At 43.8% G+C, this 72,089-nt stretch overlaps 3 protein-coding genes across 6 annotated transcripts in view; all 3 read left to right on the top strand.

Moving 5' to 3' along the window:
• Nucleotides 1-1,436, top strand: part of LOC110497365 (ATP-binding cassette sub-family E member 1) — an 8,874-nt gene extending 7,438 nt beyond the window's left edge. The window contains exons 17-19 of the mRNA XM_021573433.2: nucleotides 43-165; nucleotides 513-624; nucleotides 766-1,436. Coding sequence (XP_021429108.1) covers nucleotides 43-165; nucleotides 513-624; nucleotides 766-813 — 283 coding nt within the window. The 3' untranslated portion in view covers nucleotides 814-1,436. The remainder of the gene's footprint in view (nucleotides 1-42; nucleotides 166-512; nucleotides 625-765) is intronic.
• A 23,379-nt stretch (nucleotides 1,437-24,815) lies between these two features.
• LOC110497366 (mothers against decapentaplegic homolog 1) lies at nucleotides 24,816-49,279 on the top strand. 4 transcript variants are annotated; one of them, XM_021573434.2, is made up of 7 exons: nucleotides 24,816-24,912; nucleotides 38,562-39,175; nucleotides 41,864-42,169; nucleotides 43,258-43,374; nucleotides 45,428-45,649; nucleotides 46,329-46,585; nucleotides 46,770-49,279. In XM_021573434.2, exons 1-7 carry the CDS (start codon nucleotides 24,902-24,904, stop codon nucleotides 46,911-46,913), a joined length of 1,671 nt encoding a protein of 556 aa, XP_021429109.1. In that variant the 5' UTR covers nucleotides 24,816-24,901; the 3' UTR covers nucleotides 46,914-49,279. The 4 variants fall into 4 exon arrangements, with proteins under 4 accessions (XP_021429109.1, XP_036810174.1, XP_021429110.1 ...); XM_036954279.1 differs by having other exon boundaries at nucleotides 41,864-42,157; XM_021573435.2 differs by having other exon boundaries at nucleotides 41,864-42,145.
• A 4,269-nt stretch (nucleotides 49,280-53,548) lies between these two features.
• On the top strand, nucleotides 53,549-65,579 carry LOC110497367 (methylmalonic aciduria type A homolog, mitochondrial). The gene is made up of 7 exons (XM_036954281.1): nucleotides 53,549-53,983; nucleotides 54,264-54,713; nucleotides 54,986-55,108; nucleotides 56,716-56,886; nucleotides 57,163-57,248; nucleotides 60,946-61,095; nucleotides 64,977-65,579. The coding sequence occupies exons 2-7, from the start codon at nucleotides 54,302-54,304 to the stop codon at nucleotides 65,268-65,270; spliced, it is 1,236 nt and encodes a 411-aa protein (XP_036810176.1). The 5' UTR covers nucleotides 53,549-53,983; nucleotides 54,264-54,301; the 3' UTR covers nucleotides 65,271-65,579.
• Nucleotides 65,580-72,089: the final 6,510 nt, after the last annotated feature.

Below are 72,089 nucleotides of genomic sequence, written 5' to 3' on the forward strand. Positions count from 1 at the left end.
CTTAATGGACGCCATTGATTTTGAAACATTCATTGTTTGTAGATTCATCCTCCACGCCAAGAAGACTGCGTTTGTGGTGGAGCACGACTTCATCATGGCCACCTACCTGGCTGACCGCGTCATTGTGTTTGACGGTATTCCCTCGCGAAGCACCGCTGCCAACACGTACGTTAACCCTCCACATTCATTTGGCATGAGTCTCATCCACTGATTTACCCAGCAGCATGACGTCGGCTGTTCTTATCTGTGGTGGCTATTAATATCTGATGTTCTTATCTGTGGTGGCTATTGTTTTCTTCCTCTAACTTGATGGAACTCTTAGCTCCTTCAAACTGCTTATTGGGTGATTTTTAAGCAAACTGTCAAATCCTGACTGAAATTGATGTTCCAGTCTGACGAAGTGGTATTTTCATGACAAGACAGACTGAAATCATGCTAAGATATGGGTTGTTAGGAACCCATGTTTAGCTCTTAAACAACTAACACGGGCCCGTCATCTTTTGACCTCTCAGGCCACAGACCTTACTCGCAGGGATGAACAAGTTCCTATCACAGCTGGAGATAACGTTCAGGAGAGACCCCAACAACTTCCGACCAAGGATCAACAAGATGAATTCCATAAAGGTACAGGGAAATACTGTGTTTAAAACCTAAATGTTTATTTACATCCCTTTTGTGCCTTTAGTAAACGTATTGACTTTCAGTAATTTCATTCAGCATCACTCCATTTTATTTCATTTGCTCTCTAATCTGTTGTTTATCTAGGATTGTGAACAGAAGAAGAGTGGGAACTACTTCTTCCTGGACGACTAAAGGACCAAACCCTCCCGCCATCAGAGAGACCTCCATGCCCATCCTCCTCAAGCCCTGACACCTGTATAGCTGCTCCAATACCCACACTAGCATTCCATGCTACATTGCTCCGTTCTAAGTGATGTTAGTGTAGGTATTTGGAACGTAGCCCTACCCTACTGGCCCCCCTTGGGCTGATGGCTTAGAGACCCAACCTGGGTGGACCACCAGAGTCATTCGTACGCGTGCACACACAGGGTGAGTTTGTTTTGCATTGCCTGGTTTACATATTAGACCATTGGTCCTATAGTGAAATCTTCAACCACCCGTGTGCACAGGGCTATGCAAAACAAACTCGCCCACACACACCTACCTTTGGGAGCCAAAGGAGTGTTTTATCAAAGAGTCATTCAATTCATGTAATTTTAAAATAGTATCTTATGAATAAACACCATTTCCTGAGTATGGTGGAGTTTTTTAAAAGTGAAATTGTGGGTTGTCCACAAGAGAGCAGCAGACTACTGCAGTTCGTTGGTTCTCCATCAAAAAATGGACATCTGAAGTAATACATAATCTATTTACTGGAATTAAAGGCAATGTACCTTCATATTCTGCGGTTCAACAATTAAAAGTGTCTCTATACAGTTCTTGTCAATGTGTTATAGTTAATGACAATTGTTATTCCACAATTCAATTTGTCCTCCAGACTAAGAATCAAGTTTATAGCATTTACAGAGCCATTCTTACGTTGCCATACAGCTTTAAAGGAAAAATCCACCCAAGACCACAATTCCTTTTATTTGCAGTGTTAAATAGCACTGTTGGAATGTTTTTTTTTGCGAACAAGTATTTATTTTGTCATTACAAGGTTGGTAGCAACATGTGGAAATCTGTTGCAGCTCAAGTCAACTACAAAACATGCAACGCTCTATGGGCTGACTGGCGAGTTAGGTAGCAAACTAGTAAACGTAGCTACATACAATAATACCAAAGTTAATATTAGCATGTGAAGTAGCTAGCTAGCTGTAAAATCGCCTAAACCAACTATCAATGTAGGAGTCTTAATCTCACCAGGGGCTCGCAGTGTGACATTCGCAACGACACCCTGGACTAAAGAGGCAGACAAATAGAGACCCTCTGTTAAATTACACATTTCTCGGTTTCTTGACACACCAAATGTGTTTGATGGATCGTGGGAAAAGAGTAGGAATAGCTTGGACTGTAGCCTAGAAAAGCCTGTCTTCCAATTGTGCGACTGCTGTCGGCAACCAATTTGAATAAACGCTTGGAGGCAAGGATGACAGCAGTGGTGTAGTATCCGTATCGCCGTAGATCACTTATTGATAGCTACATAGCACATTGATGTGAATCACACTGCTGCTCTCATTTAGTGATTTGCGCCTTACGGGTTGTGGATGACAGTTGAATAATCTAAATATTTTAACCCAATAATGGTTGATTTCAATAAATTTAAGCTACCTATCAATCATTGCTTTTAAAACCAGTGGACAGCCAATGAAACATGTGGTCTTGCAACAACTGCATAGTGCTGATCCAAGCCTATGGAATAAAAGGGGCTTTTATTGCTCAATGTAATTCATGCTGATAATTTAAAATATCCATTGTCCTAATGGACACATGCTTGAACTTGTACACCGTTGATAGACTTAAAGGGGCAATCTGTAGTGGCTACATCCATTTTGGGATTTATAAATTAGAATTATATATCCATTGATTTTTGAAGAATATAATTTATAAAGGCCTCATGAGCTTAGAACCCAACATATTAGCTTGTTTTATTCCAATGTTTATGAACGTTGTAAATGTAAACAAACATTATATAGCCTCATAACATGGTTAAAACCATTTTTATATCATGGATGGTCAGTCGTGAGGGCGATGCCATTTTCTACCACACGGTGGCGACAACTATTTATGAAGGCGTTTCTTGTTACTTTTCAATGTTGATTCTTGGTCTTATTAGACTACTACTGAACTTATTTTCAATGCATTATGTTGAAGCTGATTTTATAGAAGTGTTCATATTCATTGTGATATTTTTTTTGACTTAATATTTAAATAAATAACATGTATATATATATATTTTTTTTAATGGAACGTTTTGGCAGAGGTAGGGGAGTTCTCATGTTTAACCCTTCACTGCCAGTGGGTAGGGGGGGCAGCTATTTCTCCAGTTACATCCACACCTCTGGCCAGGCCAATTACACAGGCAAGTGTTGCGCTTTCCACATGATTTAGAGCTACCTCAACTCAGTGCATTCGAGCCAGTTTCACCTAGTCTTAGGAAGGAGGATGTGTCTGTGGATTTCCTGGCGGACATTGTTGATGCACTCGCCAGAGTTGTCTTCTATGTGGACAGGGGCCGTAGACCTTCTAGGAGGGAATGTGGCCATGAACCACTCGAGGCTCTGTGGATTCTGAAGACCTGGGAGAAGCTCACTCTGAAAATGGGTGTACTATATCGCGTTACCAAATGTTCGCTGTCAAAGAAGACGTACCAGTATGTAGTACCCACCTCAATGAGGGCGACAGTTTTGAAGGGTGTCCAAGATGAAGCCGGTCATCAGGGGCAACAGTGGACGTTGTACTTGACGAGACAGAGGTTCTTCTGGCATGGTCTGGAGTCGGATGTGAGAGAGTATGTCAAGACCTGCAAAAGGTGTGTGTTCAGTAAGGCCCCCGAGCCAAAGGCCAGAGCTCCATTGGAGAAAATCATCACGACTGAGCCTTCAGCTGTGGAACAACATCTTCTGTGTCTATGGTTTTCCTCGTCGTATCCACTCTGACCAAGGGGCCAACTTTGAAAGTAAATTGATTGCTGAGTTGAGTGCTTCAGGAGTCCAAAAGTCGCACACAACTCCCTACCATCCGATGGGGAACGGGGGAGTCGAAAGGTTCAATAGAACGCTGAGAAACATGATCAGGGCTTTACCTACAAGAGCGAAGCACAGGTGGCCCCAGAAGCGGAAGTCATTGATCTTTGCCTACAACTGTACAGTCCATGAAACCACGGGCCACGGCCCTTTCCAGTTGATGTTTGGGAGAACCCCACGTCTGCCTGTCGACATGATGTTTGGTACTGTGCTGCAAGACTCAGGGGTTGTAGACTATGACGAGTACATCAAGTCCCTGACGAGAGACCTGAGGGAGGCCATGGAGACGGTACAGGTGTCAGCAACCAAACAGCTGAAGAGACATGCGGGCCTCTACAACAGGAAGATCAGAGGAGCTCCAGTGGAGGTCAGTGATTGGGTGCTGCTGGCGAATAAGGGTGAACGTGGAAAGAGGAAGCTGGCGAATCGTTGGGAGAACAACCTCTAAATTGTTACGGAGAAGAATAGTGACATCCACATCTTCAAGATACAGAACATGTCGACTGGCCAGGAGAAAACGGTCCACCGTAATCTGATAATGCCTGTAAACTTCTTGCCTCTCCCTGACACAGCCTTGGAGACATCTAATACGGGAGGACTCATCCATGAACGATATACCAGAAATGGACATCGGTGAGAGGACTAGTGTGTGGGTACCAGAACAGACCTCGGAGCCCTCTGAAAAAGAGACCCCACGTGCTGGAAGTTGGGCCACTGGCGAGGGACCCTCAGAACTCACTGGTGGCACAAGCATGTCAGAGCTAACCTTTGGAGAAGAAATGTCCGAACCCTCTGAGGAAGAAAGGCATTCTGAAGATGCCGCTGGTGGCACAAGTTCCAGCAACAGTCGCAGAACCCTTGACCTTGACTACTCACCGACTGTGGACAGTGACCCACCAATGGTGGTTGTAGTTGAACAGGTTAAAAGTAGTGATAACTCTGCCAGGTCAGTTGCTGGTCGGGTTAGGAAACGCCCAGTGAGACTCAGAGACTATGCAGACACAGAGGGTTTTTCATACAGAATTCATTAGAATACCTGTGTGGGTGTAGGATTAGAATCCAAGTCTCTTGTCCATTTTTATTTTATTTTTTTAATTTCAAGGAGGTAATGAGTCAGAGGTCAAGTAGGCTAAGGTTTTTCTGTCTGAGGTTCTTATTGTCACTGAGTGTACTGAACGTGTAACAGGGATGTTTTCTCTCTCTCTTTTGATGACTTCTGTAACCGTAATAGCCTTGGTTTCATGCATGTTAACATTAGAAGCCGCCTCCCTAAGTTTGTTTTATTCAATGCTTTAGCACACTCTGCCAACCCGGATAGTCTGCCGTGTTTGAATCCTTGCTTAGGAAGACCACCAAAAACTCTGAAATCTCCATCCTAATCCCAATCTACTGCAGAGTTCTGTCCTACTATCCAGGTCTGTACCCAAACAATTTGAACTTCCTACTTTTAAAAACCCACCTCTCTAAAAACAAGTCTCTCACCGTTGCCGCCTGCTATAGACCACCCTCTGACCCCAGCTGTGCTCTGGACACCATATGTGAACTGATTGCCCCCGATCTATCTTCAGAGCTCTTGCTGCTAGGTGACCTAAACTGGAACATGTTTAACACCCCAGCCATCCTACAATCAACGCTTGATGCCCTCAATCTCACACAAATTATCAATGAACCTACCAGATACCACCCCAAAGCTGTAAACACGGGCACCCTCATAGATATCAGCCTAACCAACTTGCCCTCTAAATACACCTCTGCTGTTTTCAACTAAGATCTCAGCGATCACTGCCTCATTGCCTGCATCCACAATGGGTCTGCGGTCAAACGACCTCCACTCATCACTGTCAAACGCTCCCTGAAACACTTCAGCGAGCAGGCCTTTCTAATCGACCTGGCCCGGGTATCCTGGAAGGATATTGACCTCATCCCGTCAGTCTAGGATGCCTGGTTATTTATTTTTTAAATGCCTTCCTCACCATCTTAAATAAGCATGCCCCATTCAAGAAATTTAGAACCAGGAACAGATATAGCCCTTGGTTCTCTCCTGACCTGACTGCCCTTAACCAACACAAAAATATCCTGTGGTGTTCTGCATTAGCATCGAACAGCCCCCGTGATATGCAACTTTTCAGGGAAGTTAGAAACCAATATACACAGGCAGTTAGAAAAGCCAAGGCTAAAAAAGCCAAAGCAGAAATTTGCTTCCTGCAACACAAACTCAAAAAAGTTCTGGGACACTGTAAAGTCCATGGAAAATAAGGACCCCTCCTCCCAGCTGCCCACTGCACTAGGATAGGAAACTCTGTCACCACCGATAAAGCTACTATAACTGAGAATTTCAATAAGCATTTTTCTACGGCTGGCCATGCTCTCCACCTGGCTACCCCTACCCCGGTCAACAGCACTGCACCCCCCACAGTAACTCACTCAAGCCTTCCCCATTTCTCCTCCCAAATCCAGTCAGCTGATGTTCTGAAAGAGATGCAAAATCTGGACCCCTACAAATCATTCGGGCTAGACAATCTGGACCCTTTCTTTCTAAAATGATCTGCAGAAATTGTTGCAACCCCTATTACTAGCTTGTTCAACCTCTCTTTCGTGTCGTCTGAGATTCGCAAAGATTGGAAAGCAGCTGCGGTCATCCCCCTCTTCAAATGGGGGGATACTCTTGACCCAAACTGCTACAGACCTATCTATCCTACCCTGCCTTTCTAAGGTCTTCGAAAGACAAGTCAACAAACAGATTACCGACCATTTCCAATCCCACCGCACCTTCTCCACCATTGCAAACTGGTTTCAGAGCTGGTTATGGGTGCACCTCAGCCACGCTCAAGGTCCTAAATGATATCTTAACCAGCATCAATAAGAAACAATACTGTGCAGCCGTATTCATTGACCTGGCCAAGGCTTTCGATTCTGTCAATCATCACATCCTCATCGGCAGACTCAATAGCCTTGGTTTCTCAAATGATTGCCTCGCCTGGTTCACCAACTACTTCTCTGAAAGAGTTCAGTGTGTCAAATCGGAGGGCCTGTTGTCCGGGCCTCTGGCAGTCTCGATGGGGGTGCCACAGGGTTCAATTCTTGGGCAGACTCTCTTCTCTGTATACATCAATGATGTCGCTCTTGCTGCTGGTGAGTCTTTGATCCACCTCTACGCAGACGACACCCTTCTGTATACTTCTGGCCCTTCTTTGGACACTGTGTTAGCAACCCTCCAGATGAGCTTCAATTCCATACAACTCTCCTTCCGTGGCCTCCAACTGATCTTAAATACAAGTAAATCTAAATGCATGCTCTTCAACCGATCGCTACCTGCCCACCCATCCAGCATCACTACTCTAGATGGTTCTGACTTAGAATATGTGGTCAACTACAAATACCTAGGTGTCTGGTTAGACTGTAAACTCTCCTTCCAGACTCACAGTTAAATCCAGAATTGGCTTCCTATTTCGCAAACAAAGTATCCTTCACTCATGTGCCAAACATACCCTCGTAAAACTGACCATGCTACTGATCCTTGACATATGTGATGTCATTTACAAAATAGCCTCCAATACCCTACTCAATAAATTGGATGCAGTCTATCACAGTGCCATCCGTTTTGTCACCAAAGCCCCATATACTACCCACCACTGCGACCTGTACGCTCTCGTTGGCTGGCCCTCGCTTCATACTCGTCGCCAAACCTACTGGCTCCAGGTAATCTACAAAAACCTGCTAGGTAAATCCCCCAAAGCCAATTCCTCCTTTGGCCGCCTCTCCTTCCAGTTCTCTGCTGCCAATGACTGGAACGAACTACAAAAATCTCTGAAACTGGAAACACTTATCTCCCTCACTAGCTTTAAGCACCAGCTGTCAGAGCAGCTCACAGATTACTGCACCTGTACATAGCCCATCATTTATTTATGTATTTATTCATTTATTTATTTAGCTCCTTTGCACCCCGTTATTTCTATCTCTACTTTGCACATTCTTCCACTGCAAATCTACCATTCCAGTGTTTTACTTGCTATATTGTATTTGCTTCGCCACCATGGCCTTTTTTTTGCCTTTACCTTCCTTATCTCACCTCATTTGCTCACATTGTATATAGACTTATTTACTACTGTATTATTGACTGTATGTTTGTTTTACTCCATGTGCAACTATGTGTTGTTGTACGTGTCAAACTGCTTTGCTTTATCTTGGCCAGGTCGCAATTGTAAATGAGAACTTGTTCTCAACTTGCCTACCTGGTTAAATAAAGGTGAAATAAAATAAATACATGTTTTCCTACGTGGTCTTTGAATTCACCTAATTATCTTTAGAGAATAGTCTTTGCACTGGAATGTTTGGTGACATATGTATTGCAAGATATTGCACACCTCATTTTGTTTCTTTATAGTATGCAAGTGTAATTCAGCAGGGGAGAATGTAACAGGGTTGGTTATGTTTCCACTTGCCTCTAAAGAAATGTGTATTTAATGTTCAAGCCTTCTTATTGGTTGGTTCAACTCTGATGACAATAAGGTGTGTTGTGATTGGCCCCGGTTGCAGATAGGGGGATATCGCGAACATCAGGTCTTCCCAGTATGAAAATGTGATGCAAGGGGTAGGTCACGTTCTGAATACTGTTTTCTATTTTACAATGTGTACAAGTTTGCTGTACGTTACTGATTTATACATGTGTGGGTATATGGTACCTGTTAGGGATTGAGGGGCTTTCTGGGATGTGCTTTGGCATATGATTGCCATAAATACACCGATGTAATGGTCACATAAGCCCACTGCTAACACAGTTGTCTTCATGCTACAGATTTTACCATCGACAGCCATCAATATCGCTAAGCCCTGCACAACTCCCATTTAACAACAGCAACAGAAATAAATTATGTTCAAATGGGACCACTGGCTGATGTGATTTATTTGGAGAAAACACAACGCAAGGAGAGTACGATTGACATCTGTTACACTTGCATCCAAAGCTCTGTCTATTAATCTGAGAGTGGTTACATTTCTCCAGGCCCATCCCTCAGCCTTTTACCAAAACAGAGGCAGGGTGTCAATTTTGTTTCTTCTGTGTATTTGCCCTTTAAACAGCTGCATATTATCAAAGTGTCACCAACAAAAAAGGTCAACAATAGGCCTATAGCAAATGCAGCATATGGCATTCATTTTTCACATGTAAATGGAACTTTTCAGTAGTGCTCAAAGCATGCCATTCCATGAGCTCAACTCAAATCAATGAGCCAAATCAGTCCTCCTTGACAACAAAATCATAAACAGACTAGGGTTGGCTAATAAGTCCGTAGTTCAGTTAAAACAATTTACCTAATCTATACTTCCATATTTCCGACTGAAATTCTGATAGACTTTGGTTTTTAATGTAAAGATATAATTTAATCATATTATATGTAGTAGCAAGTGATGGGTTAGAAGAAGCCTACACAACCAACCCCTTAAAGTAACATTTTATACATCCATATATGGCCAGCTATGTAAACTTTAACGTTGAACGACATCTATTGAAGGATAAATCAATTAGTAGCATACAGTTTTGTCTTCTTCTAATGCCTCTTAAGGGGAAAGTAAACTAAAAGTAACAGAATGTAATCAGATTGTTACTAAATTTGGGTAATCCAACATTACGTTACTGATTACAATTTTCTTTTACAGATAACTAGTAACTAACAGATTACATTTAGAAAGTAACCTACCCAACCCTGGACATGTATGATATAGGTTTTCATGATCAAAACGTTGTATTCCTATTAACTTCCAGCATAGAATAGAATATCGCTCAGAGATGGTTTTTAATTCATCTTCTGAATAATGGCCAAGTAATAATACCCTCCTGCTCTCCGGGGAAGTGCAACTCAATCCTGGGCCTGACATCACCGAGCCAGCGATACTTACCGGAGTGGAAAGCAGTGGATGGGCTCGCCCACTGATCGTCGCGGCTGTGGAAGTGGGCGAGTGCTATGGTCCCATGGTTTCTCTCGACTCACCCGGCTCCAGGATAGATTTTGACTCTTCAAACATACCCAAGTCGCTATATGCGATTCCTGACTCTGCTTCCGGTACGCAAACTGTTTTATTCTGTTCCCTGCATCCAGTGCAGGCGGGAGGGATTGTTAATTGCGCTACAGAACTGCCCCTAATCTAATCTAAACGAAACAAAACGGCCTAAACCCAGCCGTCAGAAAACACCCCGAACATTTAACTTTTTTCAATGTGTCAATCACTCTCGAGTCATCTGGGACCCACGAGCTAAGCCCAAGGGACAACTAGGGGGGCACTTGAACATTCGAAGTGTCATTCCAAAAAGTGATCAAATTCAACATCTACTCACAGACTCCAACCTTGACTTCCTCTGCCTCTCAGAGACATGGCTCCATAAAAACTCTCCATATGCTGCTTTGATTGTGCCTGGCTACAATGTTTTCAGGAGAGACAGGATTGAAGGAAGAGGAGGGGGTCTGATGATTTACATTAAAGAACATATCCGATGTAAACAAATTGAGTGGTCATGTGATAATGAACTAGAATGTATTGGCCTGAACGTTACACTGTCTCCCCAAATGTCTTTTACCCTGATTGGAATGTATAGGCCACCTTCCACCAAAAGTGTGTTTTTTGATCAGCTTAATAACATGCTTAGGGAACGGGATTTTGGGAAAGAGGTCATCTTAATGGGAGATTTTAACATTAATTATGAAGACAAGTCATGTAGGAAAACCCTCAAACGGATCACTAATACCTTTGACCTCACACAGCTAGTTAAAAGGCCAACCAGGGTGACTTGTTGCTCTAAAACACAGATTGATTTGGTGTTCAGTAATAAACCAGAGAGAGTGACTAAATCATTCAATATGGTTACTTGGCTATCTGATCATAATCTGATACCTAAGAGTGAATTAAACTATTTTGAAAACGCAAATAAGGGAATTAACTGGAATGATCCCTTGTCCTATACAGACGTGGAAGCTGATAGTCAGGTTTTTCTATCCACAATCCAGACTACAATAAATGGCTTCCTAAAGAAAATCAAATCCAAACCTGGCCAAAAGAGCACTATTCCTTGGCTAAATGGAGAAATCTGAAAACTGATGAAAGAACGAGATTATGCTCTAAAAATAGCCCTAAGAGTCAAATTAGAGCATGACAGACGTAGGTTTACCATGTTGAGAAATAAGGTGATGAAAGAAATCAGACAGGCCAAGGCAAACTTTTTTATTAACATAACTGGTGAAGCAAAGGGAAATTCTAAACTGATCTGGGAGAATCTAAAAAAGTTAACAGGGAAAGACCATAGTAACACTGCAAAAAGACTAGAAATCATGGTGAATAACAATCTAACACAGGGTGCAGTCGAAATAGCAATAGCCTTCAATTCCTACTGTATTGACTCTGTCAGGGTACTGATACAGAACCCCTCCACTTGTTTCTTGGGCTCAGTACTAGTCTTCATCATAAGGGAGGTTTCTGAGTCAAAGGTGAACAAGGTGATTAGCTCAATAAAGAACTCTAAAGCCAAAGATGTGTTTGGGCTGGACTCTACCTTTCTTAAAAACTACAGAGTCACTCATTGGCCCCATTACTAAGGTCACCAACACATCTATTGGTCTCGGGGTGTTTCCAAGGGTATGGAAGTCGGCCATAATAACGGCCATCGTTAAATCAGGCGACCCTGCTGACGTGAGTAACTACAGGCCCATCAGTATACCTGTGGTGTCAAAGGTTGTTGAAAAGTGTGTAGCAGAACAACTGATTGCCCACCCCAACAACATCCCCTTCACATTACACTCCATGCAGTTTGGCTTCAGAGCGAAACACTCCACAGAAATGGCCAACTGCTTTCTTCTGGAAAATGTGAAGTCCAAGATGGACAGAGGGGGCGTTGATAGGGCTGTGTTTCTGGACCTAAGGAAAGCTTTTGATACTGTTAACCATGAGATTCTCATCACAAAATTGTCCAAGTTCAACTTTTCTAAAGATGCCTTGAGATGGATGAAATCATATCTTGGAGGCAGAACTCAGTGTGTCAGAGTGAGCAATGAGCTGTCACCCACTCTTAGCTATGATGTGGGCGTGCCCCAAGGCTTAATACTGGGGCCCCTCCTGTTCAGCCTGTACAATAATGATCTGCCTTCTGTTCTGGGTCTGAAGTTCAAATGTATGCAGATGTTACAGTGATATACATTGGGGCAAAAAAGTATTTAGTCAGCCACCAATTGTGCAAGTTCTCCCACTTAAAAAGATGAGAGAGGCCTGTAATTTTCATCATAGGTACACTTCAACTATGACAGATAAAATGAGAAAAAAAATCTAGAAAATCACGTTGTAGGATTTTTTATGAATTTATTTGCAAATTATGGTGGAAAATTAGTATTTGGTCAATAACAAAAGTTTATCTCAATACTTTGTTCTATACCCTTTGTTGGCAATGGCAGAGGTGAAACGTTTTCTGTAAGTCTTCACAAGGTTTTCATACACTGTTGCTGGTATTTTGGCCCATTCCTCCATGCAGATCACCTCTAGAGCAGTGATGTTTTGGGGCTGTTGCTGGGCAACACGGACTTTCAACTCCCTCCAAAGATTTTCTATGGGGTTGAAATCTGGAGACTGGCTAGGCAACTCCAGGACCTTGAAATGCTTCTTACGAAGCCACTCCTTCGTTGCCCGGGCAGTGTGTTTGGGATCATTGTCATGCTGAAAGACCCAGCCACGTTTCATCTTCAATGCCCTTGCTGATGGAAGGAGGTTTTCAGTAAAAATCTCACGATACATGGCCCCATTCATTCTTTCCTTTACACGGATCAGTCGTCCTGGTCCCTTTGCAGAAAAATAGCCCCAAAGCATGATATTTCCACCCCCATGCTTCACAGTAGGTATGGTGTTCTTTGGATGCAACTCAGCATTCTTTGTCCTCCAAACACGACGAGTTGAGTTTTTACCAAAAAATTATATTTTGGTTTCATCTGAACATATGACATTCTCCCAATCTTCTTCTGGATCATCCAAATGCTCTCCTAGCAAACTTCAGATGAGCCTGGACATGTACTGGCTTAAGCAGGGGGACACGTCTGGCACTGCAGGATTTGAGTCCCTGGCGGCGTAGTGTGTTACTGATGGTAGGCTTTGTTACTTTGGTCCCAGCTCTCTGCAGGTCATTCACTAGGTCCCCCCGTGTGGTTCTGGGATTTTTGCTCACCGTTCTTGTGATCATTTTGACCCCACGGGGTGAGATCTTGCGTGGAGCCCCAGATCGAGGAAGATTATCAGTGGTCTTGTATGTCTTCCATTTCCTAATAATTGCTCCCACAGTTGATTTCTTCAAACCACGCTGCTTACCTATTGCAGATACAGTCTTCCCAGCCTGGTGCAGGTCTACAATTTTGTTTCTGGTGTCCTTTGACAGCTCTTTGGTCTTGGCCATAGTGGAGTTTGGAGTGTGACTGTTTGAGGTTGTGGACAGGTGTATTTTATACTGATAACAAGTTCAAACAGTTGCCATTAATACAGGTAACGAGTGGAGGACAGAGGAGCCTCTTAAAGAAGAAGTTACAGGTTTGTGAGAGCCAGAAATCTTGCTTGTTTGTAGGTGACCAAATACTTATTTTCCACCATAATTTGCAAATAAATTCATTAAAAATCGTACAATGTGATTTTCTGGATTTTTTCCCCTCATTTTGTCTGTCATAGTTGAAGTGTACCTATGATGAAAATTACAGGCCTCTCTCACCTTTTTAAGTGGGGGGCCTTGCACAATTGGTGGCTGACTAAATACTTTTTTTGCCCCACTGTACGTGCATGCAAAGAGCAAACAACAAGCTGCATAAGAACTCACTATGGTAATGGTCCAAGTTACAAAGTGGCTCAGGGACTCGTGTTTGCATCTCAATGTGAAAAAAAATGTTTGCATGTTCTTCACAAAGAGGGCAACAGATGCTACTGAGCCAGATGTCTGTGTGTCAGGGGAGAAGCTCCAGGTGGTATCTGATTTTAAGTACCTTGGCATCATACTTGATTCCAACCTCTCTTTTAAAAAGCATGTGAAAAAGGTCATTCAAATAACCAAATTCAACCTAGCTAATTTCCGATTTATACGAAATTGACTACAGAGGTAGCAAAACTGTACTTCAAATCTATGATACTCCCCCACTTAACATACTGCTTGACTAGTTGGGCCCAAGCTTGCTGTACACCATTAAAACACATTCAGTCTGTCAACAAACAGGCTCTCAAAGTGCTTGATAGGAAGCCCAATAGCCATCATCACTGTTACATCTTCAGAAAGCATGAGCTCCTGAGTTGGGAAAATCTTGTGCAATCCACCTGGCTCCCCCTCCACTCAGTATTTTTGTTAAACAGAAAACCCAAACATATGGCAGCAGATCCACAAGGTCTGCCATGAGAGGTGACTGTATAGTTCCCTTAAGGAAAAGCACCTTTAGTAAATCTGTTTTCTCTGTGAGAGCTTCCCATGTCTGGAATACACTGCCATCAGACACACATAACTGCACCACATATCACACTTTCACAAAATGCATGAAGACATGGCTAAAGGCCAATCAGATTTATGAACATAATCCCTAGCTGTGCATTACCTCTTTCCATGTTGTCTGTTGTCTGTAGCTTGTGAGGTGTGGAAACACTTTGTTGTTTTCATGAATTTTGTCTTGCTGCTTTTTGTTTTATGTTGCTCTGTCTGTATGCTACGTCTTGCTTGTTCCATGTTGCTCTGTCTGTATGCTACGTCTTGCTTGTTCCATGTTGCTCTGTCTGTATGCTACGTCTTGCTTGTTCCATGTTGCTCTGTCTGTATGCTACGTCTTGCTTGTTCCATGTTGCTCTGTCTGTATGCTACGTCTTGCTTGTTCCATGTTGCTCTGTCTGTATGCTACGTCTTGCTTGTTCCATGTTGCTCTGTCTGTATGCTACGTCTTGCTTGTTCCATGTTGCTCTGTCTGTATGCTACGTCTTGCTTGTTCCATGTTGCTCTGTCTGTATGCTACGTCTTGCTTGTTCCATGTTGCTCTGTCTGTATGCTACGTCTTGCTTGTTTCATGTTGCTCTGTCTGTATGCTATGTCTTGCTTGTCCTATGTTGCTCTGCATGTGCTCACTGCTCAATGATTGTCTATATTGTAATTGTTTTTAATAACCTGCCCAGGGACTGCGGTTGAAAATTAGCCGGCTGGCTAAAACCGGCACATTTACTGAAACGTTGATTAATGTGCACTGTCCCTGTAAAAATAAAATAAACTCAAACTCAGATGCACAAAAACAATATAACGATCAAAATGGGTGAATCTTTCCTTTTAAAGGTGCAAATGACAGAATATCCAATCTAGAATTCTATATTGTACTGTTTAAAAGTCAACCATGCAATCAACCACTAGATGGGGCTAAATAGCCACTAACACTAAGAAATAGAGTTTTGCGTTGATGTTCATTATGTTCGACGTTAATGAAGATGATTGTCACAGCAGAGTGAGGGCTAGGGGATTCCTCCCTTTGAAAATGGAAACTCTGAGCTTGGTACATGACAAGGTGACACTGTCTGAATTGTTTGGTTTTTTTTCTATCCATTTATTTTCTATTTCTTTTGTTCTCAGCATGGTTGGGAAGGGCTCATCAGTCAGCAGATGCAGCCACTGTCATTTTCCAGAAGGTAACCCCCCCCATATCACTGTCCTATGGGGACTAACCAACCGATCTCTCAGCCATCCTCTCCATTTTCCTCAGAGGACTCACAAAGTGAAGTATACAGTAGACAAGAGGTTATTGGAGATCTGTAGACAGCAGACCTGGGTTCAAATATTATTTGAAATCTTTCAAATACTTAATTGTTGATTTGGCCTGCCTGTGGTTCTAGATGGACTAGGTTTACAGCTGTGCGACTATTCTACTGGTTCCATTACTCCAGGCAAACTCAATAACGCTCTGATAAAGAATTTGAAGTGATTTCAAATAGTATTTGAACCCAGGTCTGCCTGTCACTGTGCTGTCCTGAGAGGGTTGCTGTGGTAATTGGCCATGATCGATGGGACGGGTCTCCCCCTTAGGCCTAGGCTGCACACTGAAGGAGGTGGGAGAGAGGAGTGGATGCTAGGAGAGAGAGAGGGGGGGGGGGGTGGACATACTAGAGAAGAGAGATGAGGAGAAGATATGAGGGGGAAGATACTAGAGGAGAGAGAGGGTGGGAGAGAGGGGAAAGATACTAGAGGAGAGAGAGGGGAAAATATAGGGAGCGAGGGAGGGATAGAGGAGGGAGGGAAGATATTATAGGGAGCGAGAGAGGGGGAAGATAGAGGAGAGAAGATATTAGAGGGAGCGAGAGAGGGGGAAGATAGAGGAGGGAAGATATTAGAGGGAGAGAGGGGGGGGATTGAGGAGGGAAGATATTAGAGGGAGCGAGAGAGGGGGAAGATAGAGGAGTGAAGATATTAGAGGGAGCGAGAGAGGGGGAAGATAGAGGAGTGAAGATATTAGAGGGAGCGAGAGAGGGGGAAGATAGAGGAGGGAAGATATTAGAGGGAGAGAGGGGGGGATGGAGGAGGGAAGATATTAGAGGGAGAGAGGAGGAAGATAGAGGAGGGAAGATATTAGAGGGAGAGAGGGGGGGATAGAGGAGGGAAGATATTAGAGGGAGAGAGAAATGGGGGGATAGAGGAGGGAAGATAGATAGAGAGAGAAATGGGGAAAATATTCTAGAGGCGAGAGAAGGGGGTGATATTACAGAGAAAAGGGGGAAGATACTAGAGGAGAGAAAGGGGGAGGGGGAAGATAGAGGAAGAGTGAGAGAGGGGAAGATATTAGAGATAGAAAGGGGGGAAGATACTAGAGAGGGGGGAGATACTGCAGGATGAGAGAGGGTGTGAATACCTAGACTATTGGAGGGGGTAGCGAGGGAGGAAAGAGTGGTGGTCTGTCTGCCCTGGAGGGAGTAAAATGATGCAACAACCCCTAATCAATAACAATTGGATTGGAGCAGTTAACTGAGCTTGTAACCACATTAACCCTGACCCTAACCCCACGACCACCTCCCTCCTAGTCCCTCCACCTGCCTCCCTCGGGTGCAGGGCAGTGAGGACACAGCTACATGCAGCCCAGGGGGGCTAAGGTGTGGTGCTACAGAGATCAATCCACCACTGGTCTGGAGGTGGGTGGCATGACATCATTCAGTCTGGGTAGGTGGGTGCAGCTCGCCTCTCTCTCTCTCCCCTAAAGGTCAACAAAGCAAGGGAGGGATTGTCCCCAAGCTTCTGCTTCTTTAACAAGTGTTCAATTCAACAGCCCTGCTATACCCACACATAGTGACATTCAACAGCCCTGCTATACCCACACATAGTGACATTCAACAGCCCTGCTATACCCACACATAGTGACATTTAACAGCCCTGCTATACCCACACATAGTGACATTCAACAGCCCTGCTATACCCACACATAGTGACATTCAACAGCCCTGCTATACCCACACATAGTGACATTCAACAGCCCTGCTATACCCACACATAGTGACATTTAACAGCCCTGCTATACCCACACATAGTGACATTTAACAGCCCTGCTATACCCACACATAGTGACATTTAACAGCCCTGCTATACCCACACATAGTGACATTTTAACAGCCCTGCTATACCCACACATAGTGACATTTAACAGCCCTGCTATACCCACACATAGTGACATTTTAACAGCCCTGCTATACCCACACATAGTGACATTTAACAGCCCTGCTATACCCACACATAGTGACATTTTAACAGCCCTGCTATACCCACACATAGTGACATTTAACAGCCCTGCTATACCCACACATAGTGACATTTTAACAGGCATTTCATGATGGGTGAAACGTAATAATGTTAATTGAACCGTTCGGTTGTATGCCTCTTAATTGCGTGCTGCGCCTCAAAGTTCTGGAAATCAGCGGCCCTTTTAATTTGTTTGTCTTACCAGACCTGCTTTGAGATGGTGCAGTTATCACCTGATGTTCTTTTCGACTGGACAGGGTGTCCTTACTCCAAGACCATCATTGTGTTGTAACAATAATACATTTTTCATTCATTGAGCTAAATCTGTATCACGATCCATTTGAATGAGTAACTTATATCTAATGACTTCCCCAGCTGCCCCTCTCCTTGTGTTACTCTGTACTCATTGACGGTCGACCCCAAACTTACCCTAATGATCTAATTCCAACCACTGTGTGATTCTTACATTTTTTTAATTCAGTCATCACCGCTTTGTTTGGGAACTGTGATCTATTTTTGCCCGCTGCTGTTACAGTACGTTCTGGTGTTTGGAGGCCAATCCAGGAAAAGAGGTGACGTCATGATGCTATCGCTTACAATGCTCTCTCTCAACTCCCAGATGTACACACGTGTGTGTGTGTGTGTGTGTGTGTGTGTGTGTGTGTGTGTGTGTGTGCGTGCGTGCGTGCATGCGTGTCTCGTGAGAGATGACCTCATCACTGCACTCCATTAAAACAACATCTATGTAATCTAGCAGATTTAGCGTGAATATTTGCCCCATTGTGACCCCTACTATGAAAGCAGATCCATATTTAGTATGGCAAACAGTACTGTACTATATCAGTGTTGTGTTCTGTGTTTATATCAGAGATAGAATAGTGCTGGATGTACAGTATGAGATGATTAGTTTTAGGGTGTTCTGTCATCACAAGGCTATAGTTACATCATCCATTTCCTCCACTTCCTCTATTAAAGATCCATTAACTGGTTGAGGAGAACCTTGCACGGTACATCTTGTCACCCCTGACATCACCTCACAAGAATATTGTGTATAACCCTCCGTAAATTAAATCCATTACCCATTCCCCTTAATGGAGCTTCTGAATGAGCGTTGTGTGCTACCGCGTTGTGTCCTCTCCAAAGGCCTTGAAGAATGTTCTGTGGTCTTCTAATCACATCCGTAACACCAAACGTGGATGGGTCATGAGATGGATGCCTGAAAGTGAAGGTCTATCTGAGAATTCACCGGCATGTCTAATAAAATACACATCTCACAGTTAGGAGAGGCCCAGTGTGTCACCTTCCCTTCTCTGTTGTAGCCCACAAACCCATCGCTTCAGGGTGGATCCTTGACTGACAGCCATGAGCTGCTGTCTGATGCTGACTATTCCATTCATCCACCAAGTGACCGTGGCAGCTGACGCTTCTCCCCAAAAGTTACCCCCCCCCCAACCCGCCAAACCCTGGGGACAGGGGCAGCCCAGACCACCCTCCATGGTGCCCTGCCTTGGGGGCCTCTTCTGGGGGGTAGTTGGGTGGGGGTGGGGGGCAGGCGACCAGCCCCAACCGTGATTTTTAGACACAGCCGACAGTCTGCCATCTCAGTTTACATACGGCGGGTTCACAAATAGCACATTGTCCTCAGAGACAAACGGCAATCACTAGCGGACCTGTGATCAGATCAGAGGGGTGAGGAGTGGCGTGTGTGTGTGTGTGTGTGTGTGTGTGTGTGTGTGTGTCCTTACAGGCTGGGGTGTGAGTCATACTGGAGAAGTGACATAGTAGGGTACTACTGATGCATTCTGTTGTTGCATACCATGTGTGTGCACGTGTCAGTGCATAGCTGTGTGTGCATGAGTCTGCCTTGTTATTTTGCAATTTAGAGAGTCATGATGACAATAGCCAATGATATATACACAGCAATATGCTTGTTGTGGTCACTGACATGAGTGAGTGACACCTGAATGTTACAGTATGCTACTGAGGAAGGCTTTAGGGCATTGTGCTGTGCAGTGACTGGATGGAGATAGTAATCCCTCAGCCCGTAGAGAGACCGTTTTAATATTACCACTCCCAACATTATTTCTAGAAGGACTAGTGGAAAGCTGCGTCAAGAGAGGCGCCCGTTTGAAATGCGAGCTGGTTGATACACTGCCTGCCAGGATGCCTGTCGTTACTGAAAAACCTACCAGGCCTGCCAAAGTCCTCAGGTGGGGGGGGGGGGGGGGAGCAACGTCCCCACTCGCACCGCCCGCCCGGTCTCTCTCACTCTCATCTAAACACATGTCTGTCATCGTTCGTCGTAGAGCATTCCGATGCCCGTGCCAATTCATGGACGTCTATGGAACGCTGTGCTGCAATCCAACCTTCCAGTTATGCTCTTCCTCATGCCGTCTAGCCTAGAGACAGGCTGAGTTCCAATGCTTTTAAATGGGCCAATGGCACGCTGTCCTCATGACCTCTGATCTCAAACAACTAAGTGAAATCAAAGTGGCTGGCCACGCGCCCACAACATTATGTGTATGATATTAAATGCCCACAGTCACTAACCATTGGTTCCACCCCTTATTGGTTCCCACCTATCGCGTCTAATTTCAGTCATTTTATATCAGTGGTCACTAAGGAGTGGACGGACAGGTTTAAGATTAAAACAGGTGTACCAGGATCATAAGACTCACTATACCAGTGATGTCAATGACTCACGCTACTAACCATTGGTTCCCACCGTTGGTTACCCACCTATCGTCTTATTTTAGATCAGTGGTCACTGGTCACTAAGGAGTGGACCGATAGGTTTAAGACTGAGTCGGGTGTAGTAGGTTATCTTAGGTCTGGGTCAGATATGCATTGAACCTTTTTTTTGTTGGTTAGAGTTGATCTCGGGAAGAGCTGATCCTGGATCTGTGCTTAGAAAGCAACGCTTTCCATTATTTAGTACACAGGCAGTGTGTGTTTGTGTGTGTGTGCGTGCGTGCGTGCCTGTGTTTGTGTGGTAAAGAGAGATGGGAAGGTGACGACCTCTCCAATAGATCTTTTCTCTTCTCCGTCACTCCGAGGTATCCAGCTGTGTGATGACCTAACAATAGGACCTGTCATAGAACATCTCAGGAAAGAAAAAGACACACACACACACACACACATCACTAGAAAGAGTGGTGGTGAGACAGCGTATGGAAGATAAGGGGGTTGACTCTATTTCCCAGTTCTTTCCGTAGTCCTGCTTTCATGAAATCTCTAATGACTTTTACCATGATATTACAGTTCAGATGCATTTTCCTTTTCTTGTGTTAACAGTTTCTGAAGAGCAATATAAGGTACCCATTGACTATATGAGTAGACAAATGAGTTTAATCAAAATTAGGATGAGTCAAACATTCAATGCAAGGCCAGTGTCATACCGACCGCCATCTGCCATAATCTAGGAGTCTGTCATTCTATTCCACACCGATCTCAACAAACCATTTCTGTTTGGACCTTGCTTTGTGCACAGGGGCATTGTCATGCTGAAACAGTAAAGGCCTTCTTCAAACTTTTGCCACAAAGTTGGAAGCACAGAATGCTGTAGCGTTAAGATTTCCCTTCACTGGAACTAAGGGGCCCAGCCTGAACCATGAAAAATAGCCCCATACCATTATTCCTCCACCAAACTTTACAGTTGCCACTATACTTTGGGCAGAAAGCATTCTCCTGGCATCTGCCAAACCCAGATTTGTCCGTCAGACTGCCAGATGGTGAAGTGTGATTCATCACTCCAGAGAACACATTTCCACTGCTCCAGAGTCCAATGGCGGCGAGCTTACCACTCCAGCCGACTCATTGCGTGTGGTGATATTAGGCTTGTGTGTGGCTGCTCGGCCTGGAAAACCCATTTCATGAAGCTCCCGATGAAAAGTTATTGTGGTGATGTTGCTTCCAGAGGCTGTTTGGAGCTCAGTAGTGAGTGTTGCAACCGAGGATAGACAATTTTTACGTGCTATGTGCTTCAGCACTCGGTGGTCTCATTCTGTGAGCTTGTGTGGCCTACCACTTCGTGCTGAGTCTGTGTTGCTCCTAGATGTTTCCAATTCACAATAACAGCACTTAAATGTTGACCCGGGCAGCTCTAGCAGCGCAGAAATTTGACAAACTGATTTGCTGGAAAGGTGGCATCCTATGATGGTGCCACGTTGAAAGTCACTGAGCTCTTCAGTAAGGCCATTCTACTGCCAGTGTTTGTCTATGGAGAGTGCATGGCTGTGTGCATGATTTTATACACCTGTCAGCAACGGGTGTGGCTGAAATAGACAGATCCACTAATTTGAAGGGGTGTCCAAATACTTTTGTGTATATAAAGTGTATATCAGCAAATGCACACATTCTTTTGCAATCAAGTCATCAAAATAACTTGTAAAGGTTCTGATTCAAATAGGTTTGATAAATTGATTACAATTATGCTTACACTGATAGTCTGTCTGGCACAGAACATGTGCATTGTTTTATCTCTGTGTTTATCAGATATGATGGTGCCATAATGCAAATATTTGTCTAAGGGTGGCTGCCAGCTTTGCAAACAAATTCATTTACAGTTTTTGGACAGTGAGTTGTAGTCTGTAAAAGTATAGACAGAACAAGAAAGAGCAAACAGACACTGTTGCTGCTCTAAAACAGCAAAGTAATCAAAGTCTTTGTCTTTCCTCCTCAACTGCTCCCAACACGCTCGCGCATCGCACTGTTTTCCCAGATTTCACTTCACGTTCACGTGCAGCTTGCTCTCGCCTCACTCAGACATTCTGTCGCCAGCCCCGTGACGTAACCTGCGCTAGTAACTTCCAATTTCAGCGGTTTTCCTCCGCGGCTAGTAGTCCTGAGGAGAATCTAGTTCCACCGGCGTGTCTCTGGCTATTCCCTCCAATTTGCCAAATAGTCATGTCAGACTTGACCGGTAAAAATTCTACGAAATGTATCATCATTCATCTTAAAAGGAAGATATATTTTAGCCTGTTTCTAATCGATTATGTCAATGGTAATTTTATGATAATGGCAGGTTCACTGTCATCATGGCATAGGCCTATTATGTTCTATTCCAGTATGTTATATTCTATTGTAGTCTATCATGTCATATTCTAGTGTATTCTATTCTTTGCTTTTTTTTCTTACAGGCTTCCAGATGTTGGCTAGGCTATGGTGCACTATCCCACAATTGTAAACTATCAGTAATTATTATTAGCCTATGTATTGAGCCTATTTATCAATTCAGTCAATACATATAAAATGGGTTTATGTCTGCAGTCTAGTATCATCTCTCTCACACAAATCTGAGAGAGGAAATTAAACTTAATGTTCCTGTCGTCCAGCCTGCCTGCTGCCTGCCTGATACCCTAACGTCTATTTTCATGCATTAGCATGCAGTATTAATGAGATGGTTTGATGAATCGTTGCAGCTTCGTTCTCTCTGACAGTGCAACAATCAAAATGAGGGTTGATACAAACTAAGCCGTCTTTCCCCACATTTAACACAGGCCCATTGTTGTTAAGTTGTAACACAGCTGTCATTCTCCACTTTACTTTAAAACACTGTCTTTAGGCCTAGCCCCTAGAGCAAGGTGTTCATTTGAGATGGTAGCCTATATGAGGACATGACAGAACATGCCCTTTGTGTTGACACTTGCCTTAGACACTTTAGTTCTCCTGGCTACATAAATAGTGCTTATCGCGCCACAATCAAAGAAGGGGAACCTAGAACAAGCTTAGCACAGATCAGTTCCATCAGATAACCACACCAGTGTTATCGCTCTTCCTCTCATATTTGCAAGAGATTACTGATCCAGTTCTGAGACAGAAGGTGTATTTTTAACTTGTGGTGAAAATAAGCTTATATTAGGTCTACAGTAAATTGGCATATTCTGGTTATTGAATATATACTGAACAAAAATATAAACGCACCATGTAAAGTGCTGACCCCATGTTTCATGAGCTGAAATAAAAGATCCCAGAAATGTTCCATATGCAGAAAAAGCTTATTTATCTTAAATTTTGTGCACAAATTTGATTACATCTCTGTTCGTGAGCATTTCTCATTTGCCAAGATAATTCGTCCACCTGACAGGTGTGGCATATGAATAGGTTGATTAAACAGCCTGATCATTACACAGGTGTACCTTGTGCTGGGGAAAATAAAAGGCCACTCTAAAATGTGCAGTTTTGTCACACAACACAATTCCACAAATGTCTCAAGTTTTGAGGGAGCGTGACATTGGCATGCTGACTGCAGGAATGTCCACCAGAGCTGTTGGCAGAAAATTAAATGTTAATTTCTCTACCATAAGTCACCTCCAACGTCGTTTTAGAGAATTTGGCAGTACGTCCAACCGGCCTCACAACCGCAGACCACATTGTAACCACGCCAGCCCAGGACCTCCACATCCGGCTTCATCACCTGAGGGATCGTCTGAGACCGTATATATTTCTGTCTATAAAAAGCCCCCTTTTGGGGGAAAAACAAATTCTGATTGCCTGGGCCTGGCTCCCAAGTGGGTTGGCCTATGCCCTTCCAGGCCCACCCATGGCTGCGCCCTGCCCAGTCATGTAAAATCCATAGATTAGGGCCTAATTTATTTATTTAAATTGACTGATATCCTTATATGAACTGTAACTCAGTAAAATCTTTGAAATTGTTGCATGTTGTGTTTATATTTTTCTTCAGTATAATATAAGAATGTATATGTATATATGCTTGACTGTAAGTAACTTTGAATAAAAGCGTCTGCTAGATGGCCTATACTACTACATTATATAGTATTACACCAGAATAACCTATGTTTTTATGTCGGTTATATGCATTCATTTATAATTTATTCTATGCATTCCTTCGACATGAAATTATCACAATCTTTATTTACAGTGTGTGAATGTGTGTGGCCATTTTGTTGAATCAGCAATGCATCAATGGCAATAAATGTATCTTTTGAATAAATGCAACTGTTCATCAAAAACAGCTGTGCCAATCCATCTGCAAGAATGTTCTGCTATCTAATCACAGTGAATCAAACCCTCAAAAATGTTCACAGCTTCGTAAAATAAATATGCTAAATGTACTTCTTTTCTCATTCATGCAATTTGCACATAAAAGATGCAGCACATAACTATCTTTTAACGACAAACAGGAGTCCGATGAGTATATAGTCCTCTACAGGCAATCAACTTGGCGCTCCACTAGTCTCCACTGCCAAAATAGCAAAAGAGCTATTTTAAAAAACTCCACGAAAGAATTCATTGTTTTATAGTTACATAATCCATTCCACAGTGCATGAAAATGTTAGATGTGTAAAAGTAGGTCTTGTTATTCATGGACCGCCCCAAACTGTATCCCGCGGCATGATACTGGCGCTCCGCGGAGGGTGCGACGGCCCTGCGACTCCCTGACGCCAGCGCGAGGAGACCAGAGACAGGCAGCTGTATAGTATGGGAGCGTTGAGAGCGAGCTTGATAGATGTTTATAAGGTACTGTAAACTTTATTTTTCACCCGTCAAAACACAAACAACCACGGGGGAATGAGTATGTTCGGTTGACTAGATCTATTGCTTATAAGAAAATAATATTTGCAACTTTTTAAAAGGGATAGAGACAGTGAAAGTGTATTTTGAGGCTTCAAACTTTTCTGTCTATCATATTTGGCAACAGAGATTGATTGGCAATTAACGTTAGTAGAATGTGGGATTCATTTCATATTTGTAACATTGTATTGTCGTGTATCCTACAGTTGGAACACGTACTTGTAAAAAAAATATTAATAGTGTGCACAATGTGTGTATTTCAATGTGTCAGTCTGCTTTGATGGTTAACCTTTGTGATGCATTGTGTTGGTATGATGTTTGATATCAGTCTGTCCATCTGTATTTGTTGTGATTAAATCTAATATGCTACTGATGTAGGCCTCTTGTACTCAGAAATAGTATCAACATCAGATTTGTGATTTGTTTACTTTCCATCTGTAAATGTCATGCAGATTATTTGATTAATGTTCATGCATCATGGATGTAGCAGCAAAACCAAGATGCAAAACCAAGATTTGCGATATTTAATTGGATATTAACAGTGATCTTCATCTCAACGTCAGTGTCCATCTGGAGGGAAGCTGTGTCTCATTGCTAAATGACTTGCTTTAAATAATCAATATAGGCTATCTATCTTTTCCATCGTGTGTTTGCGCGCGCGTGCACATGCATGTGTTAGTGTGCGTGCGTGCGTGCTGCGTGCATTGTGTGTGTGTTCCATGTCTCATGGATGCAGAGCGAGCCTGTGTGACTGTGAGACCCTGAGCAGCAGGGCCAGATCTCCTGACATCATTGAAGATGACATATCAGATTACTCAAAGGACTGGAATTTGTCCTTGTCCATGATTTAGTACAATTGTTGAATCCTGCAGCATTCTTGTCAAATTCAGGTTTGTGTTTTATTATAAATGAACAATTTGTTTCTGTTTTTTGTTGTTGTTGTTGTGAGGCACATGGTGGACTGACAGTTTGGCTTTATTCACACTTTTAAATAGATATAACGATTGTGATGCAATGCCTGTGTTACATAGTTATAAAGATGTGATATTTCTGCAATGGTCTGATAACAGATAGCTGTTGGGTTCGCTAAAGACAGGATAATAGAAGGAGTGAAAGGGACATGTGTACTGTATCTCTAAATCCTAGTGTTGATAGTGATATTGATCATTCATATGCAACATTATCTCAGATAATGAGGTATTCTTCTGTGTAGTTAACACTGTAAAAATGAGTCCAGTCTTAGCTTAGACATTTAACCTAGATCTTATACGGAGGAAATGGCACATTTCTCAGTTCCTTTTCTGTTCATCTATAGGTGGACATCTCTTGTATTCAGTCTGGTACAGCACATGGTGGACTTGGAGAGACATTTCCCCCTTATAGGAATAAACAAGTTAACCACATTCCAGCCATAACATCATTCTCAGTTCAGACAGAGGCATCCTCAGAATAGCCCTTCTCTATATGTCCGACCCATCCCAGACCCCTCATGATGTGTTGGCCTGAGGTGTCCTCCCGACCATCCCAACCACCACAAATACAACACTTACCCCAAATGCCTGGGATGGTTGGGATTAGAGGTAGACTGATTATGATTTTTCAACGCCGATACCAATTAATCGGTCGATTTAAAAAATAATTACATTTGTAATAATGACAATTACAACAATACTGAATTAACATAATGAATATAATACATCAATTAAATCAATTTAGCCTCAAATAAAATGAAACATGTTAAATTTGGTTTAAATAATGCAAAAACAAAGTGTTGGAGAAGAAAGTAAAAGTGCAATATGTGCCATGTAAAAAAGCTAACGTTTAAATTCCATGCTCAGAACATGAGAACATATGAAAGCTGGTGGTTCCTTTTAACAGGAGTCATCAATATTCCCAGGTAAGAAGTTTTAGGTTGTAGTTATTATAGGAATTATAGGACAAGTTCTCTCTATACTATTTGTATTTCATATACCTTTGACTATTGGATGTTCTTATAGGCACTTTAGTATTGCCAGTGTAACAGTATAGCTTCCGTCCCTCTCCTCGCTCCTCCCTGGGCTCGAACCAGGAACACATCGACAACAGCCACCCTCGAAGCAGCGTTACCCATCGCTCCACAAAAGCCGCGGCCCTTGAAGAGCCATTGGAACAACCACTCCAAGTCTCAGAGCGAGTGACGTTTGAAACGCTATTAGCGCACACCCCGCTAAATAGCTAGCCATTTCACATTGGCTACACCAGCCTAATCTCAGGAGTTGATAGGCTTGAAGTCATAAACAGCTCAATGCTTGAAGCACAGCGATGAGCTGCTGGCAAAACGCACAAAAGTGCTGTTTGAATGAATGCTTACGAGCCTGCTGGTGCCTACCACCGCTCAGTCAGATACTTAGATACTTGTTCAGTCAGATTCAGTCAGATTATATGCAACGCAGGACACGCTAGATAATATCTAGTAATATTATCAACCATGTGTAGTTAACTAGTGATTATGATTGATTGTTTTTTATAAGATAAGTTTAATGCTAGCTAGCAACTTACCTTGGCTAACTGCATTTACGTAACAGGCAGTCTCCTTGTGGAGTGCAACGAGAGAGAGGCAGGTCGTTATTGCGTTGGACTAGTTAACTGTAAGGTTGCAAGATTGGATCCTTCGAGCTGACAAGGTGAAAATCTGTCATTCTGCCCCTGAACGAGGCAGTTAACCCACCGTTCCTAGGCCGTCATTGACAATAAGAATGTGTTCTTAACTGACTTGCCTAGTTAAATAAAGATTAAATAAAGGTGTAAAAAAGTAGAAGAAAAATCGGCCAAATCGGTGTCCAAAAATACAGATTTCCGATTGTTATGAAAACGTGAAATCGGCCCTAATTAATCGGTCAGTCCGATTAATCGGTCAACCTCTAGTTGGGATAGCTGATTGATAGCCCATGTGTTGGTTACAGTGGGTGAGTTATGTTTGTGGCTAACGTGAGGTGTGGTGGATGTGTGTGTGTGCTCACGTGTGCGTGTGTGATAACTGACCCTAGATTTGTGTAGACCTCCTGGGTCAATGCTGTGTCTAGTCACCAAGGGCAACACCTCTCTGTCTTCCTGTCTGTCTGTCTGGTTATTTCTGTCTACTGTAGAGGCTGGGGAGGAATGGTTGTTTGGGTGTTGTGGGTAGGCCTAGTTGGTGAGGGCTTGCTTGTCGAAACACATTCTCTCGGCTGCTTTTTGGAGATCATTCAATCGATACTCATTCATTGAATTTTGATATCCAGTTTTGGTACTTGATGATTGTTATCTGTGTATTAATGAACACATTACACCTCCTCAATGGCGATGGGTCAGGCCACACAGAGTGAGAGGGAGACAGCACAACGAGGCCATACAGTCACTATTTGTGTTGGGCTGCTGAGCTGACAGTTAGAGGGAACACTCTTGTGTGAAGTGGAAGGTTTACGCCGAGAGGCTAGACAGTGTGTGTATTAACGAGAATTTGCATCCCCCTTTGCTCTCCTCCCTCGTTCCTCTCTCTCTCTCCTCACTCTTTCCCCCTCTCTCTCTCTCTCTCTCTCTCTCTCTCTCTCTTTCCTCCCTCGGTCTCTCTGTTCACTCTTTTTCTCTCTCTCAGACACACTTGCACATGCACGTACACACGAACGTACTCACACACACACACACGCACACACACACCCTCCTCTCCCATCCCTCTCTCCTCTATTTGTTATCTCTCTCCATCTCTTTATCCCTCTCTCCTCTCCTCTTTACCTCTCTTCATCCCTCTCTCCTCTCCTCTTTATCTCTCTGCATCTCTTTATTCCTCTCTCCATCCACTCCTCCCTTCATAGCCAGCGACTCAATTGAGTGGGGGCTAATGGAGGCCCCGTCCAGGCCCTGCTGATAAATAATGTAACTTCTTTATAATGCCCGTCTCTGGGGAGAGAGCAGAGAGCATCATTACTGGCTCCTCATCCTACAGCCCCGGCCCCTAAATTGATTAACAGCACTGACTGAAGCAGCTAGCGCTAAATGATCAATGGGGTTGGTAGGGATTGGTGGCTAGCAGCTAGCGCAGGCTTGGAACGGCACAGGTCAGGCTAACAGGCCTTGTCAATGACATGTGATCATGGGCTGACCTATTAGATCCCTCTGACTCCCATTAATTCTGCCTGGCTATGCTAACTACTCACCAAAGGGTTAGCGTTAGCGGCAGTTAGCGCACTAACCCAATACAGGCTGGATGAATGGCAGGCAAGGAAGGAAGATAGATAGATAGCTCTGCCTGGGAACTTTTATGGAGCTCTTGTGTAAACGGTGGCGTGTTTCAGCTTAAATGGGCAGAGGGCGGATAAGATTGGGACCTGTCCGCTACAGATATTTGTGTGATGCTTCATTGGGCCCTACTTGTACACAAACAACAAGTGTGAGAGGCGTAACCCTGCATTCCAAATGGCATCCTATTCTCTATATATTACACAACCTATAGGGCCCATAGCACTATGTGCACTCTGTAGGGAATAGGGTGCCATTTGGGACACACGCTAAGTATGTGTTGGGTAAGAGAGGTTAGAGAAGGGGACTGCTGGGCTGGAAGATGTTTGGGAGGTTAATGTGATTTAGGGAAGAAAGAAAAGTGTAGGTCAGGCTTACCTTTAGGAGGGGGATCGGATATCAGATTATCACAGATCTACGGGGTCGCCTGTAGTAACCAACGGCCAGTGATCAAATAATGACTTGTGGTAACCATTTATCAGATAAAGTGTGATCTAGCTTGGTAGTTTTTGTGTCTGATGACTAATAAGGTGATACTGAAACCTTACCCATCACATTACTTTTGGTTTCTCATTTACATTTTTACCACTCCTGTTCTCAGAACATTCTGTATAAAGCTAATGTAGGTTTATCAGAGTAGCCTAAACCCTCCCCATTCTATACAGTCCAGAGTAGGGCACAACACCGGCCCCATTCTATACAGTCCAGAGTAGGGCACAACACCGGCCCCATTCTATACAGTCCAGAGTAGGGCACAACAACACCAGCCCCATTCTATACAGTCCAGAGTAGGGCACAACACCGGCCCCATTCTATACAGTCCAGAGTAGGGCGCAACATCGGCCCCATTCTATACAGTCCAGAGTAGGGCACAACACCGGCCCCATTCTATACAGTCCAGAGTAGGGCGCAACACCGGCCCCATTCTATACAGTCCAGAGTAGGGCACAACACCGGACCCATTCTATACAGTCCAGAGTAGGGCACAACACCGGCCCCATTCTATACAGTCCAGAGTAGGGCGCAACACCGGCCCCATTCTATACAGTCCCGAGTAGGGCACAATACCGGACCCATTCTATACAGTCCAGAGTAGGGCACAACAACACCGGCCCCATTCTATACAGTCCAGAGTAGGGCACAACAACACCGGCCCCCATTCTATACAGTCCAGAATAGGGCACAACAACACCGGCCCCCATTCTATACAGTCCAGAGTAGGGCACAACACCGGCCCCCATTCTATACAGTCCAGAGTAGGGCACAACAACACCGGCCCCCATTCTATACAGTCCAGAGTAGGACACAACACCGGCCCCATTCTATACAGTCCAGAGTAGGGCACAACAACACCGGCCCCCATTCTATACAGTCCAGAGTAGGGCACAACACCGGCCCCATTCTATACAGTCCAGAGTAGGACACAACACCGGCCCCATTCTATACAGTCCAGAGTAGGGCACAACACCGGCCCCATTCTATACAGTCCAGAGTAGGACACAACACCGGCCCCATTCTATACAGTCCAGAGTAGGGCACAACACCGGCCCCATTCTATTTTGACTGGTCCACAGACAACCCAATATGAGCATTGTCTGTTTCAAGCGTGAATACAATCCCATTTTGACCTTTTTCATACAGTAATGCTGATCAAACTCTGATCATATATCGGTCATACATTATAGATCCTCCTCAGGTTGGAGATTAGTAGATTCTAATGATGGTAATTGACAGAAGAAACGTCCTGTTTTTTTTTTGGACTGAAATAGCTAAATAAATCGTACAGTTTTTAACTGTGAGCGAAAGTCACACCTATTCCCTTAAGCTCCTCAGGTTTGGAAATACCCAAGTAAGGTCTGGACTGGAGAAATCCAGAAGATCTAATCCAAGTGTATGATGTTGTTGACAGTAGGTGACTGTGTAGAGAGCCCTGTCTGTCCAGATGTTCCTGTTACAGTCTATCACTCTCTACTTTCCTGGAATCCTCCATCTGAATTGGATTACGAGTTGTTTTTTTGCAACTGGTCTGGAGTAGCGGTCGACCGATTATGATTTTTCAACGCCGATACCGATTATCGGAGGACCAAAAAAGCCGATACCGATTAATTTGGCCCGATTAAAAAAAAAAACATCTATTTGTAATAATGACAATTACAACAATACTGAATGAACACTTATTTTAACTTAATATAATACATCAACACACTAAATTTAGCCTCAAATAAATAATGAAACATGTTCAATTTGGTTTAAATAATGCAAAAACAAAGTGTTGGAGAAGAAAGTGAAAGTGCAATATGTGCCATGTAAAAAAGCTAACGTTTAAGTTCCTTGCTCAGAACATGAGAACATATGAACGTTGGTGGTTCCTTTTAACATGAGACTTCAATATTCCAAGGTAAGAGGTTTTAGGTTGTAGTTAATATAGAATATATATGACTATTTCTCTCTATACCATTTGTATTTCATATACCTTTGACTATTGGATGTTCTTATAGGCACTTTAGTATTGCCAGTGTAACAGTATAGCTTCCGTCCCTCTCCTCGCTCCTCTCTGGGCTCGACCCAGCAACACAACGACAACAGCACCCTCGAAGCATCGTTACCCATGCAGAGCAAGGGAAACAACCACCCCAAGGCTCAGAGCGAGTGACGTTTGAAGATAGCGCGCGCTAACTAGCTAGCCATTTCACTTCGGTTACACCAGCCTAATCTCGGGAGTTGATAGGCTTGAAGTCATAAACAGCGCAATGCTTGATGCACAACGAAGAGCTGCTGGCAAAACGCAAAGAATGTGCAACGAGAGAGAGGCAGGTCGTTATTGCGTTGGACTAGTTAACTGTAAATTTGCAAGATTGGATCCTTCGAGCTGACAAGGTGAAAATCTGTCATTCTGCCCCTGAACAAGGCAGTTAACCCACCGTTCCTAGGCCGTCATTGAAAATAAGAATGTGTTCCTAACTGACTTGCCTAGTTAAATACAGATTAAATAAAGGTAAAAAAAAAAAAAGAAAAGACAAATCGGTGCCCAAAAATACAGATTTCCGATTGTTATGAAAACTTGAAATCGGCCCTAATTAATCGGCCATTCCGATTAATCGGTCGACCTCTAGTCTGGAGCATGTGGTGTGATGGTCTGTCGACTAACTGACTGTCTGTCTGAGTGACTGACTGACTGACTGACTGACTAACTGTCAGACTGACTAACTGTCAGACTGACTATCTGGCCGACTGTCATACAGACTATCTGACCGACTCTGTCGGGAGCGCGCGTCATGAGACCAAGGCACTCTGCCAGACCACTGACTCAAATAGGTCTCATGAGCCACTCCTTTATAGTAGAATCCTCATTCAAGTTTCTAAAGACGGTTGACATCTAGTGGAAGCCGTAGGAAGTGCAACTTTATCAATATCTCAATGTGTATTTGGTAGGCCAAGCTTTGAAAAACTACAAACCTCAGATGTCCCACTTCCTGGTTGGATTTTTCTCAGGTTTTCGCCTGCCATATGAGTTCTGTTATACTCACAGACATCATTCAAACAGTTTTAGAAACTTCAGAGTGTTTTCTATCCAATACTAATACTAATATGCATATATTAGCATCTGGGACAGAGTAGGAGGCAGTTCACTCTGGGCACGCTATTCATCCAAAAGTGAAAATGCTGCCCCCTATCCCAAAAAGGTTAAACAAATCAGATTATTCAAAGTAGCCACACTTGGCCTTGATGACAGCTGTGCACACTCTTGGTATTCTCTCAACCAGCTTCATGAGGTGGAACCTGGAATGCATTTCAATTAACAGGTGTGTTGTGACAAAGTAGGGGTGGTATACAGAAGATAGCCCTATTTGGTAAAAGACGAAGTCCATATAATGGCAAGAACAGCTCAAATAAGCAAAGAGAAATGACAATCCATCAATACTTTAAGACATGAAGGTCAGTCAATCTGGAACATTTCTAGAAAGTTTGAAAGTTTCTTCAAGTGCAGTCGCAAAAATCATCAAGCGCTGTGATGAAACTGGCTTTCATGAGGACCACCACAGGAATGGAAGACCCAGAGTTACCGCTGCTGCAGAGGATAAGTTCCGAGAGAAGAGACCTGCTTGGGCCAAGAAACACGAGCAATGGACATTAGACCGTTGGACATCTGTCCTTTGGTCTGATGAGTCCATGGTCTGTTGAGTTTTTTTATATTTTTTATATTTGTTGGACCGCAGAGTGAAGGAAAAGTAGCCAACAGCATATGTGGGAACTCCTTCAAGACTGTTGGAAAAGCATTCCAGGTGAAGCTGGTTGAGAGAATGCCAAGAGTGTGCAAAGCTGTCATCGAGGCAAAGCGTGGCTACTTTGAAGAATCTAAAATATAACACTTTTTTGGTTACTACATGATTCTATGTGTTATTTCATAGTTTTGATGTCTTCACTGTTATTCTACAATGTAGAAAAGAAAAACCCTTGAATGAGTAGGTGTCCAAACTTTTGACTGGTACTGTATATGTATACTGCACAGGAGGCTGGTGGCACATTAATTTGGGACAACGGGCTCGTGGTAATGGAGGGAGTGGAATTAGTGGAATGGTACTATGCGTTTGATTCCATTCCACTTGCGCCGTTCCAGCTATTATTATGAGCTGTCCTCCCCTCAGCAGCCTCCACTGGTATACAGAATACATGTAAAGGTCATGTAAAGATCACATAACAACACTGAGACAACGTTTTTACCATCCCTTTCCCATCATAACCCTTCCCATCCCCTGTCCACCCATGGAGAGGTCGAGAGAGAGAGAGAGACATCTGTCCTCTTTTCTTCAGTCCTCTGAATGTTCTCCCTCTCCACCTGTGGAGAGACCTGCAGGCCTAAACTGGAAGTGATGTCGCTGCTATGCAGGCGGTGGTGATGACAGAGAGAAAGATCCCATAGCTACAGTTGAAGTCGGAAGTTTACATACACTTAGGTTGGAGTCATTAAAGCTCGTTTTTCAACCACTCCACAAATTTCTTGTTAACAAACTATAGTTTTGGCAAGTCGGTTAGGACATCTACTTTGTGCATGACAATACTTTTTCCAACAATTGTTTACAGACAGATTATTTCACATATAATTCACTGTATCACATTTGCAGTGGGTCAGAAGTTTATACACACTAAGTTGACTGTGCCTTTAAACAGCTTGGAAAATGACAGAATAGGGTGTCATGGTTTTAGAAGCTTCTGATAGGCTAATATACATAATTTGAGTCAATTGGAAGTGTACCTGTGGATGTATTTCAAGGCCTACCTTCAAACTCAGTGCCTCTTTGCTTGACATCATGGGAAAATGAAAAGAAATCAGCCAAGACCTCTGAATTTTTTTTGTAGACCTCACAAGTCTGGTTCATCCTTGGGAGCAATTTCTAAATGCCTGAAGGTACCACGTTCATCTGTACAAACAATACTACGCAAGTATAAACACCATGGGACCACGCAGCCGTCATACCGCTCAGGAAGGAGACGCGTTGTGTCTCCTAGAGATGAGCGTACTTTGGTGCGAAAAGTACAAATCAATCCCAGAACAACAGTAAAGAACCATGTGAAGATGCTGGAGGAAACAGGTAGAAAAGTATCTCTATCCACAGTAAAACGAGTTCTATATCGACATAACCTGAAATTCCGCTCAGCAAGGAAGAAGCCACTGCTCCAAAACCGCCATTAAAAAATCCAGGCTACGGTTTGCAACAGAACATGGGGACAAAGATCGTACTTTTTGGAGAAATGTTCTCTGGTCTGATGAAACAAAAATATAACTGTTTGGCCATAATGACCATAGTTATGTTTGGAGGGAAAAGGGGGAGGCTTGCAAGCCGAAGAACACCATCCCAACCGTGAAGCACGGGGGTGGTAGCATCATGTTGTGGGGGTGCTTTGCTGCAGGTGGGACTGGTGCACTTCACAAAATAGATGGCATCATGAGTCAGGAAAATTATGTGGATATATTGAAGCAACATCTCAAGACATCAGTCAGGAAGTTAAAGCTTGGTCGCAAATGGGTCTTCCAAATGGACAATGTCCCCAAGCATAGTTCTATGCTTGGGGTCATTGGGGTCACTTCTAAGTTGTGACATAATGGAGTGGCCATCAGAAAGCCCTGACCTCAATCCTATAGACAATTTGTGGGATGAATTGAAAAAGCGTGTGCGAGCAAGGAGGCCTACAAACCTGACTCAGTTACACCAGCTCTGTCAGGAGGAATGGGCCAAAATTCATCCAACTTATTGTGGGAAGCTTGTGGAAGGCTACAGTACCTGAAACATTTGTCCCAAGTTAAACAATTTAAATGCAATGCTACATAATACTAATTGAGTATATGTAAACTTCTAACCCACTGCACCTGTTCTCACAGAAACCATCACTGCCTGTTAGTCTGTAGTAGTAGTCTGTAGTACTAGCAGTAGTACTAGTAGTAGTAGTAGTAGTAGTAGCAGTGATAATAGTAGTAGCAGTAGTAATATTAGTAGAAGTAGTAGTAATGGTAGCAGTAGTAGTAGTAGTAGCAGTAGTAATAGTAGCAGCAGCAGTAGTAATAGTAGTAATGGTAATAGTAGTAACTAGCAGCAGTAGCAGTAATAGTAGTAGCAGTAGTAATAGTAGTAGTAGTAATAGTAGCAGCAGCAGTAGTAATAGTAGTAGTAATTGTAGCAGCAGTAGTATTAGTAGTAGTAGCAGCAGTAGTAGTAGTAGTAGTAGTAATAGTAGTAGCGGTAATATTAGTAGTAATAGTAGCAGCAGCAGTAGTAATAGTAGTAGTAGTAAAGCAGTAGCAATGGTAATAGTATAAATAGTAGCAGTAGTAGTTGTAGTAGAAGTAGTAGCAGTAGTGGTAGTAGCAGCAGTATTAGTAGCAGTAGTAGTAGTAGCAGCAGTTATCGTAGTAGTAGCAGTAGTAGTAGTAATAGTAGCAGTAGTAATCGTAGTAGTAGTAGTAGTAATAGTAGCAGCAGTAATCGTAGTAGTAGTAGTAGTAATAGTAGCAGTAGTAGCAGCAATAGTAGTAATATTAGAGGTAGTAGTAGTAGTAATAGTAGCAGCAGTAGTATTAGTAGTATTTGCAGTAATAATAGTAGTAGTAGTAGTAGTAATAGCAGTAGCAGTGGTATTAATATTATTAGTAGCAGTAGTAGTTGTAGTAGTAGTAGCAGCAGCAGCAGTGGTAGTAGTAGTAGTAGTAGTAGTACTATTACTATTACTACTACTGCTACTATTACCACTACTGCTGCTACTACTACTACTACTACTACTGCTGCTACTACTATTCCTACTGCTACTAATACTACTGCTACTATTACTACTACTGCTACTACTACTAATAGTAGTAGTAGTAGCAGTAGTAGTAATAGTAGCAGTAGTAATATTAGTAGCAGTATTAATAGTAGTAGTAGTGGTAATAATATTAGTAGTAGTATTAGTAATAGTAGCAGTAGGAATAGTAGTAGTAGCAGTAGTAGTAGTAGTAGCAGCAGTAGTGGCAATAGTAGAAGTAGTAGTAATAGTAGTAGTAGTATTAGTAATAGTAGCAGAAGTAGTAGTACTATTAGTAGTAGTAATAGCAGTAGCAGTGGTAATAGTATTAGTATTAATAGTAGCAGTAATAGTAGTAGTAGTAGAAGTAGCAGCAATAGTGGTAGTAGCAGCAGTATTAATAGCAGTAGTAGCAGTAGTAGTAGTAATTGTAGCAGTAATAATAGTTGCAGTAGTAGTAGTAGCAGCTGTAATCATAGTATTAGCAGTAGTAGTAGTAATTGTAGCAGTAATAATAGTTGCAGTAGTAGTAGTAGAAGTAGCAGTAGTAGCAGTATTAGCAGCAGCAGCAGTAGCAGCAGCAGTAGTAGCAGCAGTAATAATAGTAGCAGTAGTAGTAGTAGCAGTAGTTATAGTAGTAGTAGTAGCAGCAGCAGTAGTACTAGTAGTAGTAGTAATAATAGTAGTGGCAGTAGTAATAGTAGCAGCAGCAGTAGTAATAGTAGTAGTAGTAGGAATAGTAGTAGTAATAGTAGCAGCAGCAGTAGTAATAGTATTAGTAGTATTAGTAGTAGCAGTAGCAGTGGTAATAGTAGTAGTAGTAGTAGTAGCAGCAGCAGTAGTAATAGTAGTAGTAGTAGGAATAGTAGTAGTAATAGTAGCAGCAGCAGTAGTAATAGTAGCAGTAGTATTAGTAGTAGCAGTAGCAGTGGTAATAGTAGTAGTAGTAGGAATAGTAGCAGTACCTGACTCAGTGGGTGTAAAAATATGATACGTGTGTGTGCGTACTTGTGTATGTGTGTATTTTTGTTGTGGTGGATAGATACAGTATATAATGTTTACAATGAAATGGATGCACAATAAATCTGAGATTTATGTGGGTACCTGTGGGTAGGCTATACTATCCTCAACCAAAATGCTACTTGCTTCCACCACTGCTGAATTCCACAAAAGGAATATGAACTATTGAGTCCCTGGTCTCTTATTTCCCCTCCAGAAGGAGAGAGTGGGCTTGTTTCTCCTGGTGAATTGGTGTCAGGGGACCTCAGTGAATGGGACACATTTGTCCTGATTTTCACCATGCATTTCATCTTTTATTGGCCTGGATGTCGCTAGCTGATTCCTGCACTTAAAGCTGTTTGTTGCTGAGTGTTTTATAGAACATTCTTTTGATAATATAAAAACCCAGTGTAGTCAATAAAGTTCTGTTCCTTTCAAGTGCGGCCAAATCCTACCTCAACAATTCTGCTTTGTTGGTCTAACTAAATTGATGTTTTATGTGTATTTTCTTATTCAACTAAATCATTTGGATAATGAATGTTATTGGATAATGCAGACAATTGTATGTAACTGCCCCAATTGATATGGCAGAGTTCTATGATCTAATGTCCTTTCTAGCATACTTCCCAGAATGCATGCCCGATACATGACTTCATTCTACTTAGTTTGCTAGTGTTGATATTGAAACAGAGGTCTCTCTGAGTGACATTTGAGAGTGGTTATGTGACGGTAACAGGGCCGTGTGTACAGGAAGTTATCTGGAGAATGGCTGCTGACTGTAGTGGGACGGTGTTCATTGTGACCCCACTGCTGTCAATTCCCAGAAGTCATAACACAGTGACATCATTGGCCCTCTCTCCTCGCAGGCCAATGTTGTTCTGCCAATAGAGAGAATCACTCCGTTTCCTTTGGAGGGTCGCTAGTTGCTTTCCAGGCAAGATTAGTGGAAACACTGATATCTCTTCCTTCAACTGTCCACTTGAAGGGAATCTGTTGAACTCTGTTTGTCTATGTTAGAAGTGTTATGGATTTCGTTAGCATTGGTTTAATCTCCATCTTCCTCCTAGGTGTCCTGTTCAGAAGTTCTGTCCTGAAGCTTTGAAGACTGAGGACTACCCAGCCATCTCAGTGGCACCTAAAAAAATACAACAGCAGCTTCTAACCTCCAACTTTTTCCCTCACCAAGTGGACTCTCTCCATTGTAAAACCCAACCCCGCACACTCACGTGTAGCGTCCCGACAACGCCACGGTCGCAAGAGGCGACAGACACAAACGTCACCATGAACGTCACCTCCCTGTTCTCCTTCACCAGCCCGGCCGTCAAGCGCCTCCTCGGCTGGAAACAAGGAGACGAAGAGGAAAAATGGGCGGAGAAAGCCGTGGACGCGCTGGTGAAGAAACTGAAGAAGAAGAAGGGAGCAATGGAGGAGTTGGAGAGGGCTCTGAGCTGCCCAGGTCAGCCCAGTAACTGTGTCACCATCCCTCGCTCCCTGGATGGAAGACTCCAGGTGTCCCACAGGAAGGGTTTACCCCATGTTATCTACTGTAGGGTGTGGAGGTGGCCTGACCTGCAGTCTCATCATGAGCTCAAGGCTCTGGAGTGCTGTGAGTACCCGTTTGGCTCCAAGCAGAAGGATGTCTGCATCAACCCGTACCACTACAAGAGAGTGGATAGTCCAGGTGAGGGGGGGGGGGTTATAGCATTAGAGTGTTAATGTTGTGGTGAAAAGTCAATTTAAAATTATCATCAAGGTTGATATGCTTTTTAATTCAGTTTTGTGTAAATATATCAAAAGTTTCTCCACTAGATCTTTCCAGCCCAATTCCCCATTTACTTCATGTTTGATTTATGACCCCTTTCGAAATGTGTTTTGATAGTTCCTACATTTCCTATGATCCTTCACATCACTCTTGAACATGAAACATTAATGGTGAACCATACACATAACCCCATAACATACCCACCCCAGCAGCCTGTTCCTCCCCTATCATCAGCCGTATGTTATCTCATCTCTGCTCGTGGCTTTCCCCTTCCCATGGTTTCTGCAGATGTTCTCTCCTTCCCCCCCCCCCTTTCATATCCTCCCCGTGTCAGCCAGGTGTTCTAATCTGTCTGAACTGAAACTCCGGAGAAACAAAACACCACCACACACTATAGATATGCCTCAGAAAACTCAGCTTGTCTGTCTGCTAAGCAAAAGATGAGGCCCAGCTGACTAGACAGAAACAGCTGTCCACAGGGTGCTACAGGAAGGGGGGTGAGTGTGTGTCAGTGTGTGTGTGTGTGTGTGTGTGTGTGTGTGTGTGTGTGTGTGTGTGTGTGTGTGTGTGTGTGTGTGTGTGTGTGTGTGTGTGTGTGTGTGTGTGTGTGTGTGTGTGTAGCAGGAAATTCCAGCCGGGGGAGAATGAGGGCTTTGTTTTTGGCATGCTCTGTGCGGCCGGTCGGGCCGGGGAACACACACACACACACACCACACGTGTTGTTTCTCTGAGGAAGAAGGGGACAGGAAGCCACACACAATGGGAGGGAGGAGCGGATGCCCGCCTCACACACTTGTTTTAACAACTGGGCTGTAGCACCTGTCCGTCCACACCTCCCCCATCACACACACACACACACACACACACACACACACACACACACACACACACACACACACACACACACACACACACACACACACACACACACACACACACACACAGACAGACAGACAGAGCTAGTCCCAAAGCAGTAACACCAGGATAGAACAGATAACATGAAACGCCCTGACACTAGTTGTATATAGAACAATAGCCAGGGTTCGGACTCGACCTTGGGATTTGGTTATGCAATAGTATTCAATAGGGAGAAAAAAATTACGTTCAAACTAAATTTGTCAACAGAATATGCTGTAATTAGAATTTAAAACACAACTTTTGACCAGTAATCTTTCTCATTGTAGCATTTTATTGGGATAGCGGATACCTAGTCAGTTGCACAACTGAATGATTTCAACCGATATGTGTCTTTTGCATTTAACCCAATCAGAGAGGTGTGGGGGGCTGCCTTAATGGACATAATTGGCACCTGGGGAGCAGTTGTTGTTGGGATTTAACTAACTCAAGGGCAGAACGGCAGATTTTTCACCTTGCCAGCTTGGAGCTTTGAACCAGCGACTTTTCAGATTACTAGCCCAAATCAAATCAAATCAAATCAAATGTTATTTGTCACATACACATGGTTAGCAGATGTTAATGTGAGTGTAGCGAAATGCCCAACGCTCTTAACCGCTAGCCTATCTGCCTCCATTGACAAAACTCTTAGTTTCAGTATTATTTAATGATATATTTAATACCTATTTGTGGATATTCGTGGAACAGATCTCTAGTGGTTTATATCTGATCTCATACCTCTGAATGGTCTTCACATCACCATCTAGCCACAATCATATTTTTCTCCATGTGATAGATTCTTCATAAATGGACTCACTCACCTCAGAGATGTTTTCTCTGAACAGGATGTCTGGTACAGAGGCCAAATACTGCTGGCTAAACCAACACGCTGCAAGCTGCAATTCCAAAAATGCAGGGGCATCTGCAAATGTGCACAGCGAATAGAGAGAGAGGGAGGAGGGAAAGAGAGAAAGAGAGAGGCATTTTATGATGCTATAATTAAAGTACTCTGTCCTTCCTGGCTCTGTGTGTGTGTGTGTGTGTGTGTGTGTGTGTGTGTGTGTGTGTGTGTGTGTGTGTGTGTGTGTGTGTGTGTGTGTGTGTGTGTGTGTGTGTGTGTGTGTGTGTGTGTGTGCGCGCGCTAACTGGACTCATGGGGCTTAGGGGCACAAAGAGAGGGCTAACCCCCTACCCTCGCTACCCACAATACCCTTGCTAGCAGGGTCAGCCTTTGCATCATAGCAGGTTTTCAACTAAAAAGGCTCTGAACATCTCAATGAAACTAAATGGGGAATAATAATAGGTCTGCTGAGAGTTGTAAAGACTAGAATATTTAATGATTGGAATATTGATTATAGAGCAGAGTGTATTTGGATGTGCCTTTCATTTGAAACGTGAACTGGCCTCACCTATTATGAATGTGTTATATAGTGTCTATCTATGCAATGGTGCAACAGACCCTGTAGCCATTTTGTGCAGAATCAGGCCATAACTTACCATTCAAAGCTGTATAGCGATACAGAAACTGCTCCTGTAACTAACCTTGGGTCGTGTTCATTAGAGTACACAACAGAAAACATTTAACAGCAGAAATCAAAATGTATTTCTTATTGGGCAAGTCCAGGTTGTCCCTCCATGTTTCTGTCTGTTTTCTTCGGTTTCATGCCAACTGAACATGATCCTGATGTCCTCTCTCCTTCCCTTCTGTCTCAGTGCTGCCCCCGGTTTTGGTCCCGCGGAATAGCGAGTTCAATGCCAAACACAGCATGCTACCACGCTTCCGCAACCCTCTGCACCAGAACGAGCCCCACATGCCCCAGAACGCCACCTTCCCAGAGTCCTTCTCCCAGGCGAACACCCAGATGAACTTCCCCCAGACACAGACACACTCCCCTGGGGGGAACAGCTACCCCGGCTCCCCTGGTAGTGGTAGCAGTGCAACCTTCCCCCACTCCCCCACCAGCTCTGACCCAGGCAGCCCATTTCAGATGCCAGGTGAGCCGCCAGGTCAGATGCCAGGTACAATTCACTAATAACTTTTATAACGGTTAGTGTGGTAACAATGAATTGAATTATGCCATCACCCTCTTGGGTATCTACACTGTGTACAAAACATTATGAACACCTTCCTAATATTGAGTTGCAGACCCTTTCCATCAGAACAGCCTCAACTGGTTGGGGCATGGACTCTACAAGGTGTCAAAAGCGTTCCACAGGGATGCTGGCCCATGTTGACTCCAATGCTTCCCACAGTTGTGTCAAGTTGGCTGAATGTCCTTTGGGTGGTGGGTCATTCTTGATACACACGGGAAACTGTTGAGCTTGAAAACCCAGCAGCGTTGCAGATCTTGACACACAAACCGGTGCGCCTGGCACCTACTACCATACCCCGTTCAAAGGCACTTCAATCTTTTGCCTTGCCCATTCACCCTCTGAATGGTACACATACACAATCCATGTCTCAATTGTCTCCATGCTTAAACATTCCTTATTGACCCGTCTCCTCTCCTTCATCTACACTGACTGAAGTGGCTTTAACAAGTGATATCAATAAGGGGTCATAGCTTTCACCTGGATTCACCTGGTCAGTCTGTGTCATGGAAAGAGCAGGTGTTCATAATGTTTTGGACACTCAGTGTATATGTGTGTGTTTGGCAAATGGCTGATTCAATATAAACAATGGAATAGGCTAAACAGCAATAGACTGTTGTTGATGACAGTAAGTAAAGGACGTATGACAGGAATATTCAGGTAGCTGTACTGTGTAGGTCAGCATTTCCCAAACTCGGTCCTCGGGACTCCAATGAGTGCACGTTTTAGTTTTTGCCCTAACCCTACACAGCTGATTCAAATGATCAAAGCCTGTTGGCTATTGGAATCAGCTGTGTAGTGTTAGGGCAAAACCCAAAACGTACACCCCTTGGGGTCCCGGGGACTTTGGGAAACTCTGGTGTAGGTAAAGGTGTTTTTGTCAGCATGTTGGACTAAACCAAAGGCTCCAAAACAGATAAAGCTGGTAAGTCAATGTTCAGTATACAGTGACAGTTGGAAGACTTCTTTCTCTCTGGTTTAAACCCCTTCTCACCCCTCTCTCTGCCCTCCTCCAGAGACCCCCCCTCCAGCCTACTTGCCCCCAGAGGAGCGGATGACTCAGGACTGCCCTCAGCCCATGGACACCAACCTGATGGTCCCCGCGTTGCCCCTGGAGATCAGCAACAGGCCAGGTAATCAGCTGTGACATCTCCCTCTTAGAGCTGTCAGCGCCCCACCAGCTCGTACTACAGGTGCAAGTGGTTTTCTGGGTACAAGTACACAACCATGACACACTCTGCTTTTTATTTGTCGTGGTGAATCAAACTCAGTTTTAATAGGCTATGTAGTTGAAAATAACACTTGAAAAGTAGTCGTGGTTGTTGGGGTTTGTGGCAGTGTTCATTAAAGTTCTCATGCATGCTGTGAAGCTAATAAGAAAAACGGATCTAGGTGCTTTATCCCTCTGTTAAAATAAGGGGTGATTCATGTGATGACCTTCGAAATTGCTTGGAAAAGATTAGCTAAAAAACAATTTCCTTCATATATTCAATTAAAAGAGAATTAAAAGGGAATTTTATATGATCATTAATGCAGGGTAAATGGGAAAATAACATGAATGCGTATCCATGTTCAGAAAAGCAGAGTATCTCGCACCATTTTGAGGCATTAGGTTTTAGATTTTAGTATGATGAACACAAACGCGTCAGTCTATACATGCAACCCAGAGGAAAGATCAGAGAGTCTGCCAATTAAGTATGGTCTCAGAGCAGTTTTTACGAGGCCTTTAAAAGCTTCTGGCTGACATCATCTCTGCCGGTGGTAATTAACTGAAAGCTCGTTAAGAATTGGCCTCACTAATTACATCCAACTTTTATATCTGTTTCCAAAAAAAAAAAAAAAACCTTGTTGAGAACCCTTGTTTGCTACCACCTACCTCAACTGTGGTTCAGTCAATCGTTAGTTGCTGTGGAGATCTGGCATTCCTACACATCACACATCTGAACAGCCAGTCCATACGCAAAAGTAATGTATGCCACCAGTCATGCAGGCTGTTTACATGGCAAAATATAATGTGTCAAAGGGGTTTGATTTTTGAAGTTGAATCAATTTTGAAGTGTCTACAGTACACAGTCTGTGGATACTTTCAGCAGCCAAGGTATTGGGCAGAATTGTACAAACTGTTTTACGCTCGCTAAAACCAGTATTGAAATCTCCTCACCAATCTCCCTATATAATTGTTACACATCCAGTCACAGTAGTATCCCCACCCACACAGATGGATATTGCAATGGGTGTGGAGAAATACTCCCTGGAAGTGGTGATTGGGGAATTTTCTGTCCTTCCCCAAGCTGCATCCTGTGTGGTGTTCTAGAGGTCCGGGCCGTTTCCATTGTGGGCCGGGCCGATGGATCTAGGAAAAGCATAGACCAAATACACCTGATGGCCGCTACTCTCAGCAGAGGAAGTTAGGGAGGAGTATGCCGCTTGGATAAACTCTCCCTCCGTCCCTTAGAGAGAGGGGGCCAGCTGGCATAAAGCTCACCCAAGATACCGGGCAGAGAGAGACGGCACCAGGCGGGCACCGGCTTGGTCTATTGACTGACTGCTTGACTCAATAAATACCGATCCCAGACCAGACTAGACTGCCCGCAGTCAGTGGACAGTATTTGATCAAGACTGGCCCTGTCCAGACTGACCACAGTCAGTCTACTGGGGTTGGATGGATTTGTCAGCATTGATTTTCTGTTTCTGTTGTATGCAAACATGACCTATAGCTCTCTGTGTGAACTCAGACTTAAACGTCACATACCACACATTTCATACACCTTTCCCACATTTTGTCATCAACATACAAATCACATTTTTTTTCTCTAATCCTAGTAAAAGAAGAAGGAGTTGAAAGATGAACATCTGCTATATCAGACTGCAGCTCAAAGTCAGACTAGACAGACAGACTTGAACTTTATCAGAACAGAAGGCTTGATTATCATGAGCCCCTCCAGTCAATCTGCATGTGCGTGCGTGTGTGCTTAAATGTCTCACTGTGTGTGTGTGTGTGTGTGTGTGTGTGTGTGTGTGTGTGTGTGTGTGTGTGTGTGTGTGTGTGTGTGTGTGTGTGTGTGTGTGTGTGTGTGTGTGTGTGTGTGTGTGTGTCTGTGTGTGTGTGTGTGTGTGTGCCTGAGTGTGTGTGTTTGATCATACACACATCTCACCCTTTCTGTGTGTGTTTGACATCCTGTACAGATGTTCAGCCGGTGGCCTACGAGGAACCTAAACACTGGTGCTCTATAGTGTACTACGAGTTGAACAACCGGGTGGGCGAGGCGTTCCAGGCCAACTCTACCAGCGTCCTGGTCGACGGCTTCACCGACCCGTCCAACAACCGCAACCGTTTCTGCCTGGGCCTCCTCTCCAACGTAAACCGCAACTCAACCATAGAGAACACCCGGCGACACATTGGCAAAGGTAAAAATGGCCATGGAAGGGAACACTTATATTATCCCAAATATAAGGCCATGGACACACTGTCCACAGGACTGGTTCAATTGTTAGTGTCAGTGTTTATTTTTTTAATTGAACCTTTATTTAACCAGGTAGGCTAGTTGAGAACAAGTTCTCATTTACAACGGCGACCTGGCCAAGATAAAGCAAAGCAGTGCGACCAAACAACAACACAGAGTTACACATGGAATAAACAAGCATACAGTCAATAACACAATAGAAAAATCTATATACAGTGTGTGCAAATGGAGTAAGGAGGTAAGGCAATAAATAGGCCATAGTAGCAAAGTGATTACAATTTAGTAAATTAACACTGGAATGATAGATGTGCAGATGATGATGTGCAAGTAGAAATGCTGGTGTGCAAAACAGCAAAAAAGTAAATAAAAACAATATGGGGATGAGGTAAGTAGATTGGATGGGCTATTTACAGATGGGCTATGTACAGCTGCAGCGATCGGTAAGCTGCTCAGATACAGTGTGTTATGGGCTGTGGCTAAATAGGAGTGGTGCTGTCCAATCAGCATTTTAATGGATCAATTAAGAATCCAAGCAAGTTGCCAAAGGCAAGAATATTCCATTCTAATCTACTGTACTCTACTCCATTCTAGTCCCATGTAACCCTCTCTTCCCCTCTCCCCAGGAGTCCACCTGTACTATGTGGGAGGTGAAGTGTATGCTGAATGTCTGAGTGACAGCAGCATCTTCGTCCAGAGTCGGAACTGTAACTACCACCATGGCTTCCACCCCACCACCGTCTGTAAGATCCCCAGCGGCTGCAGCCTCAAGATCTTTAACAACCAGGAGTTTGCTGAGCTGCTGGCCCAGTCCGTCAACCACGGGTTTGAGGCTGTCTACGAGCTGACCAAGATGTGCACCATCCGCATGAGCTTCGTCAAGGTAACCGTCATAGACATACATCCCATAATATAGAGAATATAATGTTAAATGGTTCAGAATGAATAATGGGGTCATGAGATGAAGACGAGGAAATTCAAAGAATAAAGGAAATGCGATTGAGAAAGAGCCATGATGATAATACCTGTCCCTAAAGAGAATATCTCTCTTCCTCTTGCTCTCCCAGGGCTGGGGTGCAGAGTACCACCGCCAGGACGTGACCAGCACCCCCTGCTGGATTGAGATCCACCTGCACGGTCCTCTGCAGTGGCTGGACAAGGTGCTAACCCAGATGGGCTCCCCCCACAACCCCATCTCCTCCGTGTCCTAGATAAAACTTTCCCCAGGCCCCAGGGCTGTCCAAACCCAGCATTTAGGTTCCAGTGGGATGGGTGGGTTTCAGGTTGGGGGTCAATTCTAATTTAAAACAGTCAATTCAGGAAGTAAACTGGAATTTTAAGAGAATCTAAATTAAAATTGGAAATTCAGTTTATTTACTGTATTGACTGAATTGAAATGGAATTGACCCCAACCCTGGTGGGTTTGTACTTGAGGGATTATGTCTGAAATTGGGCACATTGCAGACTGGGACGTGTGGGGGGGGGGGCGAGATAGAAGCATCTGGAAGATACTTGATCTTTGTGACCAACTGTAATAATTATCAATCAGACTCGAATCATTATAAATTAATCATCAATTTAGCATTACGCAAAGTATCCTCCTCATATGGGGCCCATATTCAGAAAGAGTCTGAATGAGGATCAGTTTGGCCTTTTAGATCAGAATGAATAAATGTATATGGACTGGGGGGACCTGAACATAGATCAGCACTCTAATATGTGAATATGGGTCCCTGATCTTGTTCTGGCAGTTTTTCCCTCTTTCTTTCCCCTTCCCCTGTTTTTTGGGTTAACATTGGAAACCCATAAAGCCAGTTTCATGTGTTGCTACAACGAAAAATGTGTACAGAATTGGAAGGATTGGAAGACAACCAATATGGATGAAAAAATGTAGAAATATTATGTTTCTTATGAACATATTTAGAACGTAGGAAGATACTGAGGTCAGTAAATACAAATGTCTCTCCAGAACCCTACATTTTTTTGTTTTTTTTAGGTTTTGGCAAATAAAAAGAGTTGAAGAAAAAGACCCCTACATAAAATCCCTTTAGATTATTTACAAACCCTGTCATGAGGAGAAATCAGGAGAGGGCATCCGTAGGAGCGGGGCGGGAGAGTGAGGTGGGCATTGTGGGATTGTGCTCACAGGACATAAGATTAAAAAAATTGTACATAAATAAATATTTCTCTTGTGTTACACCCGTGTTACAACTGAACTTAACGACTTGAATCGTGTTTTAGGCATACTCAACATTAGAGCAAAGTGCTGTGCAGTCAGTTTTGCAAACGCGTAGTTTGGTTTAGTGTAGCAAATCACCGTTTGGCTTGTTTAGGTAGTGACTGAAGAATGACACGAGACAGAGACAGAGACGGGCACAAGCGTATGATAGTTCAGTTTGACCCTAGCTGTGCATGGTACAGCAAAAAAAGAAAATAATCAATTGTAGAGTCACATAGAGCCCCACAGTGGAGGTGTCATAATACCCATAAAACCTAGTGGTCAAACAGGGAAATGGTTCCAATCATTTTTCCCATAGGGGATTTTAGAAACACTTCAAATAAGGACTGTGTTTTGAAGCTTACCCTGGCGTGACATTTTTGATAACCATGTAAATCGCTCATGGACAAGGTGACTTTTATCAGTATATTATGCTATTTACTCTCAGATTTGAAAATGCTAATTAACATCAAAGTAGACATCATGCAAAACTACAAATCCTTTCAAGCTCCTGCAGGTCATCACTAGCTGATGCCTTTGCTAACAGTTATTGTCAATTTAGAACTTGCACAAGACAGTTAACAGAATTGTTCATTTAAAGAAATGTAACCAATTTATTCATTACTACATTTAGCTAACATTAGATAGTTAATCCAGAGATTCTTACCTTTGCCTCGATTCGGCAGGCTCATCCAGATCATCATGGCATTTGTAGTTCTTTATGATAGCCACATTAGCAGCTAATTAGCATTTCAGTTTTGGGTGGTAAATACAGGTGAATATATTACTAAGTCACCTTGTCCTAGAGAGATTTACACGGTTGTCAAAACGTCACGCCAAGGTAAGCCTTCATGAAACACAGCCCTCATTTGAAGTGTTTCTAAAATCCCCAATGGGAAAAATGAATGGCAGAATAACGATTGGAACCATTTCTCTGTTTGACCGCTAGGGTTTATGGATATTATGACACGTAAAACAATGGCATCCTTCAGAACTTGTTGACCGAAAAAAAAAAATGTCATTTCACTGGTGAGTAAGTTACTGATGGCCCTAATACATGATTTGATCATTTAAAAAAAAATGCAGACTGTTTTTGTCTTTCAATTATTGTAGGCTTAGAAAACCCCATCCGCTATTACAAGTTGTATTGATTTTTGTATTGTTTTGAATATGTTTTCTTGATGTTTCTTGTTATCTGCACTTTCACAGATTGTTGCCTCTTGTCTTTTTTTTTATTTTTTTGTTTTGTTTTTTTCTTTGCGCTGTTTTTGCTGAGTAGTACTCCCAGAAAGCAGTTTTATTCCATGAATATCAAGTCTCTACTGGAAGATTCAATAAATAAAGTTGTTTCATTACCTGTGGCCTTAATATTGTTTTCATTTTTTAAGAATAAAAGAATGTTAATGTCAATGTCCACGGATGTCAACACGTGTAAAGTTGGTATCATAAGAGGAGTATGGAGTCGCGCAATCGCGGAGCCTCTAGAGGCACGCAGAGACCAAATTGAACTCTACCGCATCTCTACCCCTCTCAAATTGTATAACAAATGCGGAGGGCTCTGTATAGCTCCGCATTGACATGATTGGTTAATGGTAGGTGGGGGCGAGAGGTCCTGTATAAACACAAACTCACTTCCTTGAAAACTTCCTTCACAACTGCTCTGCGCTGCTTGGTGAAGCCCAAGAATGCCCTGACTTCTGCAGAGGCTGTATCACCATAAATGCTGCATGGCCAATGCAGACGTCCTAATGGCCATGTAACGCCTTTAAGCAAACAGAAGAATACACCATGATGATATTTAACCTCAAATAAAATAAATCACAAAATCATTCATATTTAGTCAAGAACGCATATTTTGCAAATATGATTCTTTGAAGGGTGAGTTCTCATATGAGGAGAATGAATGTGGATAGAAGAGTGGTGTGACCAGATATAGTGGAAGCTGATGGGAGGAGCGGGCTCAAATTGTACTGGCTGGAATGAAATGAATGGAACGGAATCAAACACATCAAACAGCTCCTCCCACCAGCCTCCTCGGATATAGACTGAGGCCATGGTATTGGAAGAACACCTGTTGCAAGGCCCTTAGGTATAAAAACCTTCGGATCACCCTTGCGGAGTTGGGACATGAAATTGACACACACAATTGACACAGCCATAAGACTCCTGAACAGGTAATCAAATGGCTACCCAGACTGTTTGCATTGTGTGCCCCCCCAAACCCTCTTTTTACGCTGTTGCTACTCTCTGTTTATCATATATGCATAGTCACTTTAACTATACATTCATGTACATGTACTACCTCAAAAAAACTCAATGACACCATTCTGTATACTTCTGGCCCTTCTTTGGACACTGTGTTAACTAAACCCCCAGATGAGCTTCAATGCCATACAACACTCCTTTCGTGGCCTCCAACTGCTCTTAAATGCAAGTAAAACTAAATGCATGCTCTTCAACCGATCGCTGTCCGCACCTGCCCGCCCGTCCAGCATCACTACTCTGGACGGTTCTGACTTAGAATATGTGGACAACTACAAATACCTAGGTGTCTGGTTAGACTGTAAACTCTCCTTCCAGACTCACATTAAGCATCTCCAATCCAAAATGAAATCCTATTTCGCAACAAAGCATCCTTCACTCATGCTGCCAAACATACCCTCGTAAAACTGACCATCCTACCGACCCTCGACTTCGGCAATGTCATTTATAAAATAGCCTCCAACACTCTACTGAACAAATTGGATGCAGTCTATCACAGTGCCATCCATTTTGTCACCAAAGCCCCATATACCACCCACCACTGCGACCTGTACTCTCTCGTTGGCTGGCCATCGCTTCATACTCATCGCCAAACCCACTGGCTCCAGGTCATCTACAAGTCTCTGTTAGGTAAAGCCCTGCCTTATCTCAGCTCACTGGTCACCATAGCAGCACCCACTCGTAGCACGTGCTCCAGCAGGTATATCTCACTGGTCACCCCCAAAGCAAATTCCTCCTTTGGCCGCCTTTCCTTCCAGTTCTCTGCTGCCAATGACTGGAACGAACTGCAAAAATCACTGAAGCTGGAGACTCATATCTCCCTCACTAGCTTTAAGCACCAGCTGTCAGAGCAGCTCACAGATCACTGCACCTGTACATAGCTCATCTGTAATATAGCCCATCCAACTACCTCATCCCCATACTGTATTTATTTATCTTGCTCCTTTGCACCCCAGTATCTCTACTTGCACATTCATCTTCTGCACATCTACCATTCCAGTGTTTAATTGCTGTATTGTAATTGTACTTCGCCACCATGGCTTATTTATTGCCTTAACTTAACAGGAAACAGCAGAGGGAACACCCCCCTATCCACATCGATGGAACAGTAGTGGAGAGGGTAGCAAGTTTTAAGTTCCTCGGCATACACATCACAGACAAACTGAATTGGTCCACTCACACAGACAGCATTGTGAAGAAGGCGCAGCAGCGCCTCTTCAACCTTAGGAGGCTGAAGAAATTTGGCTTGTCACCAAAAGCACTCACAAACTTCTACAGATGCACAATCGAGAGCATCCTGGCGGGCTGTATCACCGCCTGGTACGGCAACTGCTCCGCCCTCAACCGTAAGGCTCTCCAGAGGGTAGTGAGGTCTGCACAACGCATCACCGGGGGCAAACTACCTGCCCTCCAGGACACCTACACCACCCGATGTCACAGGAAGGCCATAAAGATCATCAAGGACATCAACCACCCGAGCCACTGCCTGTTCACCCCGCTATCATCCAGAAGGCGAGGTCAGTACAGGTGCATCAAAGCTGGGACCGAGAGACTGAAAAACAGCTTCTATCTCAAGGCCATCAGACTGTTAAACAGCTACCACTAACATTGAGTGGCTGTCGCCAACACACTGACACTGACTCAACTCCAGCCACTTTAATAATGGGAAATGATGTAAATATATCACTAGCCACTTTCAACAATGCTACCTTATATAATGTTACTTACCCTACATTATTCATCTCATATGCATACGTATATACTGTACTCTATATCATCGACTGTATCCTTATGTAATACATGTATCACTAGCCACTTTAACTATGCCACTTTGTTTACATACTCATCTCATATGTATATACTGTACTCGATACCATCTACTGTATCTTGCCTATGCTGCTCTGTACCATCACTCATTCATATATCCTTATGTACATATTCTTTATCCCCTCACACTGTGTACAAGACAGTAGTTTTGGAATTGTTAGTTAGATTACTTGTTGGTTATTACTGCATTGTCGGAACTAGAAGCACAAGCATTTCGCTACACTCGCATTAACATCTGCTAACCATGTGTATGTGACAAATAAAAATTTGATTTGATTTGATTTACCTAATTTACACTCACTGTATATAGACTTTTTGTTTTCTTTTTTTCTACTGTAGTATTGACTGTATGTTTTGTTTATTCCATGTAACTCTGTGTTGTTGTATGTGTCGAACTGCTATGCTTTATCTTGGCCAGGTCGCAGTTGCAAATTGTTCTCAACTAGCCTATCTGGTTAAATAAAGGTGAAATATATATATATTTTAATAGATTCAAATTGGACCGACCAACCAGTGCTCCCGCACATTGGCTAACTGGGCTATCTGCATTGTGTCCCGCCACCCACTGTAACGATTCTCGTTGGTGGAAGGAGTGGAGGACCAAAATGCAGTGTGGCAAGTGTTCAACATATTTTAATTGAAAAACTGAACACCACACAAAATAACAACGCCGCGAAAACGAAACAGTTCTGCCAGGTGAACAGACTCTAAACATAAATTAAACACCCACCACCAAAACGGGGGAAACAGGCTACCTAAGTATGATTCTCAATCAGAGACAACGAACGAAACCTGCCTCTGATTGAGAACCATACTCGGCCAAACACATAGAAATATAACAACATAGAAAAAAAACATAGACTACCCACCCCAACTCACGCCCTGACTAACCTAACACAAAGACATAAAAAAGGAACTAAGGTCAGAACGTGACAACCACCACCCACCACACCCTCTTTTTACGCTACTGCTACTCTCTGTTCATCATATATGCATAGTCACTTTTACCATATCTACATGTACATACTACCTCAATCAGCCTGAGTAACCAGTGTATGTAGCGTTGCTACTTTTATAGCCTCGCTACTACTGTATATAGCCTGGTTTTTTTTTACTGTTGTTTTATTTCTTTACTTACCTATTGTCCACTTAACACCTTTTTTGCGCTATTGGTTAGAGCATGTAAGTAAGCATTTCACTGTAAGGTTTTATTCGGCGCGCATGACAAATAAACTTAGATTTTATTTGATTTTAATACATGTGTACCTGTGTGAAATAGGACATGGAAATAGAAGCACCCACAAAAATATTACACCTCAAGACACTAACATGAAATTGTATGGCCACAATGGCTGAAATTGGAAAAATCTTGCAAAATACATGCAAAATTGTGGAAGAGTTATCCATCCCTAGATAAATGCCTTCTAAAATGATTCCCTTGAATTTCAATTTGAGTGAATTGTGAAGACAAGAGCTCAACCACGACTAACTGCTACCACCGTGTGGCCTTGATTAGTACTACTTTTCTAGAAAGGGGTGGCGTTCAACGTCACAGGAAGTAGGAAGTGAACGAGCAAAAAAAAGAAAAATACCCACTGGGTTTCACTAGATAGCACAGCCACGATTTCAAAAGATTTATGAAAATAAACATGTGCTTTTTGGTTTTACTTTAAGGTTATGTCTAGGCATAAGGTTATCAGTGTGGTTAAGGTTAGGGTCAATGTTAGGTTTAATATCACATTTTAAGAAGAAAGAAATGGGCAGAGTTTCTGACTTTGTGACTGTGGTAGCTAGTGACGACGAAAATACTGGTAGGTCAACGTGTGGTTGCTTTGGAGTATCTAATGACAGAATTATCCTTATTTTCTTTATTCCAAAAATGAATACTCAGTTATGAAAGTGTATGGAGCAATATTAGAGGACAACAGCAAAGCTGGACGAAGCAGATGTATGTACAAATAGCTGGCTATCAAGGTGAGTTCTCCATTGTATGTACACGTTTTGTAACTGTTCAGCTATAGGCTACTTGTCAGTCAGTTACCGGTGTATGTACTGTATGTATGCATATGTCCATTCGTTTCTACTGGAAGAATTTGCTCCTGAATGACACAACCTCAAACAGTCTAAATAGCCCAAAGTGAGTGTCATAGAGTAATCAGCATCAGTATTGTTTTGGTTCTGTCTTGTTGAATTAACTGAAATGTGTCACAAACCTCTACTGAATGCCTGTTGTCTAACGTTACATCATTATCAGACTCTCTCCCCTAGAGAAGGGACCAGTGCCAGGCAATCATGGGACCCTCAGTACTCTTTCCGCTTCTCCACGGCTTGTCCTCCCCCTTACGAACTGTCACCCCAACATTGGGCCGATGCCTCTTCCGCCAGCTACCCCCACCATCCTGCACTCGTACCCCTTGTACCCCCTCATTCCCTGGGCTTAACTCCCAAAACATCCGTGGTATGTGTGTGGAATCCACCCTCAGCCACATCAAGGAGCTGAGTCCACCAGAGCAAAGGCTGTTGAATAAGCTGTATGAAGGACTGATCTCAGGTCAGCGGGCCAGTCTGGCTGAGTCCATTACCCTGGTGGAGACCCAGCATCCCAGAAAGAAAGAGCTGGCCCAGGTCCTGCTACAGAGAGTACTGGCCCACAGGAAGGAGCAGGAGAAACAGAACGGAGGGAAACCCCTGGCCTTCAGAGTGGGTTAGTATGTGGATTGTTATGTTCAACATTGTTGTGTCTATGCCCAGTACATAGAATGCACGCAGACCCAATAATATGTGAACATTTGAACTAGTGGCTTGCAGAGTCCTTAGAGTTGGAACGCTTGAATTGGTGGCTGCAATGTGGGTTTTTTATTGAAGATTTTTGTACTCCTACACTTGAGGTAGCTAAGTCTAAACTACCATATGGGGAAGAGAGTGGGCTTGGTGTACGTGCATGTTTGTCCTCTGTGAGGTGACGTCTGTCTGTAGGTCTGTCTGGCCCACCCGGAGCTGGGAAGTCCACCTTCATTGAGGTGGTGGGGAAGATGCTCACAGGACAAGGACATAAAGTCTCTGTTCTGGCAGTTGACCCCTCATCATGCACTACAGGAGGTATGTTTCCACATCATTCTACATTTTATTTATTTTATTTTTTTATTTCACCTTTATTTAACCAGGTAGGCTAGTTGAGAACAAGTTCTCATTTGCAACTGCGACCTGGCCAAGATAAAGCATAGCAGTATGAGCAGACAACACAGAGTTACACATGGAGTAAACAATAAACAAGTCAATAACACAGTAGAAAAAAGAGAAAAAAAAGGGTCTATATACAATGTGTGCAAAAGGCATGAGGAGGTCGGCAAATCATTACAATTTAGCAGATTAACACTGGAGTGATAAATGATCAGATGGTCATGTGCAGGTAGAGATACTGGTGTGCAAAAGAGCAGAAAAGTAAATAAATAAAAACAGTATGGGGATGAGGTAGGTAAATTGGGTGGGCTATTTACCGATGGACAATGTACAGCTGCAGCGATCGGTTAGCTGCTCAGATAGCAGATGTTTAAAGTTGGTGAGGATAAAAGTCTCCAACTTCAGTGATTTTTGCACAGGCAGCAGAGAACTGGAACGAAAGGCGGCCAAATTAGGTGTTGGCTTTAGGGATGATCAGTGAGATACACCTGCTGGAGCACGTGCTACGGGTGGGTGTTGCCATTGTGACCAGTGAACTGAGATAAACCTAGCATGGACTTGTAGATGACCTGGAGCCAGTGGGTCTGGCGACGAATATGTAGCGAGGACCAGCCAGCCGACTAGAGCATACAGGTCGCAGTGGTATAAGGTGCTTTAGTAACAAAACGGATGGCGCTGTGATAAACTGCATCCAGTTTGCTGAGTAGAGTATTGGAAGCTATTTTGTAGATGACATCACCGAAGTCGAGGATCGGTAGGATAGTCAGTTTTACTAGGGTAAGTTTGGCGGCTTGAGTGAAGGAGGTTTTGTTGTGGAATAGAAAGCCAACTCTAGATTTGATTTTAGATTGGAGATGTTTGATATGAGTCTGGAAGAAGAGTTTACAGTCTAGCCAGACACCTAGTTACTTATAGATGTCCACATATTCTAGGTCGGAACCATCCAGGGTGGTGATGCTGGTCGGGTGTGGGGGTGTAGACAGCGAACGGTTGAAAAGCATGCATTTGGTTTTACTAGCGTTTAAGAGCAGTTGGAGGCCATGGAAGGAGTGTTTCATTCCTGTGTTTGTGCGTGGTATTTCATCAGTGTTGTGGGGTATATGTATTGGTTTAAATGGGTCTGTTAGAATGCCTCGTAATGCCAGACAGACTCTTGCACCGTAACATGTGGGATTTTGTGAACATTGACAACCATTCCTCCTTGTTCAATGTTGTTAAACATAATTTCCTCACCACAGGAGGTTGGTGGGACCTTAATTGGGGAGGACGGGCTCGTGTTAATGACTGGAGCGGAATCAGTGGAATGGTATCAAACACATGGTTTCCAGGTGTCTGATGCCATTCCATTTGCTCTGTTCTGGACATTTTATTACGAGCCGTTCTCCCCTCAGCAGCCTCCTGTGTTCCTCACATTTATCTTCTTCAAGCTAGGCAAATTATTATTATTAAATATTGATAGCTATACTTATATACTACCACTTACACTTTATGTTGGTGTTACGCATAAATCCTCCCCCTCTCCCCAGGTTCTCTGATGGGTGACAAGACTCGTATGACTGAGCTCTCCAGAGACATGAGTGCTTTCATCAGACCCTCCCCCACCTCTGGAACACTGGGAGGAGTCACCCGGACCACCAATGAGGCCATAGTACTGTGTGAGGGGGGTGGCTACGACATCGTTCTGGTAGAAACTGTAGGTGAGGAACTCAATGGTTGAGTCGACTGTTTTTAAAAGCCTCAGAAGGGACACATCTTCACCTGGGATAGGCCACCTGCACAGTTTTTATTGAACCAGATTTAATCTCACTGTGATTCATGCTTTGCATCTTCCACATTACGTGGTTTATAAAGTCTAAATGGCATGAAGGATAAAATGATGAAATTATATAACATAGCTCATAGTTTATTAATACAATTCCTAAGGTATCTAGCGTTTCATAAATACTTGGTTTCATTGTGTGTTGTGTCCTCAGGCGTAGGCCAGTCAGAGTTTGCGGTGGCTGACATGGTGGACATGTTTGTGTTGCTGATCCCACCAGCAGGGGGCGATGAACTACAGGTCAGACCTCCATCACCATCACACTCCCCTGTTACAATGCCATTAAAGAACCTGTGAATATCTTGTGACATTGAATATCTTCTGATATTTACAGACATTTTTGATCATTTAAATGAAAATTATATCCATTGATTCTTGATGTATATAAATGTCTCATGAGCTTAGTTCAACTGGCTTTAAAGTACATCCCTGATTCCTCACTCCTTTCATATTTGGAAAAGAAACAAAATGGTTTCTTTCCACCCTGTTGTCTTCACTTATCCTGCCTCAGGATGCACTTAAGTATTCAAACAGGATCACAGTCCATCAATTAGCTTATACGTATAGACATAAGATTTACATCCAATCTGGAGATCAATAAAGTTGATTCAAAGCACATCATGTTGGTCACATACACATATTTAGTAATTTCTGTGGACACGCCTACTCATTACATTTTTAAATGTTTTTTTCCCTTTATTACTATTTTCTACATTGTAGAATAATAGTGAAGACATCAAAACAAATGATATAACACATGGAATCATGTAGTAACCAACAAAGTGTTGTAGAATCTCAAATATATTTAGATTTCTTTAATGTAGCCACCCTCTGCCTTGATGACAACTTTGCACACTTGGCATTCTCTCAACGAGCTTCACCTGGAATGCTTTTCTAACAGTCTTGAAGGAGTTCCCACATATGCTGAACACTTGTTGGCTGCTTTTCCTTCACTCTGCGGTCCAACTCATACCAAACCATCTCAATTGGGTTGAAGTCAGGTGATTGTGGAGGCCAGGTCATCTGATGCAGCACTCCATCACTCTCCTTCTTGGTCAAATAGCCCGTACACAGATAGGTGTGTTTGGGTCATTGTTCTGTTGCACAAACCAGGTGGGATGGCGTATCGCTGCAGAATGCTGTGGTAGCCATGCTGGTTAAGTGTGCCTTGAATTCTAAATAAATCGCTCCGTGTCACCAGCAAAGCATCATCACACCACCTCCTCCATGCTTCACGGTGGAAACTATACATGTGTAAATCATCCCTTCACCTGCTCTGCGTCTCACAAAGACATGGCGGTTGGAACCAAAAATCTCACATTTGAATTCATCAGGCCAAAGACAGATTTCCACCGGTCTATTGTCCATTGCTCGTGTTACTGTCTTTCAAGCAAGTCTCTTCTTCTTATTGGTGTCCTTTAGTAGTGGTTTCTTTGCAGCAATTCAACAATGAAGTTGATGTTGAGATGTGTCTGTTACTTGAAATCTGTGAAGCATTTATTTGGGCTGCAATTTATGAACTTATCCTCTGCAGCAGAGGTAATTCTGGGTCTTCCTTTCCTGTGGCGGTCCTCATGAGAGCCAGTTTCATCATAGCTCTTGATGGTTTTTGCGACTGAACTTGGAGAAACGTTCAAAGTTCTTGAAAGTTTCCAGATTGACTGGCCTTCATGTCTTAAAGTAATGGACTGTTGTTTCTCTTTGCTTATTTGAGCTGTTCTTGCCATAATATGGACTTGGCCCTATTTGGTTAAGACCATCTTCTGTATACCACCCCTGCCTTGTCACAACATAACACAACTGATTGGCTCAAACGCATTAAGAAGGAAAGAAATTCCACAAATTTACTTTTAACAAGGCACACCTGTTAATTGAAATGCATTCCAGGTGACTACCTCATGAAGCTGGTTGAGAGAATGTCAAGAGTGTGCAGAGCTGTCATCAATGCAAAGGGTGCCTACGTTGAAGAATCTCATATACACTACCGTTCAAAAGTTTGGGGTCACTTAGAAATGTCCTTGTTTTTGAAAGAAAAGCAATTTTTTTTGTCTATTAAAATAACAAATTGATCAGAAATACAGTGTAGACATTGCTAATGTTGTAAATGACTATTTGTCACAATTTTCAATTCCAATGATAATAACTGACAATCAATTGCTCTGACCAATCCCCGAGATCTGTAAGACCATGGGTTTAATAATAATTAGTCAAAGACTCTTATGCAAAAAGATAGTACAGTTTATTCAGAGAACGTTCTGAAGTCCATTATACAAAGACATCCATTTTATAGCTGCGCACATACTTCCACACAAACAGTAGGTATCCTACGCACATACTTCCACACAAACAGTAGGTATCCTACGCACATACTTCCACACAAACAGTAGGTATCCTACGCACATACTTCTACACAAACGGCAGGGTAGCCTAGTGGTTAGAGCATTGGACTAGTAACCGAAAGGTTGCAAGTTCAAATCCCCGAGCTGACAAGGTACAAAATCTGTCGTTCTGCCCCTGAACAGGCAGTTAACCCACTGTTCCAAGGCCGTCATTGAAAATAAGAATTTGCCTAGTTACATAAAGGTAAAAAAAACAGTAGGTGAGTTTTATCTCTATCTCTCACCACTGTGTATCACTGCCCAGCCGACAGGTCCATTCCCCTGAGATTAGGGAAACCTTGAGAAATACTCCCTATGCTCTCATAGGTTCCTCAGAGGCCTAGCCAGGTTGGGTCAAACACAGTTTAACTGTTCTTCGGTATTTTCTTAGGCACCCACATATAAGTTCAAATCCTAAGCTACGCCTTGTTTTTCCACTATACAGATACATTGTTTAACCTAATTCCGAATAAACTACACACATCATCAGATTATAATTTTATGATTCTAATCAATTTCATACAGTTATAAGGTTTCAGAGTGGAATTATTTTATCATTATCTTTCAACATATACATTATTTTAGCACTATTGTAGCTGGAAATGTCAGATTTTAGGCATACAGGGGCCCATTATCAGCAACCATCACTCCTGTGTTCCAATGGCACGTTGTGTTAGCTAATCCAAGTTTATCATTTTAAAAGGCTAATTGATCATTAGAAAATCATTTTGCAATTACGTTAGCACAGCTGAAAATTGTTGTTTTGATTAAAGAAGTATTAAAACTCACCTTTAGACTAGTTGAGTATCTGGAGCATCAGCATTTGTGGGTTCGATTACAGGCTCAAAATGGCCAGAAACAACTTTCATCTGAAACTCGTCAGTCTATTCTTGTTGTGACAAATGAAGGCTATTCCATGCGAGAAATGGCCAAGAAACTGAAGATCTCGTACAAAGCTGTGTACTACTCCCTTCAAAGAACAGCGCAAACTGGCTTTAACCAGAATAGAAAGAGTGGGAGGCCCCGGTGCACAACTGAGCAAGAGGACAAGTACATTCGTGTCTAGTTTGAGAAACAGACTCCTCACAAGTCCTCAACTGGCAGCTTAATTAAATAGTGCCCGCAAAACACCAGTCTCAACGTCAACAGTGAAGAGGCGACTCCGGGCTGCTGGCCTTCTAGGCAGAGTTACTCTGTCCAGTGTCTATGTTCTTTTGCCCATCTTAATCTTTCTTTTTATTGGCCAGTCTGAGATATGGCTTTTTCTTTGCAACTCTGCCTAGAAGGCCAGCATCCTGGAGTCGCCTCTTCACTGTTGATGTTGAGACTGGTGTTTTTCGGGTACTATTTAATAAAGCTGCTAGTTGAGGACTTGTGAGGCGTATGAAATGGGTAAAACAGTATGTAAACATTATTAAAGTGACCAGTGTTCCATGACTATGTACATAGGGCAAGCAGCCTCTAAGGTGCAGGGTTGAATAACCGGGTGGTAGCCGTCTAGGGACGTTTTGTAAAGTTCAGGGCACAGTACTGAATCTGCGTGTGTTCTCCATTGCCAGGGCATTAAGCGAGGCATCATCGAGAAGGCAGACCTGGTGGTGGTCACTAAAGCAGACGGAGACCTGTTAGTACCAGCCAGGAGAATCCAGGCAGAGTATACCAGCGCTCTGAAACTGCTCAGGAAGAAATCAAAGTCCTGGAACCCTAAGGTGGGTTGTATTGGGTTGAATGTTTTTTGTCTGAGTGGTAGTGCGAAGGGGTTAAACCTATATAGAAATGTGCTTCAAATAGCTGCTCAGGAAGAAGTCCAAGACCTGGAACGTGGTTAGTGTTGGGTTATGTGAGTTTGTGCTCATACTTTCATATGCACAGAATTAAGGAGTAAAAACAGAAAACGAGAAATAAATGCATACCTACAAAAATGCATGTGACAAAAAATAGCAAAACATGAAAAAAATCATATTGCCTCAAACTCCAGGTAACTGCAGGTTGGAACCTGATATTCTTCTTCGTATCCTCTATTGGAGAGCTGTGTTATATTTCCCCTGAAAATCCTTTTTTGCCGCCCTCAACTCTCCATACGCACACATCACCAGAGCCGACAGGCCGTCCCACTGCACAGCGAGGTCAGCTGACCTGGGGGAGGGGGATAATGTGATGTCATCATCAGGGCACTCTAGTCTGTCGCAGTGTTCCCGGGGTGGGGAGGGGGTGCTCTCTGCATGTCTCCCCGCCCTGGGCCGAGCGTTGTCTCTTTGTCTCAGACCGCCCGCGCGCGGCCCAATGCAGCATCTGCTCACCTGGCACCCTGCCAAAGTCCCCTACCGCCACCCACCCTTCTCCCTCCCTCCCTCCCTCCATCCCCCTCTTCCTCCCCACTCTGAATAGAGAGCTGCTGTGTCATGTATTTTCCTGATTAGCAGCCCACCCACTCAGATGAAAGACTCCCAGACCTGTCTCGTTCTCTGTCTCTCTCTCTCTCTCTCTCTCTCTCTCTCTCTTTCTTGCACTCTCTCTGTTTTTCTGTCTCTATTTCTCTCCACCCCTCTCTCTCTTCATCTCCATCTATCTCATCTCTCTCTGTTTTGCTGTCTCCATTTGTCTCTCTCGCTCTCTGGCCCTGTTCCTCTTTCCACTAGTACTAGAGGCAGCAACACTGACTTCAGGACAGGAGATATCCACCACAGTGATTTTAATGGGTCTCCACATGATTCCTCCTCTGCCATATCTCAATATTAGGTTCAGGGGAGGGTACTTTGGAAGGCTCCCTTCTAGCAGATTAATCATTTTGACTGTAGCTTTGTAAGACATTTCTACAGTATTTCCCCATGTCAGAAACACATTTCTATTGGCACACTTGAATTGTGAATAGACCAATGTATAAATGACTAGATAGAATACAGCTTGATAGTGTGTTTTACCATTGAGATATGACTTCACACAGTTCCCTTTTTGTAGTGCCGTCACTCTCATTCAATCACTGGTCAATAATGAGTTGTTTAGCCCTTAAATCAAGGTACAAATCTGTCGTTCTGCCCCTGAACAGGCAGTTAACCTACTGTTCCTAGGCCGTCATTGAAAATAAGAATTTGTTCTTAACTGACTTGCCCAGTTAAATAAAGGTAAAAAAAACAAACACTTGTGTTGTCTGAACAGGCTTGAGGTGAATATGGGGAATACAGACACCCCACTGGGTGTGTGATATCTGTGGTGTGTCACTGTGCCTGCATGGGGATTGATTGCCAACTACATGGGGGTCCACACGTGTGTGTTCACATACAGTACCAGTCAAAAGTTTGGACACACCTACTCATTCCAGTGTTTTTCTTTATTTGTACTATTTTCTACATTGTAGAATAATAGTGGAGACATCAAAACTATGAAATAACACACATTGAATCATGTAGTAACCAAAAAAGTGTTAAACAAATCAAAATATATTTGAGATTCTTCAAAGTAGCCGCCCTTTGCCTTGATGACAGCTGTGCAAACGCTTGGCATTCTCTCAACCAGCTTCACGAGGTAGTCGCCTGGAATGCATTTCAATTTACATGTGTGCCTTGTTAAAAGTTAATTTGTGGGATTTCTTTCCTTCTTAATGCGTTTGAGCCAGTCAGTTGTGTTGTGACAAGGTAGGGGGGTATACAGAATATAGCCCTATTTGGTAAAAGACCAAGTCCATATTATGGCAAGAACAGCTCAGATAAGGAAAGATAAATGACAGTCCATCATTACTTCAGGACACGAAGGTCAGTCAATCCGGAAAATGTCTAGAACTTTGAAAGTTTCCTCAAGTGCAGTCGCAAACACCATCAAGCGCTATGATGAAACTCTCGTGAGGACAGTCACAGGAACGGAAGACCCAGAGTTACCTCTGCTGCAGAGGATGAGTTCATTAAAGTTAACTGCACCTCAGATTGCAGCCCAAATAAATGCTTCACATATTTCAAGTAAGACATCTCAACACCAACTGTTCAGAGGACACTGCGTGAATCAGGACTTCACGGTCGAATTGTTGCAAAGAAACCACTACTAAAGGACACCAATAATAAGAAGAGACTTGCTTGGGCCAAGAAACATGAGCAATGGACATTAGACCTGTGGAAATCTGTCTTTTGGTCTGATGAGTCCAAATTTGAGATGTTTGGTTCCAACCGCTGTGTCTTTGTGAGACATAGAGTAGTTGAGTGGATGATCTCCACATGTGGTTCCCACCGTGAAGCATGGAGGAGGAGGTGTGATGGGGTGGGGGTGCTTTGCTGGTGACACTGTCATTTATTTAGAATTCAAGGTACACCTAACCAGCATGGCTACCACAGCATTCTGCAGCGATACGCCACCCCATCCTGTTTGCGCTTAGTGGGACTATCATTTGTTTTTCAACAGGACAATGACCCAAACACACCTCCTATCTGTGTAAGAGCTTTTTGACCAAGAAGATTAGCGATGGAGTGCTGCATTAGATGACCTAGCCTCCACAATCACCTGACCTCAACCCAATTTAGATGGTTTGGGATGAGTTGGACCGCAGAGTAAAGGAAAAGCAACCAACAAGTGCTCAGCATATGTGGGAACTACTTCAAGACTGTTGGAAAAGCGTTCCAGGTGAAGCTCGTTGAGAGAATGCCAAGAGTACAAAGCTGTCATCAACACAAAGGTGGCTACTTAAACAAATCAAAATATATTTTAGATTCTTCTAACACTTTTTTGGTTACTACATGATCCCATATGTGTTATTTCATAGTCTTGATCAAATCAAATTTATTTATATAGCCCTTCGTACATCAGCTGATATCTCAAAGTGCTGTACAGAAACCCAGCCTAAAACCCCAAACAGCAAGCAATGCAGGTGTAGAAGCACGGTGGCTAGGAAAAACTCCCTAGAAAGGCCAAAACCTAGCAAGAAACCTAGAGAGGAACCAGGCTATGTGGGGTGGCCAGTCCTCTTCTGGCTGTGCCGGGTGGAGATTATAACAGAACATGGCCAAGATGTTCAAATGTTCATAAATGACCAGCATGGTCGAATAATAATAATAAGGCAGAACAGTTGAAACTGGAGCAGCAGCACGGCCAGGTGGACTGGGGACAGCAAGGAGTCATCATGTCAGGTAGTCCTGAGGCATGGTTCTCTCTTTCTCCTAGAGAGAATTAGAGAGAGCACACTTAAATTCACACAGGACACCGAGGAAGATAGGACAAGGAGAAGTACTCCAGATATAACAAACTGACCCTAGCCCCCCGACACATAAACTACTGCAGCATAAATACTGGAGGCTGAGACAGGAGGATGTCTTCACTATTATTCTATGTAGAAAAGAATACAAATAAAGAAAAAACATTGAATGAGTAGTAGGTGTGTCCAAACTTCTGACAAGTACCGTATGTGAGAGTATATGTATGTCAGTATGCACTGCACTGTGTGTGTGTGTGTGTGTGGGGGGGGGGGGGGGTTGTTAAGGTTAGGGAAAATTAGGATTTTCCATTGAAATACATTTTAGGTCCCCACAGGGATAGTAGAACATAGTGTGTGTATGTGTGCTCACTGGTCCTTAACCGTGTGTGTGTGGTTCTCCCCCCCCCCCCCCACCAGGTAGTGCGTGTGTCATCCCAGACAGGCGAGGGTGTAGCAGAGCTGTGGGGTAAGATGGAGGCCTTCCGCTCAGCCACCCTGTCCAGCGGGGACTTCCAGGACAGACGTAGGGCCCAGCACAAGGTGTGGATGTGGAGCCTGATCCAGGAGAATGTCCTGAGGCACTTCCAGGAACACCCTGCCGTCAGGGGGGAGCTACCCCAGCTAGAGGACAGGGTCACCAGGGGAGCTATATCACCGGGCCTGGCGGCTGATCTGTTACTGAAAGCCTTCACCTCTTCTTCATCTAGCTGAAGTGGAGATCTAATACCAACAGCATTATCCATATACTGTAATATTGATTACTCTTCTCGCCTTGTCTCTCAGGTCACTGCTCTGTAAGGACGATTGATTGTTGATGAGAGAAGGGAAGGAATTCTAGGTCTTGGTCCCCCTCCCAATCCCACACACAACACACTGCCTTCAAATTGAAACACTGACCTACTTCCTCATACAAGAGACTTGACATTGCCGTTTATTGGTTTATACTTGAAGAGTATCAATGGATGCAGTTTTATAGATTTGATCATAATCAATGAGTTGAATAAATTATGAAATTAATTAGATAGTTGTGGGCGTTTTCTGTTGCTGAAATGTTTGTGTGGGAACGTAGCTGCTGAACCAGGGCTAGGAAGCTTTGTGTGGGAACGTAGCTGCTGAACCAGGGCTAGGAAGCTTTGTGTGGGAACGTAGCTGCTGAACCAGGGCTAGGAAGCTTTGTGTGGGGACGTAGCTACTGATCCAGGGCTAGGAAGCTTTGTGTGGGGACGTAGCTACTGATCCAGGGCTAGGAAGCTTTGTGTGGGAACGTAGCTGCTGAACCAGGCCTAGGAAGCTTTGTGTGGGGACGTAGCTACTGAACCAGGGCTAGGAAGCTTTGTGTGGGGACATAGCTACTGAACCAAGGAAGCTTGACAACTTTTAATACAAGCGTCATATCATTCCCGTTGTCCTGGCAAAGTTTTACATTTAATCCAGACAAAATTACCACATTTTTGCAATAATGCCTCTTGACCACCAGATGTCCCCCTAACTTTACATCTAAACTCATCTAAACCATTATCATGATGACTGGCCTGAGAGCCAGCCTCCACCGCTCCTCCCCTCAGGATGTGCTGGGTGACAGGTCACAGAGAGGCTGCTAGGACACCAGATCCTTCTTCCCTGGACCTCTGAGGACACCATGGTAATCCTTCACATCCATCCCCCATGCCAGTCAGAGCCTGGCTTCAAGCAGATACTAGGCTACCTACCTACCGCTGGGCAGAGGAATGATCAAAGAGACAATAGTATTATCATAAAGCGTCCATTACACCAGCCCAGGGCACAGTAGGCATCAACCTCTGTAAATATTTTTTTTTTTAAACAGTGGGAATTTCCCTCGTACAGCGCCAGTGTAAAGTTTGTAAAGGACAGTCTGTACATAGTGGGGAGAAAACTGCTTCTATGCTGCAGTCCAAAGCCACAAACCTATGTTTGTTGTTAGGAAAGAATCGCTAGATTCTTAGTCAAATCCGTCCCAGTCCCCCCCGATTATTCCATCCACTTCCATCTTTCCTTGATCGTTTACATCTGTCTGTTCCGGAGAAGTGAGCCCCAGCCTCCAGAGTCTCTCTGCTCGCAGGTTGGCGGTCGTTTCCTCCTGTCTGCGCCTGGAGGAAGACTGCCCCCTGAATGCAGATGGATTCATTAGGCTTGAGTAACACCCTTCCCCTTCATCACGCTGTCTCTCTCTCTCTCACACACACACACACACACACACACTGTACTGCTCTAGGGAACAGTCAGTCCTAGCTTAATCTCTGGACATACACACACACACACACAGCGTACACTAGGCTTCAGTGTAAACTCCCTGATGCGGTTTCTCAGTGGAAAGATTAACTCAAATGCTGTCGTATCATGTTCAATGTTCAGCCATTTTAGCCCAAACACAGACCAGCCCACATGTGTTTACCATTTAGAGACATTTCTTTAATGTAAGCACAGGGCATGGACACGGTCTTTGATGGGGTCGGAGTGGGATTTTCCATTTCTCAAGACTTGGATTGATGCTTTGTGTGTCCGTCAGAGCGGCGGTCCATCCCCACATTTTCATCCAACACACAAACGTCTCTTTATTTGAAATTGTGTTTAATTGCAGTCCAAACCCAGCTCCACTTGACAACGTCTGCAAATGATGACTAATTACATGACAACGTACTCCTTATGAATGGTTAGTAGTATAGAGCGTTGTCGTAGTGACATGACAGTCACATTCCTATGAGTGTTGTTTCTATAAATAAAGACAACCAAGTCTTATTGTTAGAAATGCAGTCTGTTGCTGGTGTTGCTGGTGTACAGAACCATGTCTTAGAATGATGAATGGTTAGTATAAAGCGTTGTCGTGGTAACTTGTCGTGTGTAGCACCAGACAGAGACCTAGGGCTCTATTCAATCCGTATCGGGGGAAATTCATCACTAAAGCCCAATTTGAAATTGAAAGGTAATGTTCCCAAGTTGGCGGAGACGGTAAACGCTACACATGTCAGCTCAATCCTAAATTACCTTTCCATTTCTCTCTGAAAATCTGTAGTGCTTCAGTGGTAAGGATTGAGAATAGCCCCTAGGTGGTGGTGGTTTTGTTGTGGGTTCTGCTGGTGTTGTATTTGGGCATGTTGTCTGCTCTGATCAGAGAGAGTGGGATGCGTGACACTGAATGAAATGTCACCTGGGCCCTCCCACCACGCTAACGCTGGGCTCTTTCTCTCTGTGTGTGTGTGTGTGTGTAGTGTGGCCGCTGGTCATGGTCTGCCGATCCACAAAGCCTCTCCCTCCCTGCTGTGTTGGCTCTCTTCGTCTCCCCACAGTCCCCCCTGCTCACACACACATACACACACACCATCCCCACCTCCCTCTTTCATACACACAAACCCTCCACACACACATACCTCCCTCACACACACTGCCCTCCTCCTTCCATGACACACACACACTCCTCCCGCCCGGGTCGCACCGACTCGGCTGGCTGCTTTGCCGTCTCTCTCACGTGACAGATGAGTGTGTGTGAAGCATTTCATTCAGGCTCACAGCTCAGTTTCAAGACTGCTGCAAAACAATCTAAGCACCCACAGTCACTAGTAGGGATGGAGTGGACTGGAGAGAGCAGAGAGGATGGGGGGAGGTGAGATTTGTGCTTTTTGTTGTTTGTGTGCTCACCCTCTAAGCAGCCCACCTCATAACACCATAGCATCTCTCTCTCTGCTCTAGCAGTAGAACCCTAGTGGCTGTGGGACATGTGATATTATAAGGAGTGTAGGATGGAACGTAGGGTTAATCTATCTATAGGGTGTCTTCATACAGATGATGAGGCACTGATTGGCTAGTTTTTATTGCGTCTCACTACCAGTTTCAGTGGGGTCTAGTCATTCTACAGAACCTGGTAGGCAGATCATGGTGGAAGTGGGGTTTAGTCATTCTACTGAACCTAGTAGGCAGATGATGGTGGTAGAGTGGGGTCTAGTCATTCTACAGAACCCAGTAGGCAGATCATGGTGGTAGTGGGGTCTAGTCATTCTACAGAACCTAGTAGGCAGATCATGGTGGTAGAGAGGGGTCTAGTCATTTTACAGAACCTAGTAGGCAGATCATGGTGGTAGTGGGGTCTAGTCATTCTACAGAATCTTGTAGGCAGATCATGGTGGTAGTGGGGTCTAGTCATTCTACTGAACCTAGTAGGCAGATCATGGTGGTAGAGTGGGGTCTAGTCATTCTACTGAACCTAGTAGGCAGATCATGGTGGTAGAGTGGGGTCTAGTCATTCTACTGAATCTAGTAGGCAGATCATGGTGGTAGAGTGGGGTCTAGTCATTCTACTGAACCTATTAGGCAGATCATGGTGGTAGAGTGGGGTCTAGTCATTCTACTGAACCTAGTAGGCAGATCATGGCAGTAGAGTGGGGTCTAGTCATTCTACTGAACCTAGTAGGCAGATCATGGTGGTAGAGTGGGGTCTAGTCATTCTACTGAACCTAGTAGGCAGATCATGGTGGTAGAGTGGGGTCTAGTCATTCTACTGAACCTAGTAGGCAGATCATGGTGGTAGAGTGGGGTCTAGTCATTCTATTAAACCTAGTAGGCAGATCATTGTGGTAAATAGTATGACGAGGCCTCTCAGGTGGTCAGCGAGTGTAAGTCTCTCCCTTTATTAAAGCACCTGAGGAAAACTCATTCTCATCCACACACTAATGTTCTCTTCCTCTCTTTCACACACAGACCTGTGTTTGCTGTGTGTAATTTTCTCGCCTGCCTGCTGCCTATGGGCCTGTGGACGATGATCTACATATGGAGAGGGGGAGAGAGAGAGAAGGAGCCTTCCTTGGCGCCCAGTAATTGGACTTTAGAAGCCGATTGGGGGAACTTGGTTGACCTCTGGTAATGGATTTGAGTGAATAATTATTTGTAGTTATGGTTGGAAGATGATATCGGCGGGAGCGGGAGAGAAGGATGAATCCCATTGTGTGAGTCACCACTGCTGTAAAAGAGGGACATGGAGAGAGAGACGTTGCTGCCAGCACTCAATTAATGAAATCCAGCTGCTTAGGCTGCTTAGGCCCGCGCGCACTGCCTGATAAAAAAAAAACGCCCTGGCTGGTCTGGTCAGGAAAAAGGGTTCTCTCACGCTGCCCCTTCCCAGCCCAAACTACAAACTACCGACCCTTCACCCACCTGCATTGCGTTGTTAAAATCTTAAAATCCGCCCCCACTCCAGACTCCAGGTAAAATACATTATAGGAAGGGTCCATTATTTTTTTTAAGCCAGCGGTGGTGGTGCTTAGCGTTTGCGCGTGCGTGTTAGCTTATCTTAGCACAGCCAGCAGCCGCCATGATAATAGAACCTAATGAAAGCGATTCTCAAGATGGCAGCCAGCGCCAGTCCGCGCCACCTCAGGACACAGAAGGCAATCACTCTTAATCCACAGTCTAATTGGCCTGGCTGTGCCTCCTCTGGGCCTAAGTGAATTCAGCTGTTCGATTACTGCGGGCCAATAATCTGGAATGTCTGGAATAACATCTGACTGACTGAGACGTCTTGTTTAAACAAAAGGATGTCCGACGAGACCTGGAGGACAAAGTGCATCTTTCAAAAGGTGGCTGGACGTCTTGGACCCGGTCTCCTCCCTCTGGTGTGTGTGTCTGTTAGTACTCAGTGTTCTCTGGCAGAGACAGAGACATCAACCCAGGCAGAGAGGTCCTGGCTTGGCAACGCTCTGCCTCCCCTCTCTTCTCTCTCCCCCTCCCCTCTCTGCCTCTCCCCTCCCCCTCTCTGCCTCTCCCCTCCCATCTCTTCTCTCTCTGCCTCAGCTTTCTGCCTTGAGAGGCTGTGTCCTAGATCAGTGATATGTAGGGTGAAAATTAAGCTACTCCCCCTTATTATCTTTGGCTGTACTCTCTCACTAGCCCTCATCCCCCTCTCCTCTATACCCTTCTCTCTCTCTCCCCTCTCTCTATCTCTACTCATTCCTCACTCCCCCTCTCTCTTCCTATCTCTCACTCCTGGCCCTTCTCTATCCTCTCAATTCAATTCAAGGGGCTTTATTGACATGGGAAACATATGTCAACATTGCCAAAGCAAGTGAAGTAGATAATATACTAAAGTGAATATCCCCTGTTCTCTCTCTCTCTCTCTCCTGGTCCTGCTGCCCTCTTGCCAGTCTCTATTATCAGTGTCTTTCCAGTGGTCTCTCCAGGCTGGGCAACCAGTGGTCCCTCCAGGCTGGGCAACCAGTGGTCTCTCCAGGCTGGGCAACCAGTGGTCTCTCCAGGCTGGGCAACCAGTGGTCTCTCCAGGCTGGGCAACCAGTGGTCTCTCCAGGCTGTGCTCCAGACAGACCATGTTTTGAGAGGCAGTGCTGGACTACCCTCCTTCACTCCTCCTTGGCTGCATACGGAGGTCAACCTGTCACACCTGTCCACAGCTACACACACACTCTCTCTCTGCTGTGTAGGGAAAACTACCAGACAGCTCCCTGCACGCCACAATCCCAGACTCATGTGGAGAGGCAGAAGAAGAACGGTACAATCTTGTATTCTATTCCACTGTGCTTTGAGCCCAGTGTCTTTTATGATGGAGGAATTAATGCTACAGCACTTAAAGCCTTGGCAACCAGTAAAAAGTGTTCTAGTCCGCCTCCCAAATGGCACCCTATTCCCTACATAGTGTACTACCTTTGACCAGGGGCTCTGGATCAAAAGTAGTGCACTATATAGGGAATATGGTGCCATTTGGGATGCAATCTAGTTTTTACTTTCTGGAGCAGAGGAGGTTTATATTGGATAGTTGCTATTAACTACCGATAGACTGCACTCTGCCTTGCCCTCTCCTTGGCCATATGTTAATGACCACTCAGTGCTTCTGCCCTGGGGTAACCCTGCCCACTGCTGGACTGGGTCAGCCAATCACCAGACCCTCCAAATGACTAGGCTACCACTCAAACCTAATCTGAAAATTGGGCTATATGAAATGATAAACAAATATTTGTATTCAAAAAAATGCACCTTTTAATATGCGATATAAAGGGGTGTGTTTTGATTTGGTTCACTAATGGCCGGTAATGGATACAGCCCATTCTCCACCCTGCCCTAAGCCTACCAGGGTCGTATTCATCAGGGTATACCGTATCAAAACCTTTTACAACAGAAAATAGGAACTAGTGCTTCCTATTGGACATGGTTCAACTGGTCCATCCCTGTTTCAGTCCATTTTTGTTCCGTTTGATGCCTAATGAACACGACCCTGTTCTGCCCACTGAGGTAACAAGATGGCAGCTGAGCTCTGCTCCCTGGTAGTTGATCACTGGCCGTTTTACTGCCCTGGCATGTTCCTGGCTCCTCTCTCTGCTCCGGGGGCAAAGCGGACACGGCCCACAGTAAAAAGGCCTGTGAGGTGGGCAGGAAGCTGTGGCCGTGGCTGGTGAAGCTGGCTTCATCACGTCACGTTGACATGTCAGGGAGCCGTGCCAGGGCAGTGGGCACCGCCGTGACTCATTGTTCCCGCCACTTCCCGCTCTCCCCGGACAAGTTGCGTGGGAGCAG

This window comes from Oncorhynchus mykiss, chromosome 19 (genome assembly GCF_013265735.2).
Source record: "Oncorhynchus mykiss isolate Arlee chromosome 19, USDA_OmykA_1.1, whole genome shotgun sequence".
Classification (NCBI taxonomy): Eukaryota; Metazoa; Chordata; class Actinopteri; order Salmoniformes; family Salmonidae; genus Oncorhynchus; species Oncorhynchus mykiss.

Excerpts from the sequence above, each read along its gene's own strand:
- LOC110497366 (XM_021573434.2), top strand. Across the intron at positions 45,650-46,328 it reads CCGGCGACACATTGGCAAAG|GAGTCCACCTGTACTATGTG; the intron begins GTAAAAATGGCC and ends CCCTCTCCCCAG. Across the intron at positions 46,586-46,769 it reads TCCGCATGAGCTTCGTCAAG|GGCTGGGGTGCAGAGTACCA; the intron begins GTAACCGTCATA and ends TTGCTCTCCCAG.
- LOC110497367 (XM_036954281.1), top strand. The coding sequence starts at position 54,302 with ATGGGACCCTCAGTACTCTTTCCGCTTCTCCACGGCTTGTCCTCCCCC. Across the intron at positions 56,887-57,162 it reads CGTTCTGGTAGAAACTGTAG|GCGTAGGCCAGTCAGAGTTT; the intron begins GTGAGGAACTCA and ends TTGTGTCCTCAG. Across the intron at positions 61,096-64,976 it reads CAAAGTCCTGGAACCCTAAG|GTAGTGCGTGTGTCATCCCA; the intron begins GTGGGTTGTATT and ends CCCCCCCACCAG.